Source organism: Cryptomeria japonica, chromosome 6, assembly GCF_030272615.1.
Source record: "Cryptomeria japonica chromosome 6, Sugi_1.0, whole genome shotgun sequence".
Classification (NCBI taxonomy): Eukaryota; Viridiplantae; Streptophyta; class Pinopsida; order Cupressales; family Cupressaceae; genus Cryptomeria; species Cryptomeria japonica.
The window spans coordinates 557,137,922-557,210,010 of NC_081410.1; positions in this window are offsets into that span (position 1 = coordinate 557,137,922).

Below are 72,089 nucleotides of genomic sequence, written 5' to 3' on the forward strand. Positions count from 1 at the left end.
ACTGCATCCAAGTCGTCCAGTGCCTACCACCACCACTCTAACTTCCCCAGGTGGGGCTGACTCATCATACCTCCATACATGTATACATATGGCTGGTCCATTGCTCAGAATCTCAGACTAACTGGTCGGGTAACAGGTAAGTGCTCCCACACCCAGATATGAAAGTGATCCTCAGTCCCAATGAGCCCACCCCTTAGTATGCTACCTCATGTAGATCCCGTTATAAGTGCGATAGCACGCACAGTCCCCATGCAAACTGGGTCCCCTCTGTCATCATCTGCTCAATCACCTGTCTCCAACCAACGACAAGTCCATGCTGTCATCGATCTGGACATAGTAGTCCACCAACAATCCCTGATAGTACTGATGGTAATGGCTCATACAAGGCTGCTATGTCCTCCCAGGCTATTGACCCATCATCAATGAAGACATCCTCATTAAAGAATCTCTGTACTACTGTTGTCCCCCAAAGCTTGGTCATATGTCACCAGCTCTCCTTGAATGGGAATGTGTGAGATGTGCCATACATCCTTCAGTGTAACTATCATCTCCCCCGTGTGCCAAGTGAAACGTGCATGTCTCACTATGCCATCGCTCTGCCAATGTTGTGATCAACCTGTGATTTGTCTAAATCATTGGCATATACATAACATCATACAGGCCTATCGCTACAATGCAATCCACCTCGGCCTCTGTCAATCGATCATACAACACCTGTGTGGCGGGATGTCTCTCATGCATTTGTAAGACACGAAGATCCTCCTACACATGTGCATCAACCATCATCATTAGTTGTTTTGTTTCAAACTTTCTTAAGTTTAAACCTAGACTATCAAAATATACTTTGATCAAGTATCTTTGGGTCTCAACAGGTAAGCAATCATGGCACACCTAGACTACAACAGACATTTATCCTAATGACCTAAGTCTCATCAAGGCTGCTATGGTTCAAAACAACTCTCAACTCACATCTCCATCCATCCATCATTGGCATCAGGAGATTCTTTTTCAAACACACTTGGGCATCTATTTTCCTAAGAAAAGCGCTATTCTACACACAATAGCACTAACATACTCACAAAAGTGCTAAATCAACTATCCAATAGCACTACATCGACTATACAATAGCGCCACCTCGAATCAAAAGCGCTCAATCAACTACACAATAACGCTAAAGATTTCAAAGTGCTAAAACAACTATACAATAGCACTACCCTTAACAAACACGCTAAAAAGACTATACAACAGCGCCATAGCGGCACAAAAGCACTAACTTAGTTGACAATAGCACCAAAACATAGTTTTAGGACTATTATGTTGACTCAACTTGGACCAAGTAAAAAACCTATAAAAAATGCATGAAATTCAAATATTCAAATTCACACACCGCTGGTCCGTACTTGTCTGGCCATTGGAATCAACAGACTCACTCTAATCGGTGATCTGCTATGGGAACCACCATATTGACTGCTGCTTGCTCTTCTAGAAGGTCACTATCAGAGCTCAAATTTCACTATAGACATGAATGCAAATGAGCCTATTTTCACCCCTTTCCCCCATATATATCTTTCACCGTAACCCTAATTTTACCCCATTCACCATTGTGGTCCTCGTGAACTTCTAGAGCCTCCCATTTCTGCATTTTATCTCAGATTTCTTCTATTTTCCACCAGTATTGCTAAATTATTCTCTTCTACCACCTCGCCAATTTTCATTCTTTTTCGAGAGATCACCCAATTTTTTGAAATTTTCGGCCCATCTTTCGAAGGGGCATACCACCCATTAAATTAACATTTTATGGGGCATATTTCTTCACACCTATTTTTCTTTCTTTGAAATGATGCGATAAACCGCACCATCTCAAAGAGAAGCAAATGTAGTCACATAAATCTATCCATTTTAATTAAATGAATATTTTCTATTTATTTGATTAAAAAATCCACTAGCCACCAGTTAATTATATTAACATTTAATTAATTCTTCTTCAAACATTCTCCTATTAATTAAATAAATTATTCAATTTATTTTAATTAATTCATTAAACCAAATTCACAATCAATTAAATGAATAAATCTTTTATTCAATTTAATACTCTTTCCTCTTTTAAATAAATTAAATAAAACATTTATTTAAATCATTAAATCCCCCCCACTTGCATTCTCCTAAAAATGCAACTTGCACCTATTTGTTGAAATAAATAAATTTTATTTTAATAAAAATCCTATTTTCCCTCACCCACCAAACCCACTTGCAATCCTAACCCCCTTCTAGATTCTTCTAAACCCCTTCCTAATTAGCCTAATCCATCCCCTAATTATTGTCCCATTCCCAAGAAACTTGGAGTCACTTCTCAAAGACTTCAAAGTCTTTGAAAAACATTAAATGCTTTGTGTGTTCAACATTTTAACCTCTAAAGTCTTCCAAACCACTTATGGCTCTTACATGACCATTAATGGTTAAATCCACTTGCACCCATGGTTAGGGACTTTGACCCCTAACTTAACCCTCATGTGACCTATATGTCTTCTCAAGCATTTATTGCTTTGACCATGGTTATCCCCACTAACTCTTGCATGAGAGTTTATCCATTGGATAAAAGCATTATTCTTTGGATAATGAATTTATTCACTCAACCCAACCTTAACTTTGACCCCTAACTTAACCCTCATGTGACCCATATGTCTTCTCAAGCATTTATTGCTTTGACCTGGTTATCCTCACTAACTCTTGCACAAGAGTTTATCCATTGGATAAAAGCATTATTCTTTGGATAATGAATTTATTCACTCAACCCAACCTTAACCTTAACTCCCAAGCTAACCCTCAGGTCATGTCAAGCATTTAATGCTTCTTCCCTCTCCTCTCAACCCCTCTCATGTTGACACTTGTCATCCTGGGATTGGGTTGAAAGCCCTCACATGGATTGAATATCATTCAATCCTGACTCTTGTTGAGATTACTCAATCTCAACCCTCCATTGCTCCATTTTTCCTATAAATAGTGCTCATTTCTTCATACTCCAGATCTTGAAAACTTGTATGCATTTACATTATAGTCATTTTTAGAGAGCATTTAGCATAAATCAATCATATTCACTCTTTTGGCCTAAACTCAATAATAGGTAATTAGATAATCTCTCATTTTTAGCTTTTGTCCACACTTGAATAACATCTTAGATTAATCATCTTTTCATCTTGATCTTCCATAAGGCATCCATAGTGCAAAAAGCTGCTGAGAGCTACACTAATTTGGAACTTGGAGAGGAGAGGAACAAGGAAGGAGAATCTACCAGCATGGTAGAGAGCATATGGAGAAGTTTAGTCACTTTTTGTAGATTCCTTAAGCTTTCTATTTGTTTAGTATGTCTTTCTTGATATGCTTGCTTAGGATAGTATTCAATATTTGATTTGCTAACACTAATGACTAACTCTTGTCTCTTATGTTTCCTTGTGTGTGTTTAGCTATCAAAACAGGTTTTTACTAATCCTTCCATTTTGTAGAGCATCAGCTACCGTTCTAAATAATGATAGATTTCAAGATTAGTCTTAGAGGTAGGCTTCTTATGTTGTTCAGATTCTATGTCTTTCATGGATATTTGAATGTGTCTCTTTTGTTCATATTCCTTGTGACTAGAATTTTATTGTAGAAACTTTATTGAATGAGCCTCTAATATTAATCATGCCTAGAATTCATAGATTAGGTGCCCCTTTCTTATGCTCAATATTTACAATTTATTTAGCTCATTTGTAATGATTTGGTTTAATATGGCTGATTTGTGTTATAATAGATATTTCATTATTGGTACTAGACATGGAGAGTTTGTTGTAAACCTTAATGTATCCTTTCTCTTTGGAATTTTACAATAGAAATGGCTATCTAGAAATATTTATGTAGTTTTCTAAAATTTCTTCGATTAATATATCTATCTTTTTGTTAAAAAAAATTGGGGCCAATTTACAATTTGTATTCTTTGTACTATAACAATATTTCTAATTGGATATGATGTTTTATTAAATAAAATTTATGTCACATATGATTCAAAAAATAATCCAAGATATTAGATGAAAATTATAAGTTCTTTATAGAATAAAATTAATTGTACAATAGTAGTACTACATAACAATTCACAATTTAAGAAAATGAATGATGGGGAGAAAAGACAATACATACTATTTTATCTTACAATTTTTTTATGTTAAAAGTCTACTATGGTAAACGGAATTATCATAGAAAAAAATAAATTAGTCTCCGACACAATAATGCATATCTATCACTTCACCTTTAAGCATATGTAGATTGAAAAATCAATAAAAATTGAAAGCACTTTAATAGATTATATGAAATCATGTTGTAGTGTAGTAAATTGTATCTCTTACAACTTCCAACTCTCTTTCGGACCCCTACATTAGTGTGCCTTCTCCTAGATCATTTTAAGGATATTGGGGACCTATCCTACCCTATAATTTAATTATTAATCCTACAATTTTAACTATCATCAAATACCCTAAGGATTACCTCAACGGTGGCACTCCCCTTGGGCACTCAGACAAACCATTTCTCTAAGGCTTACACAACTTACATTGGGTTACACATGGCAGTTAGAGAAGGGATTAACCATGTTTGGTTGGAGAGTGATTCAATGAGCATAATCAAATGCATTAATAGACACCAGGAGCCAAGCTGGACAATTAAGCATTTGATCGAAGGTTGTCATCTCATGATTGCTAATTTGGATGGCTTTAAAGATTCTCACATGTATCGGGAAGAAAATGCGCCCGCTAATTATATGAAAAATATTGGGGTCGATTATGTGGAGGTTAAATGTTGGACGAAAGTGGAGAGTTTCCCAAGAAACCTATGCAAGCTACCTAGAAAGGACGCTCCCCTTGGGAACCCAGACAAACCACTACTCTGAGGCTTAAGCGGCTTACAATGGGTTACATATGGTGGTTAGAGAAGGGATTAACCATGTTTGGTTGGAGAGTGATTCAATGAACATAATCAAATGCATTAATAGACACCAAGAGCCAAGCTAGACAATCAAGCATTTGATCAAAGATTGTCATCTCATGATTGCTAATCTAGATGGATTTAAAGCTTCTCACACATATCGGGAAGGAAATGCCCCCACCAATTATATGGAAAATCTTGGGGTAGATTATGTGGAGGTTAAATGGTGGACGTAAGTGGAAAGTTTCCCAAGAAACCTATGTGAGCTGACTAGAAAGGATGCTGAATCAGTCGGCCACTCATTACCAATTCATAATGATAGAATGCCATTGGGATAATTTTTCTTGGTGGAAGTTTTTCATGCCTCCCAATTCTTTCTATTCTATAGGCTTCACTTGTTTCTAGTTAGGCTTGTTGTTGTGTGTTCTAGGTGTGTATTTGTGCTCTATCAAAATTGTGCATTTCATGGGGGGTGAGAAGAATAGGATGGAACCCACCTCTTTTGAAAGTGGGAAAAGGAATACTAAGGTTTAAAATGAGACTTCGGATGAAGGCCCGATGCTGTATATGGAAAGGTTGAAGGGGATTTCATTGAGTGCACTGAAGAATTTGTGAATGGCTAGGATAATGGTACCCTTAAGGTGTATGGCACTGAATTTAGGATTGATGAATATTTAATCGCTGAAATTACTGGTATGCAGACAAAGGGAATGAAGTTTTATAGAGAATGAAAATATGCTAAAGAAGTTATCTCCACTTTCTTCGACAAGAAGAAGGAGCGAAATTGGGTTCGGAAGATGGCTGATGGTGGCTACAATTAGAAGGATCTTCAGATGCCTTGGGCCGATGTGGTGGAAGTTATCATGAGATACATCACTCTTGATGGTCAGTATGCGTGCATTTTTTCATACCACTTTTTCATTTTGAATCACTTCATGCATGATAGGAAAATTTCCATTTTGTTTTATCTTCTATCTTCTTTAAGGCATAGTTTGGAGAAACATGCTGAGAATGTGGATAATCCAGTCCTCCATGAGGGGCTTTATTCGACTTATTATGGATTATGCCAAGGCCCATAAAGTCAAGTCGTCTCCTCTTTTGAAAACCCATGTTTCTTTTTCCAAACCGAAGGTTTAGGTGGTTTATGACATGGATTTGGAAGGGGAAGGTATCAGGTTGGCCAAGGATTGGTAGGATCAAGATTGGTCTAATGATTCTGAGTATTGTCTGCCTACTGTTGAGTGCCCCATTCAGAATATTACCCCTGGAACTGGTATTAGTAGGAGTAACAAGCACCCTAGGTGGGCCGCTAGCAAATATAAAAATATGGGGACCAAGCTTGCTAAATTTGTCTCTCCCAAATCAAAGAAGCCTAAATCAAGAAAGGGGGGGGGGGGTGCAATATAGATAGTGAAAAAGAGATTAAGATTGAGATCCCCATTGACATTGATCCTGGGAAATAGGGGAGGGTTTTCATTGACCTAGATTTGGATGATTGGATTTCCCTTGTGACTAGCACTCAGTTGGATTGTCTCCCGAAGATAGGAATGGAGATTGAAGTGTTAAAAGAGGGTATAAATGGTATTGTGGATACTTTTATGGACAACCCTAGGCCTGATAAAATAGAGAAAATCCTCCAGGTGACCCAGAAAGTTAATGAGGATGTGGACAAGATGAAAATGAATCATGAAAGAAGAATATGGAATTTGGAGGTGAGTATGGAAGAAATCAAAGGAAGTTTGAAAAATATGGTTGAGATCAGCTAGACCACCATGAATAATAGTTTGGAAGGCTTGATGAGGGTCAATAATATAATTGTGAACTACAGGGTTGATCCCATTTCCAATGTGCCTCCTTCGAACTCCAAGCAGAAAAAAAAAGTGAAGAGTGCAGGTAGTCAAATTTCTCATCCCCATACTATGACAGGTTCATGTACCTATACCAGGAGAAAGAACCAGGAGAAAGGCAGCTCCAGATTTATCATGGACGAGTTGGAGAATATCAACAGGAAAGTCATTTAGAGGAATGCAGATCTGTTGCATTCTTATCAGTAGGTTTATGGTCTTAGTCTTTTTTGTGTTTTAGGCTATTTTGTGGGCTTGGCCCATGTTGGTTTAGTTTTTTCTATTGGTTATTGTCTTTGATGCTTATTCTCTTGATTTTGTAAAACTTTTGAGTTTCAGGTCCCTATAAAACCTGTTTACTTTAATTAAAAAACTATCACCAAATAATTAAATTTGGACTAGATCTAGCATAAAAAATCTTGACAGTAGTGATTCCCTTTTGGAGGCCCTATTTTGTTGGGACTTTGGCACCTAGCACATGTGTCCTTCCAAAATTCCTCAAAATTATTGCCATTACTAGTCTTGACCTTCACAATTTGGATTATGGTCTTGATTTTTGTACTTGAACTTTTTATGTCAGTTTTTAATCAAAAATACCTTGTGATGTAAAATATATAAAGCACATTCTCTATTGTTCATAAGTTACAATATATAATCCAAGTGGTCATATGATCAAGTAAGCACTTCAAATCTGAGCATTCAACAGATTGAGCAACAAACTACGACACTCTATATTTAGGTATGATTTCATGTTGATTATGTTTTGTTATTATGATATTCTATTAAAACTTGCAAGACTTGTCTAAAGAGAATTGTATCACTTCCTTTTTGTGAAACTCCATAAGAGTGTTTCATACCTAGGGTATAATCCTTTTATTTCAATACTTTCATTATTGAAAGCCTTTGTGCATATAAGGATAATATTGTTCACATAATAATATGTTTTGTGGAGGTGGGAACGCCAACATGAATTTTGACTTAGGAAATCCCCTATATAGAATAACCGTTCTTTTTTATTTTTGTGTCTACACATTTAGATCAAACAATAAAGAGTGCTATAGATGAGCATAGTAGATAGTGACAAACAGTCTTATAATTTAAATAAGTAGAAACTAGAAACACTAGGATTAGGATTACTAATACACTAGTCCAATCCCTTTTGGATGGAATTTTTGAAGATATTCCTACAAAACCTCCTAACTACATTTATAATCCATTCACTATTTTGGGCATCCCCAAGCCTAGGGTGCCTAACACACCAATCCAACACTTTTAGCTCTAGATTACAAATTCAGATTCATCTTTGTATTTATTTCTAGATCTAGTCTACTATTTTAGTTTTATTTTGTATTTTATGATTATTGCAGAAAATCATCATATTTATATCATTCAATCTAGTCCATTCACCACACATTTCAGAATATTAAATCTATTGTGACAAGGAACATAATCCAAGTGTTCAACTCTCCTATCAATATAGTAGTTGAACCTATTCATGTTACAATGCTATGCTATGGATACTTAAGATCTTAGTTTGCATCGATAGGCCTAGGATTTCATTTCCATATATATCACATATAAAAGTGTTAGAATGTATTATTCTTGAGCTTGTCAGCCATGCACTTGTTAGAGTTAGCTATTGAACATTTTATTGGGATCTATATTCCTCTTTCCCCTTGACTCACAACAAAAGGAATTTATGTAGGTAGGTAAGTTTGAATTTTGAAAATTGAAGGGAATTTTGGTAGTGACAATAGTAGATGAAAATGAAGAATACTTTTGCAACAAATAGATATAGAGAGTTTGAAGTTTTTTTGTGAAAAACAATTCTAAGTAGAGAAAGGAAATTCTAGTAGCAATAGAGTTTGTGAATATGAAGAATAGAGAGTGTAGCGTAGTAGTAGGTAGTCCTAGATGAAGGAAGAAGATAGTAGGTAGCTCTAGCCAAGTAGAAGAATAGAGAGTTCAACATATCTCAAGATAGTTGAAGAAGTTAATTGTGTAGTTTAGATGATTTGTTGGTAATCACTTTTATAATTTGAATTTGAAAGATTGTGTAAATCACATTTTATGATTAATAAAAAGTGGAAATTTGTCTCTAACCATCTCTATGTTTTGTTTTTTGTGTGTATTACCATCTATTTGATAAATAGATTAATAAATCTATGTGTTGCATTTGAATTTTATTCCATCAAATTGATATCAAAACATTGTATTTTGTGTTTTATTTGAAATTAAATCCAACAAAAAGATTAACATCATTATTTTAAAAAATGAACAAACTTAAAAAAAAAATCCACAACTCCCAAATTTTGAAAAAAAATAACAAAAAAATTATTTACAATTTTAAAATAAACTTACCATACTTATCACACATGAAAGAGAAATTCATATTCCTATTACTAAAACGATTCAATAATCTTTTCTAGTTTTGGAGGAATACAAGAAATCTAAGCCATACTCTTTCTTCTAACTAAACAAGTATGAAATCTTAAATAGTATCAAGCTTTTCTTAAAACTATTTATATTTGCAATCTTAGAGGACTGAAACCTTCCTCTGCCAATTTGACCTATACCCATGAACAATTTGTTGATGATTCAATTACTATGGGGGAAGCTTCCATTAGGGAAGCTAAAAATATGAAGAACGTTTTGAATATTTATGAATCTGCCTCTAGTCAAAAAATTAATTAGGATAAGAGCTCTTTGTTCTTCATCAATACCCCTATTCAAAGACAATTAAGGATTGAAAGAATTCTTGGATGTAAAATTGATGAGCTTCCCTCTACTTATTGGGGCTTCCCCTTTGTATCAAGCCTATGGATAATTTTTGGATTAAGTTGGTTGAAAGATTCAACTCCAAACTGGCTGGTTAGAAAGGGGCTATCCTTAGCCAAGCGGGAAAAGTTACTTTGCTCAAAGATTCTCTCCAAAACCTGCTTGTTTATGCCTTGAGTTTGTTTAAAATTCCTAGAAATTTTGCGGAAGCAATTGAAAGAATCCAAAAAAAATTTCTTTGGTCGGGAGTGGAAGTTAACAACATAATTCCCCTTATTGCCTGGAATAAAATATATTCTCCTAAGGCCTCTGGAGGGCTAGGTTTAAGGAATATTAATTCTACGAACAATGTCTTATTAGCTAAACAAATTTGGAGAATGAAAGGGGAGGAAAGAGAGTGGAATATAATTTGGAGAAACAAATATCTTCACATGCAACCCTCTAAGGAAGAATTATTAGATAAGTCTTTTATTATTGAAGGCTCTACAATATGGAATGCAATTCAATCAGCAAAAAGTTTGGCTGCTGTTGGTAGAATGTGGAATCTGGGAAATGGTAGAAGTATAAGATTTTGGGAAGATAGATGGATAATGGATAAACCTCTGGAGGAAATTCCAATCCTTTATGATTGGAAAGATTGGTTCAAAATCAGGTTTGGGGGTTTGGTTAGAGATTTCTAGAGAAATGGGAAATGGATTGATTTTGGCTAGCAAAGTCCGGAGTTAAAGTTTCTCGAGGTTGTACTTTCTTCTAAAATTCATAGAGACAACAAAGTGGATAGTTTGATATGGAAGGAAACCCCGAATGGGAAGTATTCTGTGTCCTCGGTCATGGCTATCCAAGATAAAATGGAAGAAACTCCTATTTGGGCTAAAGTGTGGAACAAAAAGTTAGTTCCTAAAGTTAATATTTTTTTGGGATCTTTATCCAAAACAAGGTATTAACTTTGGACAACTGTCAAAAGTGAGGATTTGTTTTTCCTAACAGGTGTTCTCTTTGTTGTAGGGAAGAAGAGTCTGCTTGCTATATCCTCCATCAATGTACCTTCAGTCAAGAAATTTGGAAAATTATTTTAAGCAGGTGGAAGCTGAGTTGGGTCTTTCTGAACTCTCTTGGAGAATCTTGGCAACAATGGCAATGCCCTAATTCCAACCCAAAGATAGTTAAGCTTTGGAAACTTATCTTTTTGAATGTTATTTGGAATATCTGGAAAGAGTGTAATAACAGGATCTTTAGGGATAAAAGTGTCATCCCTGAAGTGGTGGTGGATAAAATTTACAGGAGTATCTTTGAATGCATCAATGATACTAATGATGGACCAGTTTCTAAAGAAGATTTCAATGATAGGTGGAGCCTCTCAATTACCAAACCTAGTAAGGAGAAGGGCAGAGAAGGTCTTGTTTGGTGTTTTCCTCCTCAGGGATGGCTAAAGGCCAACTTTGATGGGGCTTCTAAGGGGAATCCTGGTAAAGCTGGTTATGGGGGCATTGTCAGGAATTTTGCTGGAAGTTGTCTAGTGGCAGTTGTTGGTCCTTTGGGGAGTCAAACCAGTCATTTTATTGAAGCCTCAACAGTGATGAACACTCTTATTATAGCTAAGGACCTAAATCATGATAAATTATGGCTTGAGGGAGACTCACTTAATATCATTAAGTGTTTGAAGGGGGAAATTGAGCCATCATGGTCTATTGAAAACATTATTTTTAAAGCTAGGGAAATCATTGCTAGTTTTAAAGCTATTATCATTGAACATGCCTTTAGAGAGAAAAATATGGTGGTGGATTGTCTGGCGAACCTAGTCGTTAACTCCGATTCTCAACGTATTTGGCATGGGGAAGATATTAATATGAGCATTAAAGAGCTCCTCAAAAAGGATAGATTTATGGGGAAAGAAGGACCGCATAATCATGATAGCTTATATGAGTCATTTATGCTTTGATGGAAAGGTTATGATTACCTGGCAAAGTGGCATAATCCCAATCAAATATAATATCACTTCGCACACTTTATGGGTCATCTTTTTCAAAATCTTGAGGAACAATAGGAAGAAAGTTTTGAGTTTGCAGAAGAACAGAGGTGAAAGTCTAAAATTGAATATGGGTTGAGATTTAAGGAGGGAGGAACCAGACAACACATCCAGATGGAAGGACATGCCAAAAGTTTGGGTGAAGCTATAAAAAGGTTCCCTTACTAGTTTCATGGAGAAGCTGGTTGATTATGATAAAGGTAGGGTTAACCTCACTGTCTCCAAAATCTCTAAAAATTGGTGTAATGGGTCCTTTAAAATCTATGGTGTTAGGTTCAAATTGGATTTGGGCCTCATCGTGATTGTGATAGGTATGCCCCACTCTGGGCTTCATTTCTTTAGAGATCTCAAGGTTTCCAATAATGTGGTGAATTTGTTCCCACATAAGGAAAAGGAGGGCTAAAATTGGAAAAGCCACAGGGGGTTATTACGAAGCCTCTAACATCAAGAAAATTTGGGGCTGGGTTTTGAATGCTATTATGGAATATATAACTATTGAGGGCCGCTTTTCCAAGGCCCACACTTATCACTTTGTGTTACTAAACCACTTTAGACATGAGAAATGGGTATCCCTGCCCTACTATCTCTTTAGGTCCCTTTCTAGGTCTCTCAATCAATACAGTAAAAATCCCTCAAATCCGGTTCTCCATTGTGGGTTTTTGCTGCTCATTTATGAGCACTGTAAAACCCTTGCCACGCTGGAAAACAAGAGGTTATCCGCTTCTCTAGGGAAAGGTAAGAGAATGTTGGAGGAAGGGGAACCTAGCAAGGAGGAGGCTACCTCCAAGAAAAAAAGAAGATAAGAATGACATAGAGGAAATTGAAAAAGAGGGCAGTGAAATGGAAACAGACGAGTCAGAGGGTGAGGAAAGCTGGAAGGATGAGGAAACTGGAGTTGAGCATGAAGAAGGTGAGAACGAGTCCGACAATGACAACCCTATTCACAGTGCTAGCCCTGGCAATGACAACAACCAACTCATGGTGGATGTGGATGACAAGGATAATGAGGAAAAAGATTTGAATTTTGCGAGGGAGAAGAACAAGGAACCTGAGAAGGATATGGCAAAGGATAGTTTGAGTGAGGAAAAGGAAAGCACTAGAGAAGGGTTATTCTTGGATAACCTTAAAAAACTTACTGAGGCCAGATTGGGTTATGATAGATGGACTTATGAACTATTGAAGAACCTGGAAAAAAATGGGAAACAGATGGATGACAAAAGGAAGGAAGATGATAGGGATCAGAAGCAGTGGAAGAAGGAAATGGAGGAGAAAGTTAATAAAATGGCTACTTAGATTAACTTGCTAGAAGAAGGGAAAGTGGCGATGAAAAAACTACTGGGTATTATCCCGAATATCTTGTCTGTTGTCACTAAAAACCTTGAGGATATCTCGAAGGTCCTTGATAATTCCAATTCTCCCAAACCGGTGGTGGACCTTGACATGGATGAAGATGCCATCGAGATTGGAAGTGGTGAAGCTACTTTGGGTGCAGTTGGAAAGAGAACCAGAGCGAGCGTTAAGAAAGTTGCTGCTGCGTCTGCTAAGGAGACCCCTAATCTTAGGGAAAATATCAAAGACCTATATGGGATTAGCAATAACTTGGCTAATGTCCTGAAAAATATTAATTAGTTTCTTTTGTCGGGTCTGGCTAGATTTTGCTAGTTTTTTGGGGCTTTAGCTGGTTGTCACTAGTTTTTTTCCCTGGCTTTTCTTGGGTTTATTCCTCCTGATTGCTTAATGCTTTTATCTTGTAAGGTTCATTTGTAAAGGGTTTTGGGGTCCCTTCAAAACCTATTTTTACCTTAATCAAAAACTATTTATATTTGCAGATGTGTCAATTAGATATAGTCGACGTATCATTATCAGTTAATTTGCTATCAAGCAAATTTATTAGGTGTCAAGAGTAGATCTAGTTTTATAAGGATTTGTTGAACTTCTACGAAATTATAAAATGTAATCTCCATTTGTTGAAAAAACGAGAAAAGCAACAGTTTTATTTTCTCTTATTTATACAGTAATTAATAATGCACCAGAGGTTACTCCATCTCTAAAATCATAACCCAAGTTCATATGCGCAATAAAATAGAAAAATTATGAACGAAGGTAAATAAAGTTCTACATGTTCCACCAATGCAATGCTCTATACTAAATTTTCACACAATATTTGTGTGTTATCAAATCTCAATAAAGCAGAGAATATTTCAAGTTAAATTCTACTATTTTGTATAATCCAATTTGACTAGGAGAAGCATTGTCCATAACAAATAATCCACAGTAGCCCTACATCATAGAGATTAGAACGTACTAATCCCATATACTGCATGGCTATTAACAATAGGAATAGTTTAGAATACTTTTATTTGTTTGATAGGATACCTTAGGATCCATAAACTAAATAGAAAATCAAAGTTTACTACTTATTTGTTCTATAAATGAAATCTTTTGAACTTATAATAATATCAATAACATCAACAATATTTAGTAGTTGCTAGGTTCTAATCAATACAGATTCGATCTCCACATATGGAGTTTGCTCCTATTTTTTGCTGTTTCTTCTTCGTGTGTTGGGCTATGGACTTTGATTCTGAGCCAAATAACAAATCCAAATCGGGAAAATGAAAAGGAATATAGAATGTTCCAGAAGGTATTGCAGGCTTTCTCTTTGTGGGAGTTAATCTGGGTTTGCGTGGTGCAGGAGGGCAGCAAGTGATTACAGGTATCTTGTGTTTCTCAGACTTGGGAGTCGTGGGGTATTCTTCTTCTTCTTGGAAAAGATCAAGCTTGCTTCTTTCTTGTGTATTATTAGGGCTTCTTCTCTTACATGTTGCAATAGTCGCCAAAGCATAAGGGATTTCTCTTGCCGACTTTAAAGGTTCTACTTCTGCTGCTTCTACATTTACATCATTATTTCCTGGCTTTTTTTCCCCTGGCAAGATGTACAACGCATTTTCACATGCCATAACTGTAATAGCAGCAACTATGTTTTGTAAATGGTCTCCAAATTGGTTTCAGCATATGAACACAGAATTTAATAACATGATAAATAGAATCTGTATTTTCAATGTATCGCATGTCATAAGAGTATACTTAATTACTAAGATACCGATATACCACCATTGACTCTAAGAAACATGGTTGATTATAAACGAATTCTTTACTATGTTGATTATAACTTAGAATTACACATTTGAAGGTTCAAGGTAAAATATTTAACAATAATAGCCACAGAGTTTCATCTGAGGATTAATCAGCTGAGATAGAAATTATTCGTGCAGGGTAATGGTCTCTAATAGATATCGAAAATAAATATATGGTATTCAGAAAAAAAATGACGTAAATAGATGTTTGTAAGCGATTTATTAATATTAAATTATTTCTATAATTGAGAGATATAATCAGTGTGATTGTGGATTTGAATTCATGTTAATGTATTTGAATTTTGATGCATAGATCTGATCTATATTAAATTTTGATAGTTTTGTTTTGATCTTTAATGAAGATTAGAAATAACATGAAGTACAGAACGTTCAAAATGTTTACACAAATAGATAATACAATAATGATGCTTTAATTAACTGAATGAATGTTTCAAATGTCTATGAAATATTTAGATGTTAGATAATGTCAAAAGTTTTGTAATGAAGTATCTAGAATCTTGATTCAACACATAACAACTAATAAGAAATGTTAGACATTCTTCAATTTTATCCATAATTAGAAAGCATATCTGCAGAATTGAAGCCATGACCATAAAAAGTAAACATCCTTGTGAGAAAAGAGATCGTGGATTGCTTGTTTAATCAATTTTCTGGGAGATTGAATTAGTTAGGATGTGATAAAATAGATTAAAAATAAAATAAAGTGAAAAAATAAATAAATTATTAGGATTTTCTAAAATTAGAAAACGATTCATATAAAGAGGTTAAGTTCTGATTAGATAAATTATTTAGATTAATGTCACGAAGACTTTGAGTGAAAGAATTTGTGGGAATTTAAGTGAAAGAACCAGCAAACTTAGGAATGGGTTTTATCTGAAAAATAATTTAATAAGAAATATGTTCTAGAGACAGATTTAGCTGTGTCGGTTCAGTTTTGCTCCACCTATTGTGTGAGTATTTTCGTTTTTAAATCTAGCAATATGCGTTTTTCAGAAAAAACATTGCAGGTTTTAAAGATTTAATGTTTGTTACTAATTTACAATATATAAAGAAAGATTATAGAAAATAAATTTATAAGCTTTATTTCCTCAAAATAAGTTACAGTCGAGTATTCCATCTTTAAGAGTGGATTAAAGACCTATTATTAGAACCCAACAATGCTGAATATAGACCAGTTAACTCGGTTAAACTTAACTGTAACTTTTTTTTTTTTCACGGTTGATTGGCAAAATCATTTGTCTAAATTGGGGTTCCCTGCAGAAAATGTTTTCAGCTTTATACTGATTTAGTTTCATGTTTTACTAGTAAAACAGACATAGTCAACCGGGAATCATCATCTTACAGTTTCCTCATATTTTCCTTCATCTGTAATACATAAAAGTCTGGTTCTCAACATAGATGCTAGTGTTAATCTAAATACTGGATCATATCGATCTACAATTATCATTGAAACAAAAACAGATCGCTTTCATAACTAGTCAATTCTATTCTAATTCTAATTATTGTCAATGGGATTCTGAAAACCAGAAAACCCTAACATCAATGGCGATACCCTAATCGTCTACCCTATCACATCTTTTCTTTCTCGGAAATATAAACACATCTTTCTCATAAATATAAACACATCGAACTTAAAAAGTAAGGAAATATTTGCAGCAATTAATAATGATGGAGGATGTCAAAGCATTTTACCTTGAAAATTGTTACTCGAAATGCTCTCCGACTTGAAACTGTGTCCACAAAAATATGATGATTTTCTCCGAATCGTGTACCAAATAGAATGTTCTTTTGGGCTCGCAGAAGAAATAAAGAGATGAGTACACCACGTTCAGAGCAGAGCAGAGCGGACTGTGGGGGTTTTATTGAGGAAGGGGGAGATTATAAGGTAGGAAATGTGAGAGGGAAGATTGCAAAGAGGACAAAGATGAACAGAAGAAGGTGTGAGAGGGAAGATTTGAGATGAGGACAAACATGTGTTGTGTGAGAGGGAAGATTGCAAAGAGGACAAACAAGTGGGTGGAAGATGGCCACTATAATAATAACATTTTGACTTATTCCATGTATCTTTGGGCGTCTCTTTTTATTTCTGATACCTTTCGTTGGTGAAGAAAGAAAATCAGAAATCACTTTTTATATACAATTTTGTGATTTTTAAATGGTAAGAGTCATTCTTAAAGTAAGAGAAGAGGTTAGAAAATTGAAGAAGATTTATTTCTTTATCACAAATGTTATAGAATGTAAAATAATTGAAATTATCATAATCATTCAAAAATAAAGTTCTTTATTCCTACATAATTTAGTCATTATGAATAAGTTGGAAAAGCTAAGAGGATCTATTAGAAGGTAGTAACTCTAACTCAGAAACGTGTAAATGCTAGTTTAATACTAAAGTCTACTTGGCATAACAATCTAATACAATATTCCATTTTCTAAAAATATGTAAAAATGAGAGGTCCTCAACATGCAAAGAGAGATGGAAGATCTAGTTCACTTAAGAAGCAATACTCTAAGACAACTCTTGAGAATCAATTTTGTTTAGATGAGAAACCAATATCAAGGCATTAGATTAAAAAATAACTTTCCTCCAACCTAACTCATAAGCATTCTTGTAGTGCCCCTCCCTAATTCATACTCTATGATGGTTATGCTAGATACTAGTGGACTCTTTTCATGTCTTGATACTTCATGTTTTCATGCTTTGTTGTTTCGTGTTTGAGATACTTATTCATATTAGTGGATACATTATGATATTTAGGATGATGATTTTATATTTAGGGTTTACTATTTGATGGACCTTGTGATAATGCATTTCTAAGATGAAATGGTTTGTGTTTACTACTTATGATGTTTTTGATTAAGATAAAACAGGTTTTACAGGGACTTGAAACCCAAATCCAAAACCAAAATAATTAGAAGAGTATCAAACCAAAGAAGTACCAATGACCAAATGATGATAGGAATAGGGGAGACACCCCACAAAGCCTAATAAAATACAACAGATAAACTTGGGCATAACAACCAAAAATAATAACCAAAAATCTAACCAAGAGTTTCCATAAGCTCAAAATTTTTCTCAATTATATTTTTGTTTATGTCTTCAAGCTCCTCCATGATGGTCCTCATGGTGATTTTCTTTTGGTTCCTGCTCCTAGTCCTGGTAGATGGTCTAGTAGACACTTGCACTTCCACTCAATGTAGATTTATATTGAGATTTTTCTTTTTAGACTTCGCAGCTGATGGCGGAATACTACTGAGTGGATGGGCTTTATGAACTGTAATTTTCTCATTCAACTTTTTGAGATGTTCAACACTGTTGTTCATAGCCTCTTTACTAATCTCCACCAAACACTTGAGATTACCCTTTAGTTCATCCATACCCTTCTCCAAATTGGCTATTCTAGCTTCATGCTTTGTTTTCATGACCTTCACATCTTGTCTCAATTTTTGGGTCATTTTTCAGGAGTTTATCGGTTTTATCAGGCATCGAGTTCTTAGGTAAAGTTGTTGATAATATATTTTATACCCTGTTTGATGTAGAGAATTTTTATTAATCACCCATTGGAAGCATTTTTCTTGACTAGTGGTTGAGTTAGCCAAAAGCATAACAATATCCACTTCATCACTTTTACTATCTCCAGGGTCCACCTAGTCCACATTGAGGGGAATATCCAGTTTAATCTCATCTTCCCCTTTTCCCTTTGTATCCACTGTTTTTACTACCTTTTTCATTTTAGAGCTATTATGCCCCATATCCTACCTTTTGGAAGGAGGGGTTTACTACTTATGATGTTATATCTTGTGCGAACCCTAATTTTGATAATCACATTCAATGATGGTTGTTTGATTATGTATATATATGACTATGATGTTTTAGTATCTGTAAATGTGTAAGGGATGATATCACATCACTTATGCACATGTTTTTTTCCCTTGATGATGTTGTGTAGGAATGTAGGTACTAGGAACTAACTCCACCTAGTTCCACAGGTTTGAGCATTCCTCCTTTCTAATGTAGCCAGCTAAAACATAATCAATATAACAAAGGATAATAAAAAATTAACACAAGTCTGGATCAAATGTTCTTCATTATTCTTCCTTGCAAACTCCAAACATTCTGTCATTATAATGAAAAAGACCCTATTTTAAACAACAACCAAAACCTTCATTTTTGGGCAGATTTTTACAAAATCCGAAATTTGCCTTTTATGGAAATTTTCAAATCTATCCCAAAAATCATTAAATCTTTTGGAAATATAAAAGACATTCCTATGACACAAATTGCCAAATTTCTAACCCCCATAAAGATTACGAGTTCAAAATTAACCAAAAAAACAACTTTCTAAAAACCCATAAAAGAAATTAAAAGCCAATTTTGAGGCCTTAGATGAAGGAATCCGGCCCTGAAAATTTGAATTTTTTGAGGCCCTACCAAACTAGGTAACTAGGTTATGAGGAAATCCAATCAACTCCTCAAGGTACACGTCCACGTAAAATTTCAGTTCAATCGAACAACCGAGTCAAAAGTTATGACCCCGCGAAGTCCATTCATCACTTTCCCAATGGTAGTTGATTGGATGTGGCAATAAGACCCTATCATTCATAACCCTAGTTCATTTCTTGGTTTTGACCCTTTTCTTATTTCTTTACCTTTGGTTTAATCTCTATTTTAGCTATGTGGTCTTGTAGATGGCTATGGGAGTAATTGTGCTTTATCCCCTTAATTCTAATTTATTTAATCTAAATTATTAATGATTTATTTTGGTATATGGATTAATATTATTAATATTAATTTATTAATTAAATATCTATTTTATAAGTTTAGGTGCAATTCTTATAATGCCACCCTTTTCATTTAATATGTGTGTTTTGGTTTGTATTAAATAATATAAGATGAAATATATATATGTTTATTTATGTTTCTATTCTCCTATTTTTCACCCTATTTTTTAGGAGGGGATAATTTGAGGATTTAATTAAGGATTTATTGGTGGAAATAAATAATTATATGCAAAATATATTCTTAGAGGGATAATATTTTATAAGTGTATTATTATAAGCTTCGTTTATATAAATTTATGATTAGTTGTGAATGGTTGAGAAATTTGGTTGTTTCCTATACAAACACCAATTTCCAATTTTGGGAATGGTTTTGTGTAGGAAATAACATGTTTTTCTATGTGTGGATGCTAGAGAATTCTTGAATGATTTCTAGAAAAAAATGGAGTTTGAGATGAGATTTGTGTGTGGGGCAATATTTGCATTGAATTGAAGGGGTTTCAGAGAGAGTTTTTTTTTTTTGTGAAGATTTGGGAAAGGTTTTTGTGTGGCTTCTTGGAGATTTGATGCTATGATTTTTGTGACCTGATTGCTTGCTTGATTTTTTGAAAGTGTTGTTCATGTGGAGTTGAACGAGCAAAGGTTGGCCTTCCATCTTTCTTGTCCATCTTCTTCTACTTCCAGGTTAGAATTCTTGTGCTAATTAATTTCTATGCATCAAAATAATTTTTTGAATTTGAAAGGATTGTCTTCTCTATGTTTTCTATGCCATAGTTTTATTCTAAAATTTTAATGCATTCATTTCTATTTGTTTGATTAAAAAAAGATGTGGTCTTTATGTAGTATTTTTCTGGACTATTTTTAATGTTTGGTTTTGTGTAGATTTATTATTTATCTTGGGGGTGATCAAAATGAATTTATAAAAAGGAGATTCACCACTCTCAAATAGTTTTTAGTCAGATTTTACTTTTAGGTTGGTCTGCTTGTCGAATTTTTAGCCCAAAGTCAGCCCTAGTTTGGCTTCCCGATTCAATTTTTAGAATTGATGTCAATCTGGGTCGGTCCAAGGGATTGTTCTTGGGTTTGTAATTTTTGATATACAATTTCCAGAGGCTGTATGATTTTTTTTTTATGGAATCATGTTTCTCATTTTAGTTCTTTGTATTCATGGAGGTGCCTTGAGTGGATTTGGATAAAAGAATGTTATGTGGTTCAAAAAGTGAATTATGGATTAGATTTTGATATATAACCAATTTGATATGAATTATATGGTATGATTTATGTATGGATAAGTGGTTTTATATTGGTTATCATAGGCCCAATCCCATGCTTTGATGATAATGAATCGGTGGATTTGGGACTTAACCTTTTTGTTTATTGGGGGACTTATGGAAGTTCTATTTTATTTATGAAATCTTTATTTATGATATAGATTTTGATGAATCATTATATATATCTCAGATGTGTATGAGGTTGTTGTGGCCCTTTTTGTTGTACCCATAGGTTAGTGGTGTCTAGGTGCAAGTTAGAGGGAGTGGAATCCAAGTGAGCATCTAGGCCCAAAGTGGTTGCTAGGATCACTCTTTGGAAGTTTCTTTAATCAAGTGATAAAATTAAATTAAATGATTCTAGGGGTGGGTAGAACACACATTAACAAGATAATTGTTGGTTCCCCATTCATGCCTCATGTGTTCACATAGACATAGGATGATATCTCATGGCCTAGAGTGCTCATTTAGACCTAGGATGAGATTGAGAAGGCTTGAATGACATATTGACTTTCTTGCCTCCATGGAAGGATTGTTTGGTTCCACATGTGCAGTCAAATGAGTGTCGGGGTTTGGAGTTAGGAGAGGGTCAGACTAATAGGATAACTCATGTTGATGCGATGTGATGAAACTCTTCCCTAGTTGTAGCCTAGTACCCTCATCCTCGTTGTAATCCTTAGAACAAAATCTTCCTGCAACAGAGGAACCCTTACAAAAATAAGCTACCGCAGGGGTTCCTCTTCAAGGTTCAAGAAAAACTAGGGTTGCCACAAGAAAGGAAAAGGGAAAATAAAAACAAATTGATATAGAGCATAAGGAGAAGAAATGTAAAAATGAGAATGTACCCCCTCCTATGGCCAAGAAGATAAAAATAGTAAAACTAGTTCTTGCAGTAACCGTTGAAGTAGTTGAAGAATTGGCTACAGGAAGTAGTCCTGTAGCTAGAAAAGGGAAATCTCAAAGAATTGGTGGGAGGCTTTGTAAAATTTTTAAAAGCCGAGACCAATCCACAGAGCCACATATTACAACCCTGATTGACTCCCCAAAACAAGAACAACACAGTCCACTCCATGATGATATCCTTCCTTCTCCACCAAATAAACCTCAGAGAGACCATGAAGAAGAAGAAGAACCACAAAATATTGAAGAAGAATAGGAATTACAGTTTTAGGAAGAAGGGGAACTCCAGGATATTGAGCAACCTCAGAAGGAAGTAGGTTTTGAAAGACTGGACAACTTAGCATCTGTTGTAGAGAAGGTCATCAAAGTAGGGGGAAAAGTAGAAAGTAAGAAACCTAAAACACTTTTTCATAGGCCACCTACTTCCCTTATTAGTCATGCAGTAGGACTTGCTCTTTATGAGGATTGGGAACTTGAAAAGGTAAAAATGCAAATGATAAATTATTACCAAAAGAAAGTTATTGAGCAAAAGGACAAGGAAATAGCCCATCTTAAAGCTAAGGTGGAAACAATAGCCACCATGGTACCACAACTGATTCAATGTCGAACTCCTCCTCATGTTTACTCTCCATACTTACAAGAACAACACATTAGCTTCCAAATGATGAGGATTATCAGATATTTAAGTCCCTCATTAAAAACACCAGAAGAAATTTACAACACTTTTTAGACATCACCTACAACAATCAAGAATCTATTCTATGAACTATATGTGCATAATTATGTTGTCCCTGATGATGTTGATTGGAACCCTCTCCTTTACATTGGAGATATCCAATTGAGGGATCTTATGTCCTAGATGTAGAATGAGATATCAAGGGGAGAACAATTTCAGGTACATCACAAGGAAGAGCTTGAGCTTTCATTACCCTTAAGGTATGAATCAAGGGAACCTAGGTGATTTTACTTTGATTGGCAGAATATTGTATACGAGCCAGATTATGCAAAGGAAATCCTACCCTTAAGGGAAGAAGTGTATAGATAATATGAACAAATGGCTCCAAGGGAAGGACAAGAGGCAATAGGACATGTAGTCCAGTGTAGGAACAACCTAATAGATGAGTTGAAACAATCTAAGCCACACTCTGCACAAAATTACCATGCAACATTAAACATAGCACCCAAGTATATGCACTTGGGAAGAACAAAGGGATGGCATTGGCTACCTCTCAGCTTTCAGCCTCCAATCCTCCTATGGTCATTTATGGGATACAGGGATAGTGATCCACCATACAGTGAAGCAACAGAACATACTAGGTGGAAGAGATTGGAGAAAATGAAAGGATTCTACTAGAACTTATCTACGGGCGGTTCTAGATAGGTTACCCCAAGCAATTTCTGAATCAATGCCAAAATCCAAAATTTTCCTGTTGCTAGAGGATCAACAAGAAGTTAGGCTAGGGGGAGATGATGAGCCTAAATAATGGCTCTATTTTGATAGAATTTTGATATAATACTCCTGCCTAGGTCTTATTATTAGATGACATTTGGATTATAATACTTTTTTTAAGTTGATACCTTTTAAGTGTTTCTGAAACTGGTTTAACTTATACCTAAGAATGTCATGTAATGATCTATCTATGTAAATATCTAAAAAATAATTATTAATATGGTTTTCATTATGTCATGTTAGCATCAGTATATACATATGTTTGTTGTGCATTAATATCATGATGCAGGGTCAGCAAAGGCAAAGTAAGGACAAATGGTGGTTTAAAAGATCATTAAATAGATAACCACAACATAGAGCCAGCCAAAAAAATACAGTACTGATCAGAACCACTTGACCAGTTCTTCAGTAGATTGATTTATGAACATTTACAACTATTCTTAGTGGAGCTTATATCTAGGAGGCTAGTCATGCTATATTTTCTTAGCTGTAGGACAGATGTTGTTCTGTTGTCCTACGCTGACTTCTTCTCTTGTTAATAAATCATGTTCACCTATTCCGTAGGAATGTGGTCGATCAGTTAGAAGTTTGTTATAAGTTTTCCTATAAATAAAGGGATCTCTCTCCTCTTGGGGATAGCAGAGAACGACCTTAGTATCTTGTACTACACAGTCTTTTGGAACTGTTTTATGCATTTTCCAGTCAAGATGAAATAAAGAGATCAATGTGATTTTGGATAATTAGATAATTATAAACTGAAGTTCTTGAGATACTCACTCAAGGGGGGCCACTTGGTGAGTAATCCTTTGTATGTTTCAGTTAGTTTTATATTTCTATAGCAGTTGTTTCTGCAGTTGCCTATTTCTGTAGCCATAGGAAATAATTCATGTGTCTATTCTTGCAGCCACAACAACAGAGTAGTTCTCATTGCCCGCCAAAACTTTATCATTTAACAATAGTTGTTTAAATTAATTTCCAATTGTAAGATTAAAGTATTAGTTTGTTTGAGATTCTATGTGTTTACTTTGAGAAGAATTCCCTTTTCTACAATAATAAAAGATGGTTGCAATATGAATTTAGTGCACATATAGTGCTGACCCATTTCAAGTTTACGTCTCTGGTTGATAACTATATGAGCATTTTCCATAGGAAAAGTTAGCTATTTAAGAATATTCAATCTCTGAATTATAATTTATTACCTACTTGCCATTTCAGTTGTGAGGACCAACAAAGCTCATGTCGACCTCTGCAATACTTCTACACAATTCCTTTAAATACTTTCGATTACCAATGCATATATCGAGATTACCAGAAAAAAGGACAAGGGCCAATCGGACCCAAGATAACAGACTTGTCATCACAAGATTAAGCCCAATATCTCCAAAATGTAGACTCCAGACGTACCAACCACAATCATAAAAATTGATGAGATACTTTTGATAGCCATAAAAATGCAAACTCTGGGATACATAACTGATACCAAGATCAACAAGAATTCCTAACACTAGGATACCAAGGTCAATGAAAACTTAATGCAACCTTAAAAGGTCATCATCTGAAGTTGTCCGTGTTGCATAATAATTTCTATTCAAAAATTACACAACACCTGAACTACACATACATATTGACCGCATACAATCTTTGCATAACTATATTCATATAACATCCATAACATCCATGACATCCGAACAGATATCCGGACTTGCATACACTGTCCGGTATAAACAGGATGACTGGTTTGACATCAATGACAACATTATTCACACAAATCTAACAATGTATATGTACACACACACACACACACGTGTGTGTGTGTGTGTGTATACATACATACATACATACATACATACATACATACATACGTGTATGTATGTATGTATGTATGTATGTATGTATGTATGTATGTACGCATATGTATGTATGTATGTGGGTAAAAGCACAAAACCGTGTCACGTTTCAAGCTAACTTATCAGCACAAGTGAATTTAAGTAATTCTAACTAAAAATTAATTTTAGTCAAACATATGGTCTATATAGATTCATTATAGATAAGTTATGTATGGGCCACAACTTTTCCAATTGAAAGTGTCTACTAAATGTATATTTTATACTACTTTTGGTCTAATTACAAAAAAAAAAACTTGATGTTTCAACAACTCCTACTCTTATAAATAATATTTTTTTTGAAATGTAAAAATACCCTTTTATAGATCTATAAGTGAACTTTCCAAAATATATATCTTTTAGTATTTTAATTATTTTTTTATTTTTTATATTTTATTTTTATTGAAAGTAGGTCATCAGCACTAAAATATAAGGTTGATTATCTTGTCAAGGAAAAATACTAAATTTTTTTTAAAAAAATGAAAAAAATATGATGCAGTAGAGAAAAAAATATATGTCAAGATGATATAATTTTTTTATGATTTGGATAACTAATTAAGAAAAAAGGTGGTGGGAATTGGAAGCAGTTATATTTCAGCACACGCAACTTTTAAAATTTATTAAAAAATATATATTTATAAAAAATAGTAAATGATATATCCATGCACTAAAGTTTCAAGTTATCAATGTACAAAAAAAAATTCAAGAAACAAAAGTAAATTTTACTAAATAAAGTGTGCTGGCTTGTATAACTTCAATTTCAACATTTTTTTAGCAATTAAATTTTAGTGTTTACTTTAAAAAAATTTATATTCAAATAATTTTTTAAATTACAAACTTAAAATAGACATAAGAATATAAATTTGATTAGTTTACATCATTTCAAAATTCAAAACATATATTTCACTTTCTATTGATTTAATTTAAAAAGTTGAATCAACATTGACCATTTCCTTTATAAAAGTGTGTCACAACTTTGTGTGTGTGTGTGTATGTGTATGTGTATGTGTATATGTATATGTATATGTATATGTATATGTATATATGTATATGTATATGTATATGTATATGTATATGTATATATATGTATATGTATGTATGTATGTATGTGTATGTATGTACATGTATGTGTGTGTGTGTGTACATACATATATATAAACACATATATATGTATGTATCTATATACATATATATGTATATATATACATATACATATACATACACATACACATACACATACACTCATACATATGTATGTGTATATGTGTGTGTCCATACATACATACATACATGTGTGTGTAGGAAGAACTTATAACACAAGTTTTAACAACATTAAATATTTAGTGGTGGATATGCTTCAAAACATCTAGTGAATAAATAGCATATAAATATATCTAAAATCTTTTTAACCACTACTTTCCAATAGATCTTTAAATAGATAAAAGATTCTCCAAATAATCCAAATGAAGAGACTAATATCCTAAAGTGAAATATTTGCACAATTATTCTCACCCCTTATAGCCACATCAACCTCTCCTCTCTCCCTCTCCACTCTAAGATGTTAGGGAAATATAATTCCATTCAAAGAGTAGGGGGGATGGGCCCCTACTATTCTATGATAGTTACTCTAACAAGATTATTAATTGGAGGTTGTGCAATAGTTGCTTGGTTTAACACATCGCGTAGATATAGTAGATCGTTACCTATTTGTAGATCATATCCTTATGCATAAAAAAACAACTAATTCATCAACGGGGACAAGGATATAGGTCTTTCTTGATAGATCTATATATGATAGATAGCCATTCTAGGTCCCAATTTAAATTCTATTATTTATTACTACTATTTTCTGCCCTCATCAACTGGAGTAGCAGTATACGATTTAGCACTGTGGACGAGTCACGTCAATAAACACTTGAGTATTTAGCTTTATTAATAACATGTCTTAAAGAATCCAAATTATTGTCCAAAGGTTTAGCAATGTACATCAAAATGGTATCATCCATAAATTGAAGGCACAACTACAAATCCAAAGGTTGAGTCCATGACTAGCTTTATATATAACTATAGTTTCTTTAATGCTTTAGCAATTTGCCTAAAACTTCCATCATCAAAATAAAAAGACAAGGAGAAATAGGATATACTAATTGAAGTCCCTTGGATGCAAAACAAAAGAGAAGATGAAAAACCATTAATAAAAACAAAATAAGAGAAAAAAACCACATAGCTCATTCATGTCAATAAATCCAATACTAACCAAATACAAAATTAGAAGTACAACATTTTAGACCATTTAACCCTGTCATAATCCTTAAACATACAAAGTTTAATAAACATAGATTTATCCCTAAATATAAACATGGAATGAATTTTTTTGCAACAACAATAATAGCATTAAGGAGTTGACACTGATTCATATAACCACTTTTCTTAGTAGAAATAATGAAAGGTAAAATCTACTTTAGTTTATTTATAATATTTTTTGTAATAACCTTATATGTAATATTAGAAAGGAGAATATGATTAATCATGTCAAAATAATTTAAAAATAATAATAATAGGGAAGCCATCAAGATAAAGGGATTTAACTTTCATAATCTAAAAAGTCACCTTCTCAAGCTTGTCAATAAAAATTGGCTACATGAGGAATTTTTTCATATAAATAGAAAGCAAATGTGAAATATAGTCCAATATTATGTATTCCTCCTCTATAGCACTATGACTATTTTCTTTGAATAAGGAAGAAAAATGCATGACAAATCAGAGAATTAAGAAATATGAGCACCTTGAGTAGATTTGATATCCAAAAGAATATGACAATTTCTCCTTACTTTAACAAAATTGTGAAAAAGGATGGTATAATTATCTCCCCCTTGAAGATAATAAATATGATGTTTTTATTTTTGACTAATATCTTTATGTAATTCTCATTCACTGAATTATTTAAACTATGAATACTCCTCAATAAACCTTTTTAAAGTAATTTCAAATTTAATTTGAAAATAAATTGTATTGGTGTAATTTGGAATTAGGATTTCAATTAAGATAATAAAACCAACAACAGGCCAAAATATCCCAATACATTGAGAGAGGGGTGAACCTAATAGATCTATCCACAATCCAAATATGGAAATGACTGAAATTCTAATTAGATTCACTAGTTGTTAATTGTTATCCTTTTTCTTAGTTGAATTTGGAAGGTAACTGTGACATTAGACTAAAACAATGAATAATTAAAATGAAACACTTAAAACGAATTGCTACACATATCCCACAGAGCCACAAATTAAGATCTAGGCAAAAGTAGATGTTCAAAACCTATTCCCAAAAGTTCAACTTGATTTTTTGGGACCAAGTAGTGTAGATTTGCCCCGATCCTCCAAATTTTTCTCTGTCGAAAGCTTAACCTATTCATCACTATCAACTTTGTTAGAATCCTTGAGTAAAACTCCTAAACCCATTTCCTGCACATAGAAAGAATAAAAAATGTTGTGGATAGGGTTTTCCTTAGGTCAAACCCTAGTTAAGGAGTTAAGCTTGAAATTGAAATATGAATGAATTGAAAATTATTGCAAAATGCTTTCCTTTAGAGGGAAAGGCTAGATCAGAAGTTAAAATGCTTATAATTGAAGTATACCTTGATGAATTTGTGATTGATCCTCATACAAAGGAATTTAAGGTTTCATATAGAGTATCTTCAAAGAAGGTTGATCATGCATGCTATCTTGAATGCATAAACTTGACTTCACTTCTGCTCTAATGCTTGATAAATAACTAATTTCTTGATCACTTTAATTGAATTAAGATCATATTTTTTCCTCTTGGAAAAGGTAGGTTTCAAATAAGAGGGATATACCTCTTTTTATACTTGACTACTCAAAAATTAATTGAATTTTTAGAGTAGGCTGATATGAGATCAAATTTCTTGCTCATCTAAGATGATTGTTATGGGGACCAAAAATGGGTCCTAAATGAGAGGACCAAGGTGTTGGGAGCCCTGGTCCTATCAATCAAGACTCGGGCTTGGAGGAAAGGTAGAAAAGGAGAAGAAAATATAGGTCTATGAATGGTTTGAGCAAAATCACAATAGGCATCAAGCATTGAAAGCTGGATCGTTAAGGTGAGGTCTAAGGGATGATGAAATTATATGAAGATACACTCTATGATGATACATTTAGACCCCACTTTAGTAGGATTATGAGACTAAGAATACTCATGGTAAAGTACAAAGTCACATTGCAAAAATTTCACCAAAATATCAAAAAGATAAGATACACCAAGCTACTAGGGACTTTAGGATCTTGGTAATCTAATATCAAGATAAAAGGGACAACACATGAAAGAGAAAGAGAGAGAGCATGACTGCACTGGCCTAGTAATATGTGCTTAATATGAGTCATGAATAAGAAAAATACTAAATTACAAAGAAAAAGGTTTAGCTTGCAAAGTAACTTGAGTATCAAAAATATTGCATGGTGTGTGCAAAAAGTGTAATATTGAGCAGAGTGTATGCCCTAACATTAAAGAGATTTCATATTCCTTATCAAGGGAATTTTTCTTAAGGTAACATGCATCCAAAAACACAAGCATATTACCACAATGAGATTCCCCCAAGAAAGGAAAAATCAAAAGATAATGGTAACAAAACATATAGGCAAAAGCACATAAGGGATCCACTAACTCTGGGGTCAGTGTGCTCTTATGATAAATAATGTATATCAAGAATATTTGTGTTGAATTGATCTCATCCCCCAAAGGTAGTTATGAAAAGAGGAAGATTGGCAAATGAAGAGGTATGTCTTATTTCTCAAATTGCACCATCATCAGTTAATGAAGCATGTGAAGATAAATATTGGACTAAAGCTATGGAAGAAGAATTAGAACAAATTGAGAAGAATAACACTTGGATATTAGTTCCCCGGCCTAAAGATAAAAATGTGATTGGAACTAAATAGATATTCAGAAAAAAACTCAATGAAGATGGTAAGGTTATCAGAAATAAAACAAGACTAGTGTGTAAGGGATATTCTCAGAAAGAAGGAATTGATTATAATGAGACCTTTGCACCAGTAGCTAGAATTGAGGCAGTCAGATTATTTTTGGCTTTTGCAGCACATAAGAACTACAAAGTATATCAAATGGATATTAAATGTGCATTTTTCAATGGAGATCTTGAAGAAGAAGTTTACATTGAACAACCTAATGGATTTTCTTTGGCAGATGACAAAGATATGGTTTGCAGGTTAAGGAAAGCTTTGTATGGATTGAAGCAAGCTCCAAGAGCTTGGTATGCAAGATTGGATAAGTATCTTTTGAAAATTGGTTTTTCTAAAGGTAATGCTGACAACAACTTATACTATAGAGTGACTAATGATGACATCTTGGCTATAGAAGTTTTTGTTGATGATATAATCTTTGGAGGAGAAGATGGATTATGTAAAGACTTTTCTATTGAAATGCAGCAATAATTTGAAATGTCTATGATCGGTGAAATAAGATTCTTTTTAGGATTGCAGATTTCACAGACTGACAAAGGTATATTCTTAAGTCAATCCAAATACTTAAAGGAGTTACTAAAGAAATTTGGGATGGAGAACTCTAAACCGGTAAGCACACCTATGACTACAAATGACAAACTGTCACTAAGGGATGAATCTACACCTATTAATCCAACTAGGTACAAATCTATGATAGGAGGTTTACTGTATTTGACACAAACCAGAACTAATATCATGAATGCAGTATGTATTGTTTCAATATTTTAGAGTAATCCTAGATAAAATCATGAATCAACAGTAAAAAGGACTTTTCGGTACTTACAAGGCACTACAAATCTTGGATTATGGTATCCTAGAGATGAAAATTTTGAATTATGTGCATACACAGATGCTAATTGGGCAAGAGATGTGAATGATAGAAAAAGCACCACCGGCGGAGCATTTTTTCTTGGAAGAAGACTAGTTTCTTGGTTAAGTAAGAAACAAAGTTGTACATCCTTATCAATAGCAGAATCTGAATATGTTGTAGCAACAACTAACTGTACATAGGTACTATGGCTTAAACAAATGTTGAAAGAGATAAAGATAAAATGCAAGGAACCTATAACTATCTATTGTGATAACACTGCAGCAATTGATATATCTAAGAATCCAGTACTACATTCTAAAACAAAACATGTTTCCATCAAACTGAATTTTCTAAGGGAAAATGTTGAAGCAAAAGAAATAAAACTAGTTTATGTGAATACAAAAGAGCAGATTGCAGATATTTTCACTAAACCTCTGCCTAAGGAAACTTTTTAATATCTTAGAGATCAACTTGGGGTCATACCCTCATCGGTAGAAACTTAGAGAGTTGATATTTGTCATCAACCAACAGAATTAATAGAGAAATCATTTTACTCCGGCTTTGATGAGGAAGCTACTTCTCAAGGGGAGTAGTTGGTATACTAAATTGATTGGTATTTTGTATATGAACTTGGCTTTGTGGTAACTTTGACATTTGATGTCAAAGGGGGAGAGATTGGTATGGAAAAACACAAGGAAACACATGTTACTCTCAGGGGGAGAGATTGTTACTTTGGGAGAGTTTACTTATATTTTGGTAATTGTTGGTACTTTGGTATTTGGCATTTCTGTTTTGGCACTTTGATGGTTTTTCCATCTTGTGTTGCCATCAATGCCAAAGGGGGAGATTGTTGGTATTTTGGTATGGTTTTGTCATTGATGTCAACACCTACTAAACTTTGGAGAATCAACAACATTCATCGGCAAGCAAATGACTTATGCACAAGTCATTGGTATATGGTACACCCGCAAGACATAATGATCACCGACACTTGGAATGGCATGGAAAACACTTGGTTATGTCGAAGACATTGTTTGGACACCTTGTCTTGGAGATTTGTTTTTTGGTATATTCATACTTTTCTAGATCAGCATGACACGTTATGGAGATGATTTATTATTGTTGTAAATGCATCAAGCCGACATGTTGAATCGGTTATTGCATCGGATATTATTTTGTTCATAAAATGATTTTATTGTAATATCTTGTAGAGACGATCTACTAAAATTGGTCTTAGGTTATGATATAAATGTAAGATCTTTTTTGTAAGATCATGTGTGGAGTGCGAAAAAGGATTGTGTGAAGGTATATGCAAAAATAAGCAGAGCTATATATGCAGAAATCATTTGAAGGTGAAGCAAGGTTTTTGTGAAAGCATATCAGAACTACATCGGTACTGAATCGAGCATATGAAGATGCTATTTTGAGCAGTACATCCTTATTGGATTTAACCATCCAATTGTAGGCAGTGTGACTCCTATTTTGTGTTTGAGTAGTGAGCTCTAGGTGCTTGGCCTTCCTGCATGTGCAGACCCCATTTGTATACACTTACTATTTGCAGTAGTATCATCTGATAGTGGGTAAGGTTTCCCACCGTGCTTTTTCCCCTTATAGGGTTTCCACGTACAAATATTGGTGTTATGTGTTGTGGATGAATTTGTCCACCGGTATAGAAGACTTGATCACCAATATTAAGCAGTAAGTTGGTTAAGTTGTTTTTTATTTGAATTTATTAGACAACTGATTCACCCCCCCCCCCCCCTCTCAGTTGTCTCCAGGACCTAACAGGAACTATGAACACAATGGAAGAAGAGCACAAGAGATAACAAACAAGTATCTTTTTGAGTCAACATGGAAGAGACCAAAAAGAGATCTCAACGCTTTGTATCATCCCAAAGTAGACAACACAAAGCACACCATATAGAAGAATATTGATACAAAAAAAGAATGTCACAACGGATCCGCTCTTTATCACCTTGGCTTTGGACATGTAGTGTTGTTGTTATTACACTTCATTGGTGAAGTAGCCACCAAGGTTCAAACCCCTGCTGGGCCACTATGCTCGTAGGCCTTGTGTTTTTGCTAGGCCATTGTGCTTGTGAGTTTGAACAAGTGAGGTGTGGGGATGAGGTCCCCCATTTGTGGCCTCATCAATTCATAGCTCCAAGTCAAAAGTGTTTCATGTGAGGCCAGAGGGTGTGTCATGCCAACATCATTGGTCATGTTAAAAAGTTTACCATGCATTAATTTAAAAAAAAACAAAAAAACAAAGTAACAAGGATCATCCAAAGAGAACCCAACATAACACAAAACCATATCAAGAAACACGTCACGAGGGAAGCACAATACGAATAAGAAAACACACAAAAGAGAATCTATGATATGAACGAAGATAGTCAAGAAAATTATCCACCTCCGAATATTGCTAAAAATCATTTAGGGATGGTGGAAATGATGAAAGAGAAGCCACTTTGAGCACAACATATGGAGCTACTACAAGTTCTCAATAAGGACCATGCTCTAACGATGAGTTATTCTGTTTGCCACTAGGAGCTAGGGTTAATGCTTTTGAAAAATGTGAAGATAATTCATGACTAATCTCAACAACCTCATGCATGTCATTGGAATTATTAGAATCAACATTGTTATCAGAACAACATTATCATCTAGATTAATAAAAATAGGAACTCTAACACGAAAATAAGTTGAACCATCATTTTTCTTAAGCATTTTTAATTTAGGTGATTTGATGTGAACTTCCTCCTTAGGATTAGGTGAAGGTTGGAAAAATGGGAACAACTCAATATTTGGTGTCTTCGGGGAGGAAATGGTTTTGATGTAGGAGCACCAGTCTAGTTCTTACCGGTTGAGCAGTTTTTGGTGGAATTGCTTGAGATCTTGGCAATTCGTCATAATTGAGTGTTTAGAATTATGGTTTTGGGTTTATTCCCTTGTGTTTATGGTCATTATCATGTTTGAGATTCATAGATTTTGGATTTGTTACCAGTAGTAAGCAAATTCTGGTATTGTCCCAGTTGGTGTGTTCTTACCGGTTAGCTTGCAGTATGTTGAGCGAAGATTATTTCGGGTTGTAGTTAATCTCCGTGACTTGGGGATCATTGGAGAAGTTGTTTGGGGCCTTGGCCGGTATTCTCAAAGGGTTGTGCATCATTTTTTGTTTTGGAGTGATTGAACCGACATGTTACTGTTACAGGTTTCCTGAACTGGTTGGTCTTTTGGTTGACTTGATTAAGTTGTAATTGTTTGTCTTTGGGCCAACTTGATTAAGTTGTAATTATTTGTGGGTGGTATATATATGAAGGTTTGTGAATCATTTAAGGGACAACCAAGGAAGTCACATTAGAGGAGTCTGATCATAGAAGACACATCATAGAAGTCAGATCAGCAAAGTTAGAATATTGAAGACAAAGCATTGATATTGAGCGAAGATGTAGAACCGGCTGGATTCTGATCTGATAGGATCGAGGCCGGAAGGCTAATTTCTGGATTAGGGTTGAACCGACAGACTGATTACCGACAGTTGATTTGGTATGAAGATGATCTGCGGACCTCGTAATTGCATTATAAGCATTGTTTGTATCCTAGGTTGCGATCCAGCATGTGGCATGTATAATTCTTCAGTTGGTAATAATATTCATTCATATTGTTTACCAATTATGTCTTTTGTGTTTTTACCAGTTGTTCTTTCTGCTATTTTTGGCACCTTGTTACTAGTTACCGGTATGCTTTGCATGGTTTATGTGTTAAGCTGAAAGGTTGGGTAGTCCTTCATTGGACTTCCCTTCTTTGACTGCATCAAGTGGTATTAGAACTGGTTCGTGAATCTATTGTTGGAAAGAGTGTTGTTTGTGCACCCATTGTTTGGAAATGAAGTTGAGGCAACTTGTGGACTTGTTCAAATTGCCGAATGTGAGGCAGAGAAAGGTTTTTAGGTAGACCATCGATCCTAGAACTTGAGTTTGAGGCAGTTAGTGGGTGGAGACTTGAATAGATTATCGATTGAGGCAAGCTACAGTTTGTACCGGTAGATCATCGTAGAGAGGCAACTAGAAGCTGTTGTTAGATCGCCGAATCCCTTGACGCAGTTGCAAGTACCTATTGATCGATTGTTGAACCAGGCCAAGTGATGGGACTCACTTTTCAATTAACCCCAAGAGTCTGATGCAGGAGCACCAGTCTAGTTCTTATCGGTTGAACAGTTTTTAGTGGAATTGCTTGAGAGCTTGGCAATTCATCATATTTGAGTGTTTAGCATTGTGGTTTTGGTTTTATTCCCTTGTGCTCATGGTAGTTATCATGTTTGAGTTTTATAGCTTCTGGCTTTGTTATCGGTAGTAAGCAAATTCTGGTATTGTCTCAGTTGGTGTGTTCCTACCGGTTAGCTTGCAGTGTGTTGAGTGAAGATGATTTCGGGTTGTAGTTGATCTTTGTGACTTGCGGATCATTGGAGATGTTGTTTGGGGCCTTGGCCGGTATTCCTGGAGGGTTGTGCATCATTTTATGTTTTGGAGTGATTGAGCCGACATGTTACCGTTACACATTTCCTAAACTAGATTGGTCTTTTGGCCGACTTGATTAAGTTGTAATTGTTTGTCTTTGGGGTGACTTGATTAAGTTGTAATTGTTTGTGGGTAGTATATATATGAAGGTTTGTGAATAATTTGAGGGACAACCAAGGAAGTCGCATCAGACGAGTCTGATCATAGAGGACACATCATAGAAGTTAGATCATCAAAGTTAGAAGATTTAAGATAAAGCATTAATATTGGGTGAAGATGTAGAACTCGCTAGATTCTGATCCCGTAAGACCGAGGCTGGAAGGCCAAGGTCCGGATTGGGTTGAACTGACAGACTGATTACTGACAACCAACTTGGTATGAAGATGATTTGTGGACCTTGTAATTGCATTGTAAGCATTGTTTGTATCCTGGACTGCGATCCAACATGTGGCATGTATAATTATTCAGTTTGTAATAAGATTCATTCACATACCAATTATGTCTTCTATGTTGTTACTAGTTGTTCTTTGTGTTGTTTTTGGCACCTTGTTATCGGTTACCGGTATGGTTTATGTGTTAAGCTGCAAGGTTGGGCAGTCCTTCATTGGACCTCCCTACTTTGACAGGCATCAGGTTTGGGAAGAAAGCTCACGAGCCTTAGCATAACATCTTTTTCAGTGCTCTCTCGGAAAAGAGTCCCTTTTCATTTTAGTGGAGACTTGTGATATTTTAGGATCAATGGACATAAGCTTGTTTTCTTCCCTTATAGCACAGATGAAACCCCAATAGGTTGAGGGAGACTTGATTCCAAGTGATTTCTTTTGTAAGAAGGAGGAGGAAAGATTGAGGCATATATAGGAGGAATAGAACGTATAGGAAGAATATCGGGTCCACTATGAGGAGGAGGAAAATCCATGGGTGTGGGGTCTCTTGGTTTACTCAAGCACATGATCATTTCATTTTTCCATTTTGATAAGATAATAAAAGGGTGTCATTGAGAGGCTTAAGAGGTTTAGGTTGTTTAGGCCAAAAATAATTAAGTGAGAAATTTTCATGCTTCATCATGGGTTAGTAGAGGCTATGATTAATTGTTACAATAGTGTCATTATGAGGGAATTTCAAACATTCATGAATTGTACAAGGGATAGCCTTCATGGAAGAGAGCCAAGGATGGCCCAACTTCACACAAAATTGATCTAATGTAGGAACAATAGGAAAGATGGAATCTAAGCACTTAGTACCAATCTCAAAAAGAAGAGTGATAGAACCAATAGTAGGACAAGAGAAATGATCATACACCTTAACCATGAAATCAAATTTATCAGTTGTTACTTGATGTAATTGTGAAATATAAAGATGTTCTTCAATAATTACCATACATACTGGATCAATGAGCACTCCTCATGATAGTTTATCTTTGATCTTTGTAGTAATATACAATGAACCATTAGGTGCAACAATAGTCTCACTAGGATCAAAGGTAATGCATAAATATTTTTTAGGTTTGTCAACAACGTTCACAACATTATTAGATTATAGACCAAGGTCACTAGGGAAAAAATCAAGAGACTAGAACTCAACAACATTGGTAGAATGAGAAGTTAATGCATTGGTAGAGATTTGGAGGTTTGATTAGGAGGAGATGTGGATTTATTCCCTTTGTCATTGACACCAACTATAGATATAGTATTGTTATTAATGAATTCTTGGATCTTATTTCTCAACTTGTAACACTTCTCATTATTATGGCCAGGTTGATGGTGATATTGGTAAAAAACATTAGGATCATGGTAAAGTGGACATGGTTTGGAAGTGTCAATTGTCTTGATGGGAGGAAGTTGCAATACTTTAGCATTCATTAACCTCAACATTATACTATGCAAAGACTCTGAAATAGGATTTAATTATTTTTTAAAGTATTTGAATAAAGGGGCCACATACATCTGATGTTGTGGCAAGTATTAATTAATTAAATATGATTTTCAACTAATCATTGCATTCAATGTTTGTTTACTTGTGTGCCTAGAGTTAATATTCTATCCAAAAGATCTTGGCCATTCTAACACACCAAGTATGAAATTATTTGTACTTAATAGACATGTGAAAAAAATTAAATTTATAGAATTTCAAGTTCTCATCTATTTTACTTAAGCTTGATTTTAGCTGAAATTGCATAAAATATGTTAGAAATGAAATAAAATTAAATAAAAATATGCTCTCTTAAAAATATATATTCTCTTATAAACAAGATGAAACTTTATAATTTGTAATACAATAGTAAATAGAAATAACAAAAATAATAAATAATGCATTAGATACATTCATACATAACAAAAATAATAAATAATGCATTAGATACATTCATACATAGGCAATTTTAAAGTAAAATTTCATTAATAAGAACCTCTTAGAATAAATATTCTTATAGTGTTGAGAAATCCCATATAATATAATATCATAGAATTTTAAATGCATCATATTTAGTTATAATAAGAGAATTTTATTTGAATGAATCTCAATATTGTATCTATACAAAATGAAATCTAAATTGAAAACTATATGTGCATGCCAATATGTATTGTAGAATACTCATCTCACAATCAAAAAATCCTTCAAAACATTCAATTGTTAGACTCTAAATTTATTTTTTACAAGGAATAATTATTTCCTCATTTCTTATTTCCCATAAGAAATGAAAAGATAGTTTGCAATGACAAAATTAGATCTATTAAATATTTTATCAATATAGAAGTTAAAAAAATGAAGTATAATTTTTTTATTTCATAAGGAAAGCATGAAATTGAGATTTTTTGAAGATATTTAAAATGTAGAACAAAACCAATAGCGAAAGGCCAAAAATTAAGTGAGATGATACAACAAGGGACATAGTATTTGAATAATACAACAAACAATTTTGTACTAGATGGATATACTAATAATGATTGAGTATAAAATACAAATTATATCTAGAGCACATTAGGATATGTTTTCCACTTGGTTTTAGGAGCCATTTTATAAGTATCCAAAAAAATATGCATCATTTTTTTTTCCACATCTAAAGATGAATATATATACTAGCAAATGCAACAACATGTCAAGCTATTTGTCTATGAAGAATCCTAACATACTTGAAAGAAGAGCAAAAGACGACACAACTATATTTTTAATAATGTATCATCAATATTCCTAATGACGAATCCAATCTTGGAGGAATGAGTAAAGCATGTAGAGGTTAAGTATCACTTCGTAAGGTGGCTAAGTAGAACATGGAGAAATTAAGGTTTAGTATTGCAAGTCTAAGCAACAACTCATAGACATTTCTACCAAGTTAATTATTAAAGATAGTTTTGAAAGAATGAGAAAAACATTGGGCATGATGGACACAACAATAACATTTGGGGTCCTCATAGCTATCTCCAAAAGACACACAATTGACTTTAAATTGTCAAACTCTAGAATGAATAATCACACTTTAGAATGTTGAGCTTTGGAATATTCAAGCTTTAGAATGGTTAAAGCTCCAAAATGGCCAAGCTCTAAACTATTGATATTTTTTATGGCAAAGCTCTAAATTGGTTGAGCTCTAGAATGTCTTTTAAATGCATATTAGAACTTCAAAATAGACCATTTTAGTTTGATAGATATAAAATGAGGGTGAAAGAGACTTATGATTATGGACGAGTATTGGAATTTCTAATCTTGAGTCAAAATATTGATTTTTTGCTGTGTAATTTATACCTACAAAGGTCTCTTGGATCTTGTAACCTTCATTCCCCTTGCAACCACCAAACAACTGTTAATTTTAAAGGCTTTATGTCTGAGGTCCATATTTGAAATGTTTTGAATAGCAGTTCAATTTTAAGAGGAAATTTTGGTAGATGAATTTGAAAAGCGATGAGAAGAACAAGAAAAGAGAAGAGCATAGTTTGAAGACAAAATTGTAGAGCAGAATGAGAAAGAATTGAATGGAGAAAATAAACCAGTAATGTAGCAGTAGTTATAGATACAAATGAAAAATCTTTGTAATTAATTTGTAACTATTTTTTTTGTAATATACATATAAGTATGTATACATGCATGCGTGTGTATAGAAAAGATAAATAGTACAATATTCACACAAAAAGATAGGATGGTAGGCTGGAGAATATATAAAATATATTTTTTTATTTTTATGAATATCGTTATTTTTCTTTTGATCTCCATTGTTGTTTAGTTTGATTATATATATTCCAACATATGATACAATTGATAATCAATGCAATGTTCTATAACACTATATTTTCACAAAAACATTGTATGTTCAATGCTTGCTGGAAACTAATGTAATAATTACCAGATCAAAATAAAGTAGATAATATTGCAAGCTATATTCTACTATCATGTATAATCCAGTTTAATGAGGAGAAGCATTGTCTCATAACAAATAAGAGATTGTAGTCCTATTCCTAGTTTATGATGGACAGCATAGAGATTAGAACGTACTAATACCATACACTGCATGGCTATTAACAATATGAATACTTGAATATTTTTATTTAGTCTATAGGATACCTTAGGATCGATCGAACCAAAAGGTAAATCAAAGTTTAATACTTATTTCTTCTTCAAATGAAAACTTTTGGACTTATAATCATATGAATAACATTAACAATATTTAGTAGTGGCTAAGATATAATCAATACAGATTCGATCTTCTAAAGGTTATTCTCCCTCTATGGAGTGTTCTCCTATTTTTTTCTGTTTTTTCTTCGTATGTTGGGTTGTGGGCTTTGATTCTGAACCGAATAACAAATCCAAATCGGAAAAATCAAAAGGAATGTAGATTGTTCCTGAAGGTATTTCAGGCTTTCTCTTTCTGTGAGTTAATCTGGGTTTGCATGGTGCAGGAGGGCAGCAACTCATTACAGGTATCTTGTGTTTCTCCGACTTAGGAGTCGTGGGGCATTCTTCTTCTGCGAGAAGATCAAACTTGCTTCTTTCTTGTGTGTCGTTAGGGCTTCTTCTCTTACTTGTTGCAATAGCCACCAAAGCACAATGGATTTCTCTGGCCGACTTTAAAGAATCTCCTGCTGCTGCTTCTACACTCACATCATTATTTCCTGTCTTTCTTTTCCCTGGCGAGATGGACAACCAATTTTCACATGCCATAACTATAATAGAAGCCAATATGTTTTGTTAATGGCCCGCCAATTGGTATTACTGTATGAACGAAGAATTCAGATTACTATTAACATAATAAATACAATCTTTATTTTTCCATAAGTCTTATGGTAATTGAGTATATTTGATTACTAAAAATATTCTTGATTAACAAATTCTTAAACATGGTGATAATAATAGAGAATTACGCATTTGAAGATTCCAGTTTAAATTAATGATAATAGCTCCACAATTTTATTATATGTTAATCTGCTGAGGTGAAATTATTCTTTTAGGGTAATGCACTGAAATAAATGTCAAAATATTTAGTAGGAAATTTGATGTAAGTGTTGGGTATATGAAGCCCAAAGGTCACATGACTTTTTGGCTCTCTCAACTCTTCGATTCATACTTGAATATGAATGTATAAATATGTGTGCAGTCTATGTACTGCGAGTATTGGATACAGTTAATATATGATAATTCCCTGCTTGAGAGTGGACGTAAGCAATTGTTGAACCATTATAAATCGTGTGTTGTCTCTTATTATTTTTTTTATTCTGTTTTGTTTTCATTTTTTCTGCTTGTTTTAATCTTTACAATTTGTATCCAAGCCACGGTTGGCTTGAGTAGAGATGGAAAGGTAGATAGATAGAGGATTGAAAATTCTCAAGAAGATGCAGAAGTTCGAAGTTAGAAAAACTAGTTGTTGGTATTGTGGCAAGTGAGGCCACGTAAAAAAAAAATGTTGGTCTTTCAAGAAGGGTGAAAGACAACCAAAAGATGAAGATATTGATTCAGTAATCGAGGAATTTCTTGCAAATTTAGACTTGGTGGAGAGTAAAATTGTGCAAGTGAAGGCTAAAATAAAGTATCGTGTACATTGGTGGGATGACTGGACGAAAGAGGAGAATTCAATTGAAGAGGAGGAATTAAGAAGATTGCAGGAGAAATAAACTATGCCATCGAAGACCCAAGTTGAATCTGCTATTGATTTTGGGAGGAGGGTGGAAATTGGAGTGAGGTAGCATAGTAAAGCTCTACAGAGGCCATGGCCTTAGCAAAATTAAAGAGGAACTCCAATGACATCAAAGGCAACAATAAACATAGACATTCTTCTTTAACTGAGGCCCAACAGGATTTGTTTGCAGTGAAGCGTAGTTTGACAAAGGAGGATTTGGGGTACCTGTCATACGTAGCAGACAAGAAAGGCCTATTTATTAAAAACTTGCCAGTTAAAGAATTACTGGACAAAGAAAACCCTCTTTTTAGTGGTAAGGGAAACTGTTGTGATGGCAATTTTGTTAAAGAATTGGTGGTTCCAGAATAGTGGCAGGTCGAGTAGCAACAACAAAAATCTATGGTTGGACGCATGAACCCTCGATTTATGGCAGTTGAGAAGGACGCTGATAAGGCGACATATGAACTTCAAGACGTCTGAATTTTTAGGGAGCTGAAGAGGCCATTGGCTTGTACACAACTAGAAAATGCTCTTATGAGAGTAGAGACTTCCCCTGCAGTGAATGAGGTCGTGGAAGGAATGTTTCCCATGATAGTTGCAAGGGCTCCTAGCAGGTCAATCATTTCGATTGCGAGGAATGATTCCTCACTATAAAATGTGGGGCAACGTCTCCAAGGTGAGGATATTCATCGAAGCGATTTTTCTAACATTCCCCTGTATCTGCTAAGGGGTCATGGAATCCAAAAGCCCAAATATGTATTTTTTTGTCTTGGTTGAACCCATTAAGGAACCAAAGAAGTCTGTAGGTGTGATGCACGGGCTTGATGGTTTAGAGGCAGGAGACGGGATGATGTGGTCGGTTGTGAGCCGCTTTGCCAAGCCACAAACACACAAGCTATCTCAATTCGATCGAAATTTAGCTGCAAACCAAGAAATCACAGGAGAGATGGGAAGGAAGCCATAAATTGCCAAAAAAAGTTGAGCCATCACTCGAACATGTTGAAGAAATATCTGAAGAAGCAGAATCTAGTGAAATTGTGGTAGAAAAACCAAAGCATGATGGTTTGATCGCCATAGATAGACTCGGATGTGGGATTATGGATATGGAAGGACCCCCAATAGCGCTTCTATTTTGGATGAATAATCCAAAGGTTGAGATTTTAGAATTTCATATTCTTCTTGCGGTAAGGTCAGTGTTTGGGAGATGTTGGGGGCATGCGGTGCAACAAGTGCTCCTCAATTTCTCGGAGATGGTTAGACTGTTTCGGGCGGTGGAGGTTGAATCATATGGTCGTGGTGGTCGTGGAGAGTTTTTTCGTAGGGATCATTATTGCAGCTACTATGATAACTATTATAGTGGTGGTTGCTATGGTGAAAGGGACGATGGAGTTGATAGTAGAGTCCAATATGGTAGTTGTAAACAATATGATAGCGATCGTTATGTATTTGACCGATATGCACATAATAGATATGGCATTGGAGAGAGCAATGTTCACACTGAGGTGTATAATATTTACAGTTTGGAGGAAGGAGCTCTACAAGGTGGATTGACTAAGAATAAGTTTGTGCCTGCAATACAAGAAGTTGTTAATAACTCTAATTTGACGTGGAGAAGATTAATCTACAGTATTCATGAACAAGAGTTTGCGAAGTTAAATTCTTGCAGGCTGAATGAAATGTGAGAATGGAAGTGGAAGCAGGTAGGTCATAGTGCATGGCTGTGTCGGTTGGCCTTCACAGGGGAGATTGTTGGGTATATGAAGCCCAATGGTCACATGACCTTTTGGTTCCCTTAACTCTTTGATTCATACTTGAATATGAATGTATAAATATGTGTGCAGTCTATGTACTGTGTGTATTAGATACAATTAATATATGATGATTCTGTGCTTGAGAGTGGACGTAGGTAATTGCCGAACCACTGTAAATCGTGTCTTGTCTCTTGTTATTTCTTTATTCTATTTTGTTTTCATTTCTTCTTCTTGTTTTATTTTGTACAGTTGTATATGGTACTAGATATTATAAATGGATTCATCAATATGTAAACATAGAATTAATTCGACAAATATTTTGGAATCTGAAAAAATTATTGTATATTAATTTTTAAGTTGCATTTACAATTATGGAAGAATGTTGAATTGTAAATTGAATTCAGGTTTTGTATTTGAATTTGGTACAACCATCTGATCTATGATAAACTTTGATATCATTTTTTTCAATTTGCCTTGATCTTTCTAATTTCTTTTAATTAATTGATAGTATTTAGGAAAATTTTGAAGAAAAGATAATAATTTAATGAAATTTTAGAAGGTAATAAAATAATGATGATGTAATTATGTGGATGAATATTTTTGATAGTTAGGTGTTAGGTAATGTCAAATGCTTTGAAATGAATTAGTCTTGATTGGTGTTTTTCAAATTTTAATTTGAAATTTAGAAGTTTTGGATTAGTTTGTACAAATCGTAGAATTGAATTTTGTTGATCTTACAAATTAGAAAATAGAAAATAGATAATCCAAAAATTGATCATTAAAAATGAATGCAAATAAGTTGAAGTAAAATTTGAATTATATACTTATTCTTAAAATATATTTAACACTTTTATGCTTATCATTACATAAAAAATAAAATAAAAAACAAAAGAAAACAAAAAAAAAACATATAATTTACACCATCACATCATTATGTATCAAATATTATTCATACTTAAAAATTAAATAACTATATTAATAATCATGATGATAATATGGAATTAATTGCACATAAGTATATACTATTATAGCTGTATATATAATGCAGTTTTATATTATTGTAGAATCTGGATTGAATTCAAAACATATAATTAAGAAAGGCTACATCATAATGGAGATTACGAAAGATGATGAGATTAGAATGATCAATCAAATTGTTATGAAAGAGTTGAGGAAACTATGGAGATTAAGGAGAAGACAATAACTTCTGATCTATGACATGCAAACGTAATTAATATTAGAGGTTCACTTGTCCAAACAATTTGATATAACATTTCATTATGTAAAAATACGAATAAAAGAGATGAGATAAATGTTTCTTGAAAGATAGAATCTACTTCACAAAAGATATCAATTTCTAAGAAGATTCATGAGACTTTCGGTTATTCAAAAGAGATACCAAAATCACAGAATCTATCTCACATATTATCATTTTTAAACTTTTCACATAATTTCTTTACATTCATGAGGACAGCTCAACCCTCCATCTGTTTCTTAGTACTCAGTCTTATTTGATTTTTTTTTAATATGTGATCCAATCCAACATTATCTCCCCCAACTTCACCAGTCTCCACATTGCTTTGGATTGTTGTGTTAATTTTGAAACAAAACAATCGAATAAGGGATTAACGTTGATTTTACTTGTTTCTAGATAAAGATGATTGTGAACAGAAAATTTAATGACAAGTGGGAAAAAGTTTAGCGCTAAAAAAGTTCACCTGTTTAGAAAACCTTGGATATATTTTGGGAAAGAATAAAATGAGCTTGAGAAGATTAAACAATAAATTGAAGAAATCACAACACCGAATAAGTGAAAAAATCTGCAACATTCCTAATGAATTTGATTTGATCAATAATTTATTTAACAAGAAATATGTCTCGTCTAGAGACAGATTTAGCAGGATCAATTCAGTTTTTCTCCGCCTATCGTGACTATTTTCCTTTTCAAAATCATACAAAAGTCAATTTTCTTTCAGTTGGTATAAACAAATTTTTTAGGTTCGAACAGTTCTCTTTTTGTAGCTGTAACCTGTTGAGTACCTCTCAGAAAATCATTGCACAGTCCTTATCACTTTTTATAACGACACCATAACATAGCTATTAGAATGTGTGTTTATAAGAAAAACATTTCGAGTGATAAGAGAGTTAACGTTTCTGACTAATTTGCAATATTTAAAGAGAGATTTTAGAGAAGTACTTCGTCGTAAGAATGGATTAAGAGCTACTCATTAATTAAAAGTCATCAGTGTCGATTATAGACCAGTTAACTGGTTTAAACTTAACTATAACTTTCTTTTACAAATCGATTACTAGAATTATTTGTCTGAATTGGGGGTTTCCTACAGAGAACGTTTTCATCTGTAGACTTCAGTACGATGGTATACTTTTAGATTTTAGCACTAAAATGTTATAGTCGATTACTAAGCATCATCTCATTGTTTCCTCCTATTTTTATTGTCATTTTCCTTGTCTGTAATACATGAAAGTCTGGTTCTCAACGTAGATACTAGTTTTGATCTAAAATACTAGATTATATCAATCTAAATTATCCTTGAAATAAAAGAAAAGATCGCATATATAATTAGTCAATTCTGTTCTTCGAATAACCTGTCAATAGGATTCTGAAAAGAGAAAACCCTAATGGCATAACCTACAACATCTTTTATTTCTCGTAAATATGAACACAGTGAACTTGAACTACAGAAATATTTGCAGCATTTATTAATGATGGAGGATGTCAAAGCATTTTACCTTGAAAATTGGTAGTCGAAATGCTCTCCGAGTTGAAACGCTCTCCACAAATATATGATGCTTTTTCTCCGAATCGCGTATGAAATAGATCGATCTTTTAAGTTTTCTTTCCGGCTTGCAGAAGAAATAAACAGACGACCACGTTTAGAGCAGAGCAGAGAAGAGAAGATTGGAAGAAGGCGGAGATTATAAGGTAGGAAATGTGAACAGAAAAACGCGTAAAAGGGAAGATGGCAATGAGGACAAACAAGTGGTCAGAACTTCTGCGTAGGGATGACTACAAATTACAATAATAATAGTTGTTTTGACTCATTCCATGGATCTTTAGCCGTCTTTTTTTATTTGTGATACAGCTTCTTAAAGAAGCCTCTTTGGATCTTTGGCCGTCTTCGGGAGCTCTGCATGCTGAGGGTTGTGTCTTTGTTGTTTCTCTGTTCTGTATTATTCCCTTGTCATGTTGTATTTATTGTTGGATTGTTAGCTTTTTAATGGTTTTGGCCAGCTTTAGTCCAACAGTTGATGCTGGTGTTGGAGCTTTAGTGACAAGCAATCATGGCACCCTTGAACATACGACCTCGCTAGTTTTTCCTGGAAGTATTTCACGAGGTATGTCTTCCGGTACCTCTGATGTTGTCTTGACAGTCAAAGACTTTGATAAAGCATGTGAATGTCTTGAGAAATTTACCTTAATAGGTTACTTTGTGGGTAGTGTTCCACCTAAAAGCATGCTACGTGATTGAGTTGCCAAAGCTTGGGCCTCTAATGGGATCCGGCTTGATGGCATCCAAAATCTCACCAAGGGTTTTTTTCTATTTCGCTTTTCCAATCCCACCCATGTTGAGGGTCTCCTTTGTTATGGGCCTTGGTTTGTTTGGTCTTCCTTGCTTGTTTTTCAGCCATGGTTGTGCAGCTTTTTGTTTCAAACTACAAAAAGATCAAGGTCCCAATTTGGCTCGAGTTTCGTCGTCTCTCTTTGCCTTGTTGGTCATTCTTGCAAACCATTTTTTAATCCATTAGCAAGGTAGTTTGTATGGAACCGGATTGCTTTTTTCATGCCCGTCCCCAAAAAGGGCTTGTGTCAAAGTTGTCTTGTGACCTCAACGAGACTATTGAGATTCAAATAGGAGGTCAATGCTACTCATAGAGAGTGTTCTATCTGAACCTTCCTAATACTTGCTATCGGTGTCAATCCTCTGCACACAAAATTAAAGATCGTCCTTTGGCTGCCCAAAGGACTAAAAGTCCTCCCAAGGGAGGGATGGGCTACAGTGGTTCGTAAATGAAAGAGTTCTTCGACTACTTCTTAGAAGTAGCCTAATTATGCTCCTACATAGTTGCAATTGCAGGAGCCAATTCAGTTGTCGGTTCAGCCCATGGCTCAACCCCAGATGCATGTCACTTCAAACCCTGATTCTCAGGGGGAAAGTTTGGTTGTTAAGGATGCTTCCCACCCTGTGTAGGTTTGCACTCCTTAGATCACTTCAGTTTTCTCAGCACAACCATCTTCATTGCATCACTCTCACAACCCTTCTAGGTGGGACACAAATGGCAATGAGATTCCAAAAAAGTGCAGGGTGGTCCTTGGGGGTTCCCACCCTAGTTTCTAACCAACTTCTGATTTCTTTCATAATAGATTCTCCTCTCTTGAGGGCAAGGATGGCATGCAAGATTTTGAATTATGATATTCATCTCATGGAATGTCTAAGGTCTAATTGACCTCACCGGGAACTATTTCGTGTGGGATACTTAACATAAATTTTTTGGGATTGATATATTTTCCTTCAAGTGATTAAAATTGTAGCTTTAATGTTGGCTACTGCATGTCATGTGATTTGGCTGGATGGCTTGGTTTTTTCTTCAGAACATGAAGCTGGTCAAAGAGGTGTCATCACCCTCATCTCTCTACACTAGAATTCCTCTATTGTGGCTCATGGGTCAGATCCCACATAGCGGCTTATGTGGGTCTTCATGTCAATTAACAATCATTATTTTGAGATCATTAATATTTCCACTCCCAATGATGATGTTGAAAGATCTCATCTTTGGCGATGGATAGCTGATTCTCTGCCACTTTCAACTTGGGTGTTGTGCGGGGATTTAATATGGTGAAGGTGGCTTCTGATAAGGAATTGTCCTTACCCTTCCATTGGACACCTAGTGAAAGAGAGGTGTGATTTTATATGTGCAATAAATTGGGTCTTTTCAATCCCAATACCAATTGTCGCTGCCCTTAAGGTATCTGCACACTTGGAGTAACTATCAGGTTGGATCTCAAAGAGTTTTCAAATGGCTTGAACATGCCATGATATCGGCTAAACCTTTTTTTCTTTTGGGGAAAATCAAGATCTTCCAGTTTTACTTCTCCCTGAGCTTACTTTGTCAAACCACTATCCCATTAAGTTCAGGATTGAATGGCAAGTGGGTCGAGTACGACCCTCAAAAACTCATACTTTTTTAAACACTTCTTTTCTAACTCACCTACCTATGGTGGCCCACATGCAGAGGATCGGAAAATTTGAGAGCCGACCCACTCAACTCTTTGGCTAGCATATATGGTGGAATGATGTCATCCAACGCACGGCTTGTTTCCTCTACATTTATGGCACGCAGCTGGCCATGTACCATCGACACTCCTATGAGGTGACCACCATGGATTTGCATAATGCCACTGAAGCTTTGGTTGCCAACCCTTTCTATTTTGAGTTGAAAGTCTAAGTCGTCCTGTAACATACATAAATCTTTCAAACATATAACGGCTATTTTTTTATTTTTTTTTAAATAGTGAATATGAAAACTAATTCCATTATCATATGCATTTTAATGATAAAACAAAATCACAGAGCGGAAAGAAAAATATTCTTTATTGAACAAAATAAACATCAATTCTTTGGAAACATGAACAGAAAATACGTTTGCAACTATTTTCTATATAAAGAAAAAGATGAAGGGTTTAGAATGTACTTTTCATTTGTTATCTGGAAAACTTGCTCATCTTTAAATTCTCTCTGAATCATAGAGGGGAAAAATAAATCACTAGGGAGTTTATCCACCCATCCTTAGATCGTTTCCGATCCCCCTTTCTCACTTCTAACTGAAGTGGCCCAACCCTCCACAAGTGTAAAGAGAATGGTTACGTCAAGTCATGCTAGAACTGGTGTAAGACCCTACAATCGTAATCAATTACACCCTATAGTTTCCTGCTAACTAGTATAATTTCCTGACAAGGACTGTATCTAGATTCTTAGAACCGACAAGCACTACATGAAGCTAGTGCACCTTGGCCAAGGATTTGTCTACATGTTTTTGTGAGGCTCAGTTCCACCCTATCTGACTTGCACTTTTAAATTTTTTAGCAAAAAAAAGAAACAGGAATTCCACCAGTATTTTCTTATGGCACTTGTGAGGTTATTACTTTTATCTCACACTTACAGGTTAATATTCTCCCAGCTGGGTGTAAACCCTTATTTTTAAATTACCATTCATTAATTAAATTCTCATTAATTTCTTGTTGTGACAAAGGTTCCTACTGAACAGTAAATGATTATATTACCATTCATTAATTAAATTCTCATTAATTTCTTGTTGTGGAAGAGGTTCCTACTGAATAATAAATGATTATACAAAGAAAGCCAGTACTTGTATCTACAAAAGACTCCTTCAGGAACAATAGCGCAGGAAATAGGAAAGAAAGAACAAATGAAGAAGCTTGTTGAGTTACTAAGGAAAATTATCTAGCTAGTTTTTCCCAGGAGGAAACAATACTTAAAGCTAAAGACCTCTTCGCAGTCTTAAGCTAATGTTTCTTGCAACAGTATATATATTCTCTCTACTGAAAGAAAGAAAGATATCAGAGAGTCCACGTGCCTAGAATGTGAAGAGTTTGAACATCAAGAGTAATGAACAACATGGCTAGCAAAGAAGTCCTGGCAACTACAATGGTTGGCTGCACTTCCTTATACTGCAGATGAATTAGGAATTACACGGCCTTCATTCCCTTCTCTTAGTTCTTTTGTCCATCATAGAAAAATATAAAAAAAGAAACAAGAGTTGTCATAGAAGAAAGAATGCCTTCAAAACCAAAATTCATTTCCTATATACCCCCGCCACCCTAATATTTTATGGGAGGGAAAGTTACTATAATTCTACCATTTCCCCGTCGTGGCTCTGGAAGGCGGTCACGTTCGATGGAAATTCATCTTTTTTAAAAAGCTTCATAGCCCTTAAACTAATCTATTTGAAAATATAAATTTATCCCGATAAGGTAAGAGGATAAAGCATCTAATCGAGAAGGTTCAACATTTAATAAAATTAGATTTTAAAAGAACGTATAAGGTCCAAGAGAGATTAAAAGACTAAGTCTTAGAATATATACTTTTTTATAATAACATTAAATTAACTAATAAAGTTAATAAATATTTCTCTTTCTTTTAAAAAAAATAATTTAAAATTTAATAACAATATATCTTTATTAGGACTATTCTACAATTGATCAAAGCATATATTTTATCTTAAATATATGCAGAGATGACTTTCGCAAGTCGAAAACATGTCTAATTAAGGTATTAATTAAGACAATAATAGAAGGTACATAATAATGATTTCACAATGCAAGAACAAAGGTTCGACAAATGAGTCAAAGCAAGTTGGAGACACTAACAAACATAATTTCCATGGTCCTAATAGGGAAAACTAGGTTGACAAGGTCACACTAGCTGACATTAGGTAGTACATACCAGTCTTATATTTCATTCAATCATTGACCATAACCATTTCACTTCCCTCTTTCTCGGTGATATCTTTTTCCCCAAGTCTTCTTGGAGGCCAAGTCATTCCTACATCCACTTGTCCAAACCAGAGTAGTTAGTCCATCATCTCAATAATTCAACCTTAATGTTTATATTCGTTAAATCAAAAGATGAGTTATAACATTACTTTACGTAAATGAGCATCACAACATTTCATATATTTATAATATTCAAAAATAAGAAATAAAGTCATTTTTCAACTAGGGCATCATTTAGGGTAAACCACTTTTTCTAGCACAATGCCATTTAGGGCATCATTGTAAAATCAAATACCACTATTAGCAAAACCAAAATCTTGTAGGGCATCAAAATTATTGTTTCAGTAACCAGTATCCATCTAAGGCACCAACACAACTAAGTATCAAAATAAGAGGATATAGGAGGGGATGTGACACATCCAAATTCATTAAAAGATGAAAATTGTAGATAACTATGTTGCACAAAGAGTGCAAATTAAAGCTAGATTACATTGGCTCAAAGTGGGGGATCATGTGTCTAAAGAGTTTTTATTTTCTCTTAGGGCATGTCACTCTTCACTAGGTATCAAACACATCAAGGATTCTCAAATGGTGTTCTCTGAGCTATCGAATATTCTTCAAGCTTTTGTTAGATACTATGAGAAAGTGTTCACAATGTAGGGAAATTCCCCTAAAAAAGACCAAGCTTTATAGGAATGTCTCTCTATCGTGTCGTCACAACTTTCTGTTTCTCAAAGGGTGTTTTGTAATCAATTACTTACTTGTGAGGATCTCAAGGAGGCCATGTTTTCCATGGCAAATGATAAAGCGCTAGGTTATGATGGCTTCCCTTGCAAATTCCACAAGGCCTTATGGCCTTGTGTTGGTTCCAATCTTCACAAAAATTATCTGGAAGCTTTTCAATCAAGATCTCTTGGCCAATTTATCAATAAGGTAACTATAAATATTTTTATATTTCTATTTCTAGAGATTGTCTAAATGGAGGGAAACTTTGATCATGTCATATTTTCAATTCAAGCATGATGTAAGTATCATATTGTTAGCTACATTGTCGATACTATAGTGCATTTAGAACATGATCAACATGGTGTATGTTTATATTTCCTTGTCAATATGTTTAAGCATGCTACAATCCTATTGCTATTTGGAGCTATTATTCAAGTTTTATAACGTAATCATTCATAGCTATACCTTGATCTATAACCCTATGTCTTGGATTAGCATCTAAATTCAATCTAGTTCAGTAAATTCATTGAATGGTGTATCATGTTCAATCCCATCTTTGTGTGGTCCATTAGGAAAAGTAACATCTAAATGAGCAATTTTCTCTTCCAAGCCCTCATTTATTATATCATGATCATGCATGTGTGCTCATATAGATCACTTCCATTTATTCTACTAATGAGTGCATCAATTCTTCTTATCTCAATTTTAAGTCTGTGGATGCCTAAAACTTGCACAACTAATTAAATGAATTTTATTCATTTAATCATCATTTATTTGTCTATTAATTAGACTAAGGTTTAGTTAATATCCTTATCAGTGTATTAATCAAATTAAACACTTGATTAAAATCCATTTCTTCTAACCTAGCCTATTAATTAAAATTAGGTTTGATTAAATCCCTTCGAGCCATTAATTTGGATAAATCACTTTATTTAATTAATTCCCCTTTCTTCCTTTTAATTAAATTTATATTTAATTAAATTGATCCTTGCATATAAATAAATCAAATTTATTTATAAAAAATCTAACACACTTGCATTTATGCAAGTTGCATTTATTTTAGTTCAAATAAAGCATTTTATTTTAATTAAAATTTTATTTCTCCCACTTGACCTCTACTAACAAATCCCCTTGCATGATTAATATCCTTCTAGAGCCTTCTAGATTCATCTAATCCTAATCAATTAGTCTTAACCAACTTAATCATATCCTTTCCCCAAATTTGAGGAGGTCACTTCTCAAATTTGGAAGAAAGTCTTTTAAATGAATTAAAGACTTCATTTATCCAACAAAGTTCCCCAAATTTGGAAAATATTCTTACAAATTTGTCCCCCATTAATGGTTAACTCAACCATACCTCCTAAGGTAACCACCATCTCCTATCAAGCCCTCTCAAGGTGACATTTGTCAACTTGGGATTGGATTGAATCCCTCACATGGATTTATAACTTTCAATCCTAGCCCTTGTTGAGATTATTCAATCTCAACCATCCATTGCCCTCTTTTTCCTATAAATAGAGCTCTCATTCTTCATTCATGGCATCAAGTCTTCATGCATCTATGTTATAGTCTCATTTTCATTATAGCCTCTCTTTTATAATAACAATTAGATCATTTTAAATAGCATCATAGTATAGATTTTATCATGTTAGTTTAACTCATGCTAGCTCCATATCCCCTTCATATCACTCTCATGCTAGCTTAATATCACACCAATCTTCTCATTTTGGTAACATATCTAGTTTCATATCCATTTAGCATATCACTAAGATCTTAGTTTCATCCATTTAGATCTTAGATCATATAATATCTCTCATTCTTTAGGTTGTCATCCTAGAGATCGAGTGTTCTTCCAAGCTGAGAGCCACCTTGAATCTTGAGGATCCTTGGAGATAGAGGACAATGAGATGATTTTGAGTGTTTTTTATTAACTAACTTGTTTTGTTGATTTCAATCTCTAATGCAATGTCTCATTGGTGTGTTTGTCTTGTTTGTGTCTCTTTTGCAGGTACCACAATCTGAGCATACATTTTTTTCGCCCAGTGTGGGGCTTGAACCCCAGTTTTCAACATTTCTATTTTTTTTTTGCAAGATTCACGCCTACAATTTTTAAACACAAAATCTCTCATACAACAATTCTTTTGCTCATACAATTTATCTTTTTGTGCATATGACAATTCTTATTGCACATACAATAGATCTTCTTGCACATTTGACATTTTTTCTCGTGCATATAACTTTTTATGTCGCACATATAACATATTATGTTGTGCATTTGACTATTTCTATTACACATACAACAATTATTTTAGCACATTTGATAAATCTTTTGGCACATTTGACTGTTCTTTTATCGCATATGACCTCTATTTTCGTCCATTTGAAATAGAGTGCAAAATTTGTAATCAAATCTTGAAATTAGGCTTGTGGAAGGACAATATATATGGAATATAACATTTAAGTATAACAAGGAGAAAAGAGAAGAGTTCCTTCTTATACTTTAAATTATATTCCATATATATTGTCAGGTTGTTAGAGAGGGGTTTAGACCCTCTAGAAGTTATAATGCAAAATCTAGTTTTTGGAAGATCCTCCAAATTTCAGACTTAGTCAAATTTTAGGGCGTTTTAGGATCAGGAGTGAAAAAAAAAATTGTAATTGAGATTTGAAATTAGGCTTGTGGAAGCCCACCAAGTGATTTTGTTTTTCACTAACTTTGGTTTTTGCAGGTTTTCCTAACGGTTTCTTGCAGATTTGGAGGAGTTAGCATAGATTTGCTTTTTCTTTTTGCTCTCTTTCAAAGTTGTCTTAAAAGCAATTCACTTTCTTTGGTAAAAAGAATCTCATTTTCATTTTGGGCTTAAAATGAATCAAATTTTCTTTTGGGCTTAAAAAGGACCTCATTACAATGTAAAAAGAACAACAAAGATCACACTTTACTTTCTTGCAAGTTAACAACAAAAACATCTCAATTTGGGCTTAAAAAGAACAACAACAAAATTTAAATTTCTTGCAAAGGGATAAAAAGAACAATCCATTTTATCATTGCAAGTTAAAAAGAACAAGCCACAAATTATCAATTTAGGCCAAGCAATTTACTTTCAAGCAAAATGGGCTTTCACTTTTGTTGACCGGGATTTCCATTTTCATAGTTACAAAATCATTTCTATGAATGATTAAAAAGAACACCATGATTGGTTAGATAAATATCTCCAATTAGGATTTATGAAATCATTGCTTTGGAAGGATAAAAAGAACATTGTTTGCCTTGTCTCGAAAGTGGTAGGTATATACTCTCCCCTTCATTGGGTTATCAAAAAGTCAAACCCAGTCTTTATGTTTTCTTTTACTTCAAGCATTTTACATCCTTTAGAGGGCCTTCATTCCCGAAGCCTTGAGGGGGATAGTGAGAAGGGTACGACCCAAGTGAGTATGACTAAAGCCAAGTATTTTAACTCACTATAAATAAATTGCCTTCTGGGATGAAAATCTCAGAGGATGGAGCATATTTGAGTTATCTCATATTAAACACTTTGTAGGGCCTTGAGGTCTCAATCATGCTTGTGTGACTAAATATTGTTCAGTACTTTGTTGGACTATAGGCCTCAATCATGCTTGCACGACTTCAAAGGGTATCTTCGAACATAAGCCTTTACTAAAAGCCATAGTGATAGAGACTTTGAGCTAAGTGAGTTGCCAAACATTGGCAATATCATAGTGCAAGGGTGGGGAAGAATCCACCCCCAAGATTACTCACCATATATCTTCCAAGATAACTACCCAATTGTGAAGCAATTCACTTTGGGTTAATTTCTAAAAAAGGGGAAAAAAATGGGAAAAAAATGGGCCCCTCTAGGGGGTGACAAGGTTGTTTGAGCTGACGGAGTATCGAGACTAGTGGGCTATGATATTGTCAATGACCCTTGAATAAAGAGTCTATCTAATGTGTATTTATTGTATCCAAACCTATGAAAACATTGGGGATTTTAACACATCCTCAAAATAGCATACACTCAATGTTTAGCATTAGGATGGCCATTGTTTTCATGCATGCTATGTATTCTTGTCATAAATGTTAAAATATCTTGCAAAAAAATCCAAAATCAAACTCATGAATCAGTTCAAAACAAAGAGAAGTCATAGGTGAGAGAAATTTTTGAATCCAACCAAGCACCTTTGGAGGTAGGTATTAACATTTCAACTATCTTTGGTAAATATTTTCATCGAATCAACATAGTGGAGTATCAAAACCAAGTGTTCAAGAGTTTATCATCCAAACAACAGTACCTAGATAGGTATATTAAAGTTAGTCAAATCTGTTGGCCATTTGTTGGAATTGATTATGTGTTGCATTGATGTTCTATCATTGATGCCAACACTAGCTGTTTGGATGCTTTACCGGCACCCTTCTGGTCCCAGTAGGTTGAGTGGTTTGTGGTTAACTTGGATCCAGCATGATCAGATAGGATCCAGTATAGTTTGGTGATGGAATTCACTTTTTCATGATACTCATGCTCATATTTGGTCAGTTGGTTTTGGTCTGGTGATCGGATGCTATCATGCTTGCTTAGAAGATCGGTTTCTTGTTCCGACGAGGGTTTCACCAACAAAGCTTTTTGTGGAGATCTTTGATGAATTGCATAAGTGGTGTTGGTGTAGCTTCTAGTAGAGTTTCTGGATGTTGTTGGTGATCATGTTCGAGACTTGGCGGATGGAAATCATTTCTCAAGCATGTGGACCTATACTGTGTCCCAGTTGATCTAGGTTATGGATTGGCTTTAATGTATCGTGTGAATAGGACCTATTGATGTATTTCTGAGATGTCTTATGTGTTGATATTATTTGTTTGTTCTTAGGCCGACATGGTTTGTAATTATGTAATTGGTTTATCATTTGGTGGCCAACTTGATTGTTCATGGTCGAGGGTTTTGTATAAATAGATGTAAGATTTCATTATAGATCATCATGGTTATTGTTAGAGGTCATGGTCAAGGAATGCAATGTGCAAATAATGAAATATCATTCAGGCAGAAGAGTTGGTCGATCATTAGAGATCGAATTGGGTTTGTGTAAGAGGATTTAGTCCTTCAGTATAGAGCTTAACTGGAACGGTACTCGAGCATAGGATATTCTATCTTTTGTAGTTCAACACTTCTCCGGATTGTAGTCAGTGAGGCTACTTTTGTGATGAGAAGTGCGCTCTAGCCTATTGGCCTTCCTACAAGTGCAAGCCCCTCAATTGTAATTCATATACTTACTGCAAAAGTATTTTCTAACTGTGGGTAGGCTTCCCACCATGATATTTCCCTTTATCGGGTTTTCCACATACAAATCTTGGTGTTATGTGGATGGCTTTTGTGATTATTGTTTATGCTTAATTGGTTTATCTACTATTCCAGTATCAATGTTTTGGGTTTTGGTATTAAATTTTAAATTGCTAATGGTTCCAGTAATTTGTGACAACTGATTCACACCCCCCCCCTCCTCGCCCTTAGTTTATTTGAACTGTCTAACAATTAGTATCAGAGCTTTGGTTCTCTCTGCAAAAATCTTAACCGCTTGAGGAAGATCCTATGGTGACTAATAGTTAAAGATTATCCAGTTCTTTTGGAGCTATATTTCAAAGGGGTATTCTGAGGCTTGATGGAAAAAATTACACAGTATGGAAGATTCGGATGCAGACTCATCTGAGATGTCTTGGCAAGGAGATTTGGGGGATCACATAGAATGGTGTCACACCCTATAATCTAGGATCTGATACTCCTCCTCTGACAAAACTAGACAAGGATCTTGAGAATGATTATAGAGCAAGAGAAGCCCTCTTTTGTGTACTTTCTGATCAGCAAATAATGGGATTAACCAACAAATCATCTAGAAAGGCTATATGGGATAAGTTAGAGACTCTTAATGAAAGTGACCCTACAGTGAAGATTGTTAAACTTGATGGTTATCAGGTGAGATATGAAAACCTGAAGATGGAAGAAGATGAAAGGAATACTGCATTCATGGAAAGGGCAAATGAGATTTTTATGGAAATTCAATGTTGTGGTGGAACTCTAAGCAAAGATGAAATTGTTTCTAAAGTCCTAAGAGCCCTACCACTGGCTTACAAAATGAAGGCTACTGCTATTAGTGACTTGAGAACAATGGCTAATACATTTGTCAACAAAGATGATTTTGTTGAGAAACTATCTACTTTTGAGCTTGAAGAATTTAGACCTTTTAGAGCTATGAAGTCTGAACCTATTTTTCATGCATCTACATCTACAACTGGTAAGCAAGATTGGAAAGCTTTATATGCAAAGGAATTAGAAGATATGAAGAGAGAAGATGATGAGTTTGAGAAACTTGAAGCACTATTTTCTAGAAGAGTACCTAAAGGACCGGTAGGAAGTAAGTATGAAGGAAAAGCACCACTTAAATATTTTGCATGTAATAAGATTGGTCATTTTGCATCTAGATGTCCTGAAAGGAATTCTAGATTTTAAGAAAAAGAGTTAGAAGATCATTTAAGCCTAATCTTGGATATCACAACAAGTATAAATACAAGAAAAGCAGAGACAAATCATGCTACATAGTGGATGAGGAAGCCATTACTGATGATGAACTGACAGAAGACTTTGCTAGTGGATCCAACAATGGGAAGGAATGGGTATTCCTGGCTATCAAGGAAGATGATCTGGCACTAGAAGAGAATGTACCTGAAGAGAAGGCACTTGCTGCTAAAATTCAAGACAAGGATGAATGGTTAATTGACAGTGGTTGTTCCCATGATGTGACTGGAGATAAAGGGAAGTTTCTATCTTTGCAAGAATTTGATGGTGGTCTAGTTAGATTCGGAGATGACAAAGCATGTATGATCAAAGGAAAAGGAACTATATCATTGGATGGTAAGAACAATACTGATAATGTTTATTATGTTGAAGGTTTAAGGCATAATATTTTGAGTGTAGTACAATTGGTAGATAAGGGATTTCAATTATAGTTCAAGGATGGAAAATGCAAAATCATTAACAGATCTAGCTTGGAGATTGCAACCGGTATATAGACAAAAGGTAATATATTTCATTTAAACTTTGATGAAAAGATATGTTTGATTACACAGATTGATGAGAGTTGGCTATGACATAAAAGGTTGTGTCATGTGAATTTTGATTGCATTGTGAAGATCAGTTCAACTAAGGCAGTTAGGGATATACCTAAAATTATGAAGCCTTATAATCTGGTATGTAAAGAATGTCAAATGGGTAAATAGGTCAGACCCTCTTTTAGGAGTATACAAGATAAATCAAATGATGTTCTTGATCCTATTCATACTAATTTGTGTGGCCCTGCTAGAGTTAAAGTTTTCAAGGTGATAGATATTTCATGCTAATCATTGATGATTATTTTAGAATGATGTGGGTTACTTTTCTGAAAGAAAAATTTGAAGCATTTGAAAAGTTTAAAATCTTTAAGGCTAAAGTGGAAACTGAGATAGGATTGAATATTAAATGTTTGAGATCAGATCATGGTGGAGAATTCACATCCGGTGAATTTAACAACTTTTGTGACAAGCATGGTATAAGAAGATAATTTTCTGCTCCCTAGACACCTCAACATAATGGAGTTATGGAAAGTTTAAGAATACAACTATCTTGGATGTTGCTAGAACAATGATGATGGAAGTGTTAGGTCCTAGGGACAACTGAGAGGGGGGGTGAATCAGTTGTCTAAAAACTTTAAACCAAAAACAACTTAATCAATTACTGCTGTGTATGGTGAAAATGGATAACAATAATAACAAAATTGAAAGGCTAAATGAATTCAACCACTAAACCCTAGCCTAACAACAACAAAGATCCACCATAACATATGAAGATTACCTAAGACAATGCAAATAACTCAAAATCACAAAGATTATACCATCACATGTCCAATAGGGTTTTGATCTCCATTCTTCCTATCTCCATTGATCTTGCTTGATATATTTGCTCTCAGATTTTTATATGCACAAGAGCTCAACAAAGAACGGAATGTGGTTGCAAGTAGGATCGTAGTGTAGCCAAGTCCTCCAAAATTGTTGATTAGTCTGAGTGATTAGGGTTTGACAATGAAGAAAGCATCTCCTTAAATAGAAGACACAATAAGAAATGGAGGGTTAAGATTGAGAGGTGTAAAAAGAGAGGTCGGTTAGGATTAGAGGGTAGGTAAAAGAAATACCAAAATAATGAAAGAGGTAGGTAGTGTATGAATTAAGAGATGAATGACATGTGTCATGTGTAGAAAAAACTAATGAATTAATTAAATAAATAAAGATTTATTTAATTAATAGAAGAAATAGGACAATTAAATAAATAAAATATTTATTTAATTTAGGAAAGGGATAATTTAAATAAATAAATGTATTTATTTAAATGAGAAATAAGGCTACAAGAGGATAAATGAATTAATTAAATAAATAAAAATTTATTTAATTAATAGAAGAATTAGGCTTAGATAATTAAATAAATAAAATATTTATTTAATTAGACATGACAATTTTGAGTGTCTACATTTTGCCCCTCTTTGAGACAATGTGGCTTGTCGAGTTGTTTCAAAGAAGATAATATGAACTAATACAGAGTTGCCCCAAGATGGGAATTATATGCCCCTCGAGAGATTGGATGAAAATGTCTGAAAAGATTGCAGACAATCTCTCGAGAAAAAGAAAAAGCTAGAATGGACTGACCGAATAAAGTGACAAAGTCACGGGATAAAGAAGACTGACTCGAGAAATGAGAGCTAGGGCAATCTATAAGATAGACCACAGGGGAAAATACATCCTCATTGTCATCTACACCGTCACAAGAGCATAGTGCAAAGCGAAAATAAAGCAGCAACAGTCAGCAGCGATGGCTTTTGTTCACAGATTCAACCGTGTTCGCTGATTCTAGAGGCCAACGGAGGCAGGAGAGCCAGTGAGTACCACAAAACCTCCTCGTACTTTGATGCATTTATTATTGTCATTAATTCATACTAGGTAATGTAATAAATGCGCATTTATGTCAAGAAAATGTGTTTGTGTCCAAAAATGTGAATTTGTGTCTTCCAGGTCAAATCGACAGTTCTGTGATGAACATACGCTGTCGAGTGGATAAGCTGCTGAGAGGATACACTCAAGAAGGTCCTCTAGGAAGACTAGGATAGATCAAGGCACTTTGTGATGAACAGTGAGTACCAAGATAGAGTACTTTGTGATGAACAGGGAGTACTTAAATATGAGCAGCACTTTGTGATGAACAGGGAGTGCAAATGTGAGTAACACTTTGTGATGAACAGTGAGTGTCACACACGTAGTACTTTGTGATGAACAGGGAGTACTACTAGGATAGATAGCAACACTTTGTGATGAACAGTGAGTGTCACTAGGATAAATAGCTATGTGCATTTAGATAGCGAGTAGCATTTTGTGATAAACAGTGAATGCCACTATGACTGACATGATTTGATTTGCTTGACTGCAGGAGTACTTGCCGATGCTGGAGTCACGGGAGAGATTCCCATCGACTCAGAGGTTGCGACCTGAGTTGACAGTCGAGGACTAAGCTGCGATTGAGGTTATGGGATTGAGATACATTTTGTATGTGCCTGAGTTTTGGGTGAACATGGGATTGTTGACTGCACTGGCTGAGAGATGGCACTCAGAGACTTGTAGTTTGCATTTGCCGATGGGTGAGATGACAGTCACCTTGGAGGATGTATATAGGATTCTACAGATACCGATCGATGGGGAGTTAGTACCCTATGATCGAGACGGAGATAGGGATGCACTGAGACGAGTGTTCTAGGATCCAGGACTAGGGATGAGGGTGGGACATGTGGCATGGGATACCATGACATAGACAGGATTAGCACTACCAATAGTGTTGACAGGAGTTATCAGTGGGTTCCTCTGTCTGGATAGGACGACACGAGGGGTGGCTGCAAGGGACATAGGGGCCAGGAGAGTTGATCTTGGGGTGGGTCCTTCTAGGGCTCAAACTCCATCGAGGCCAGGCGGCTCTGAGGGAGGGAGTTCATCATAGCCTTAGAGGGCTCCCTATGTATCAGTATTGTACCATTGTTGTATTGTAGACACCTGCGGGTGATTTTGTAGCCATATGATTCTTTTAACATCATTGTATCATGACACTTTTGATTATATATGAGAGATGATCCATTTTTGCGGCAGCTATATGCATGTGTACCTTATGTGATGAAATGTTCTTATGTGATACATGTTTTATGATATGGATGCTTATATGATGCAATGCAATATATTTTTGTTCTTTTATGTTGTATATGTGATGCATGATGCAAATGTGAATGTATGTAATGCAAATGAATATGATAATGCAAATGATTATTTACATAATGAAAATGTGAGATGTGCTAACATGTGTTGTATGCAGGATGTGATGCAATTGTGATATCTATATGTATGTATGAAATGCTTATATGTGGTGATGTAGGTGTAACTATATGAAATGCAAATGTTTTTGGTGTGTCATTATACTTAGTCATGTGATAGTGGGCTACGCGGACTCGAGAAGGACAATGGAAGTCAATCAAGAAAGGGGGATGGAAGACAGAAGATATGAACATGAAAGAGATTCTTGTGCGTTATCATCATTGAGCTTTATTATGGCAGAATAGGTTATGACAATCGAGGCATTTGTTCGGCCCAGAAAGTCATTGTACCTGTTTGCATGGAGATAAGACAGTCACAAACAAGGAATGCCCCAGTTCATACTAGACTCACAATGTCCTCATATCCTTGGACAAATCATAGCATTACTAAAAGACAATCCACAGACAGCAAATGCAAATAGGTGACGATACCCCATCCTCGCCTTTCTAGTCAAAGACATCCTGGAGATAGAATCTCTAGTCAAAGACATCTTGGAAAAGCTAAAAGACATGTCACCAAAAAGATAAAATCAAAAGAAAACCAAGACTCGACACCAACATCCACTGTAGTCCTCAAGTTTAGTGTCTCTTGTCACTTGTTTAAGTCTTATTCGATTGTGGTCACAATGTTCACTTTCACAAAAAGGATAGATAGCACTGAACCATATGTTGTCTGAGTCTGTTGAAAGATTTGATTTGTTGAAGCTCATTGTTGCTGCTGTCTCATTTGAAACTGACTGAATCCATGAAACTGATACTTTATTGTGGAGAAGATGGAACTTTATTGTGGACTGGTGATGCAGATGTTGCTTTATTGTGGATTGTGCACGGATAGACTTGAAGGAAGCTGGAAGAAACTGTACTCCTTGAAACATGTGATGTTCTCAGTTCCACACCCATTACTAGACATAGGATTTGCCTTAGCCACAGATAGGATCTGATTTATTATGGATGGAAAGGGAGTGAAAAGGGAGGGTTATGGATGGCTAACCAATCTTAGGTAGATCAATAACAAGCCATGATGGGAATGGGTAAGTTTATTGTGAGTGAATAGGTTGTGAGTGTGTGCAAAGTGAAAGATGAAAGAGAATCCTGAAGGAGAGAGGAGCAAAGTCTCTACGCATGGCGCTGGTGACCCAGTTTTCACCATGGTACTTGCCCAGGGTGCCACCAAAGTGGTTTTCACCATTGGACGAAATTATTTCTCTTTACTTTTTTTCGATTTTTCAATTTTCTTGTTGTCACAAGGTGCCTGTTTGCCAGGTTTTCACCAAGTAACGATTTTTTTTGTTTTATAATTTTTTTTGTATTTTTGAATTAGGATGTTCCGAAGAGCTTATGTGTAGAACCTGCGAAGGTGCATGCTGTTGATAGGATCCTCCAAGGGTTCACCTTTTGTAGTTGAGAGCTGATATGCACTAGATCCATATGCTGCTATGATGATGTAAGGACCAAACTAGTTTGGTTCGAACTTGCCCTTCTTCTCTTTGTCTTGCTGATTTTTAGGATTTTCTCTGAGAACTAAGTCACCCACCTCAAATGTGTGAGGCTTGACTTTATGATTGTAGCTGCAATGTTCCTTGACTGAATGATGTGTAGCTTGAGTGACAATCCTCTTTGATAAAGGAACTGAGATAGAATTACTAGTGTGTGGACTACACAGGCCCATATGCATGTCACCTAAAGAAGTTTGGGCATCACTGATAGCAAAGTCCTTTGAGGAAGCTCCATTAAAGGTCCATGATGTATCACCAGAAGGAAAAGGATGTGTGGAACAAGTGGATGAGTTATGAAGGCTTATGATTGCGAAAAGAAGTGAAAGTAGGATAGCATGATGGAGACTTAGGATCAACAAGTATGCTTTTTGACTTGAAATTTTAGAACTTTTGCCCCCAGTTATTTTGATATTAGGGGAGATCAACTCTTTCTCTTTTTGCTTCATAGGATTTTTATCCTTGACTTTGATTTTTGCAGAGTCTAATAGATTTTGATTTTGATTTGGACTAAAGGACTTTTCTTTATTTTTGAATTTTAGATTTTTCTTTTCAAAGCTTGATTTTTGATCCCCAATAAGTAAGGGCTTTTGTGATTCTTGTTGATCCAAGTCTAGAAGTGGAGTGGAAATGGAATGAGTGGATGAAATAGTAAGGCTATGTGAGCTCTCAAGAGGGCTGGCAATATGCTCAATAGATTCTTTGTTGGAACCACTCTTAGGACTATTGATATCAAGAGTTGCTTGCACCGCTAGAGGAGATTTGCATTCAAACTTAGTAGCCACAACACTAGGTGGTTCACACCCAATTCCTTGGCATTGCAAATTGTTTGTAGGTTGCTCCTGTTGACTGAATGGCTTAGGAGACTGTGGGAGTTGATCAACATGAAAGATATACTCACCACATCCCATGTCTTTAATCTTGAACTTGTCTTCTTTTAGCTCTGCCTGTTTTCATGTAGAAGCTTTTAAGGATTCAGGATCCACATATGTTGAAGATGGAACAACTTCTCGATTAGCTAGAATTGTTATTTCTGATCTAGGTTGCAAATTTTTGCAATATATGAATGGATTTGGATCCGCTTTGACAGTCACTTCAACTCCATTGTGTGGAAACTTGATACATCGATGATATGTAGATGGTACTGCACTCATCTCATGAATCCATGGACGTCCCAAGAGTATGTTGTATGTGAGATCTAGATCAAGGACTTGACAAACCACATCCTTTGTAACTAGCCCAACTCTGAGAGGTAAGGTGACCATGCCCTTGGATGAGCGCTCTTCATCATCATATGCCTTGATGGTGATTTGATTTGTTGAATTCACAGCTTTATCAGAATATCCCAATTGTTTAATGGTCCTTAATGTACAAATGTTTAGACCTGCTCCTCCATCTATCAGGACTCGCTTTATTCGATGTTTATGTATGAAAGCTTCAACGTGTAAAGGTGCATTATGTGGCTGACTTATGGAGGCGTCATCGGCTTCTATGAACGTAAGGGAATGTGGAATGGAAAGGTATCCCACCATGGCTTGAAACTGGTCCACGTTCAGATCAGTAGGAACGGTAGTGTCTCTCAAGATTTTGTCAAGGATAGCTTTATGAGCGGGGGATATGCGTAAGAGCTCAACAATAGAGATGAGCGCGGGTGTCTTCCCTAACTGTTCTACAAGGTTATACTCAGGCTTGGTTGATGAAGGATTGGTATTCTTAGTGGAGGCACCTGGCAACGTGATTTTACCTCGACGAGTTGTAACATGACATTCAGAGGTATGCTCAGAAGAAGATCCCACACCTTTTAGGACAATCTTGGGTCTCTTAGAAGGATTCTCAGGATTTTTGTTCTTGATAGTAATAGTAGAGATATGATTGTCCATTGAGATGTGATTGATAGTAGAATCATAATTGTAAGGTGCTCTAGTGTAATTGGCTTGATCATCTGTGACTTTGCCTTTTCCTTTGTCATGTTTTGGGAATGGTTCCTTAAACACCTCATGTTCTTGATTAGATGAATGTACCTCAATCTCAATATCACCTCTATCAATGAGATCTTGCACAATGTTTTTCAATCGATGGCAATTACCTGTCTTGTGACCCTTACTCTTATGAAATTCACAATACTCATCATCATTCCACCAATTTGGTTTGACCTTTGGTTCATATGGAGGAAAATCTGGAACTGTGATCACTTTGTTTGCCACAAGCTTTTTGAATACTGATTCAAGTGGTTCTCCCAATGGAGTGTACTTCCTTCGTGGTCTAGAAGTTGTTTGAGTGTTCACCTGATTGTTGGTAGAACTTGATCCAGAAAAGATGAACTTGGGTCTCACTGTGTTGGCATCAACAACACCATCATTAATTGTGTTCTTCTTCTTGTTCCAAAATTTTGGTTTGTCCTTTCCTTTAAAGTCCTCTTTGTTTTCTTTGAATATCTTAATGACTCCTTGTTCAATTAAAACCTTTTCTGTTGCTAGACCCTTTTCAATAACATCCTTGAATGTAGACAAACAAGCTTTCCTGAGATCATAGCCAATAGCCTTATTAACGTTTTGAGTGAACATTTCTACCATTTGTTTCTGTGGGATTTCGCAAGAACATCTGCTAGCTATATTTCTCCATCTTTGTAAAAATGTTGCGAAAGATTCTCCTTCCTTTTGTTTCGTATTGCACAAGGTAGTAACTGAGACATCTGTTTCTATATTGTAAGAGAAATGCTGAATGAATGCCTCTACTAAGTCGCCCCATGACTTAATACCAGGAGGTAATTGAGAAAACCATTCCATAGCTTGATCGCCTAAGCTTTGTGGGAACAACCTCATCAAGTATGTTTCTTCTACCACTACCTCAATGCAAGCTATGAAGAATTGTCTTATGTGTGCCTTGGGGTCTCCTTTCCCTCTATACTTGTCAATTTTTGGCATCACAAAGTGTGCAGGAAATGGAGGCATTGGAATGCTCTTATCGAAGGGATAAGGACATATATCTCTCATAGTGTATGTTGGTTTTGATGTACTCATGTCCTCCATTTTCTTTTGTAAATCTCTTATTTGTTGCTCCAAATTATTTTTGGGAGGAGATTGATTTCTTGTAGCATACCCCATGTTTGAAACACCCATTTGAGGAGGAGCTTGTTGCATGTATGGATGATACTGATCGTAGACATGTCCATATGGAGGTCTATATTGATGTGGCATATATGGAGCACTTGGCATAACTTCATGTTGAGGGACCCCATATCTATTTTGTGCATATATACCATATTCAATAGGCATTTCATTTTCCATTGTGTTGCCCCCAATTTTGACATGAGGTTTCCTTGTGTCAAAATTTTGGGGATGCCTTTGAGTATCTACTTGTTTTGATTGATCCATACCTTGAGCATGTGATTGAGCATATCTGTCTGCATAAGGCTTCCATGATGGTCTTCGAAGGTAAGTATCATATGTTTGAGCTTGTGTATGTGGGATCTCTGGTTTTTGAAGCAAAACTGATGGTGACTCAGGCATCATATTCGGTCCTCTATTTCCTCCACTATTTGGTCTCCTTTGATCCATGTTGGATTGAGTTTGTTGTGAGGGTCGACTTTCCATAAGTTGAGACATGTCAAAGTCATGAGGTATTTTAACTCCACTTTGTGCCATCATGTGTAAAAAGTACTATCGATCTCTCCTCATTATCTCTTCAACCAATCTATTGAAATGAGGATTCATTATGGATTCTTCTATGTCTGCTGATAGTATTGAAGAGTTGTCCACATTGTCATTGTGTGTAGTATTGTTGTTTATAGTGTTTGCGCTTTCCACATTTGGATTGTTTCTATAAACATCCATGTTTGGTAATGTAGTGTGCTCAGGATTGAAGAATAAATCATTGTCATACTCATAAGAACTCATGTTTGCGGATTCTTGAGCTTCTTTAGCTATTCTCCTAGATTTTTGAAGGCGTGTTTCAACCATGAACTATGTATTTGACCAAGATGTGAGAGACTAGATGAAAAATGGAAAGATTATGGAAGACCAAGAGTTGTATGGAGTGTAAATGAATCTGAGGTGTACTTGCAATGTCCAAAGTGTAAGACCAAGTATGTATGTAGTAGAGTAGGTGTGACTTCCAAAGAGAGGATAGTTTCTCTTGATGAGGTAAGCTAACCTTGACCCTAAGTAAGACCAAATGAGACCCAAAGGTAAGAAACCTTGATGAGGGACCACTTAGCAAAGTGTAGTTGTATGTAGTGTGTTGACAAGTATGATGGGGACAAGCAAGTGACCTTTTGACTCAAGTTTAGACAATTGTGAATGTAAAATGAGATGTGAAGCAATGATGGACTATGTGAGACCCAAGGACAGGTTGAATGCTAGATGAAACCTAAAGAAACAACCTAGGAAGCTCAAGTATTCCGAAACTGATTTCTTTTGTTTGCTGGACTGTGAAATTTTTCCAATTTGTGAAGTTTTTGGTTGTGACCAAATCTGAATGTTTGACTATTTTTCGTGACAAGAAGACACAATGTTGATGAGGACTCAGTGTTTGCAAGTGTTTAGACTCCAAAATGACTCCAAGAAAAGTGTGTTGTTTGATGTAAAATTGTTTTGCATACACTTGAAGACACAAAAGACACAATGTTTTTCTGTTTGGTCTTGATTGTTTGAATGTTTAACATAATTCAAGCACAATTCTTATGGCTGGCCAAGACAATAGTTGTGTATCCCACATGGGGTTTTACCCCCGAGGCTACGCTATTCAGAGCGGATACTTAGATGCTTGACCTCACTGGCTCCACCCTCGGCACTCACTTCTCGGGTCAACCAAGCATCAGTCCCCATGAAAACTCCCCATGGCGAACTTTGTATCTCTACTAAGAACTGTATGTGTGTGGGCCGCTACCAGAGGTCCGACCTCCTGCCCCAACAACTAGAAGGATTTGGGCTTCTAAAACAAAAAGGTGCTAGTAAGGGCATCCGCTCGTGTGGCCATACATGCGACACTTTTAGCTCTGTAAATACAGAAGGCTCCCAACTGGTAGGGGTTACGCCCTACAAATGATCAAATAAATTTGATCAAATGGGTTTATGGGGAGACATAGTGTCGGTATGAACTAATCAGCACACGTTATTCATAGTTTTCACCATGAATACATTTGATTATAGTGGTTTGGATGAGGTGGGTTTTCCTCGCTACCACTTGGGTCGTTCTCTTCTCACTAGTAGTCCTAATGACCACATGGGAAGACAAGCCCTCTAAAGATTAAACAAAAAGAGCCTATTGCTCAAGACACAAAAGACAATGATTCAATTTTAGTGCACCAATTGAAGTGTTTGCTAGTCTATGAAAATAAGGCACACAATAAAAATCCAAAAACCCTTGCCAAGGACCTGTAACAAAGATTTATTAGTAGTTTGGATTGTTTCAAATGATCACCCCTTCCTGCAAGCACACAAGTTAGGTAAATTTTAGATCCAAAAGACTTTGTGAAATAGGGGGCCTTCAACAATGCGTTTTGTTGACCAATTCAAAGATCTGATTCATCATAAAAAAATACCACCTGTAAAATTTTAAGAGATTTCTAGAAATGTAAGAAAATAAAAAAATTTGCTAATTTACTCCAAAAATTAATTTTTTATGAAAAATCATAAAAAATTCATATAAAATACAAAATCGATCCCAAAAATCTCAAATTTTTAGTGAAGAGTACTAATGGTCTTCCAAACCTGCGCAAAAAATTTCCTGCAACAAATCCAAGCAGCTTGTGAGATATGAGTAAAATAATGCAAAACCCTAATTTTCAAAGATCTGATTTTTTAAGAATTATTTTGCATCAAATTTAAAATCACAAAGAACATATCCTGTGTATAATTCTGAGAGATTTCCAAAAATGTAAGAAAATCTGAAAAATTCTCTAATTTTCTCTCAAAATTAATTTTTTATGAAAAATCATAAAAAATTCATATAAAATGCAAAATCGATCCAAAAAATCTAAATTTTTTACTGAATATTTCTGATACTTTTCTTGACTTGCAAAAAAAATATTATGTCAAAATTCAAAGCCGTTTGTGAGATCTGATCAAAATAAATAAAAACCCTAATTTTTAAAGATCTGACTTTTATGGAAATATTTTGCATCAAAATTAAATTCACAAAGAATATATCCTGTGTATAATTATGAAATATTTCCAAAAATGTAAGAAAATCTGAAAAATTCTCTCATTTGCTCTCAAAATTAATTTTTTATGAAAAATAATAAAAAATTCATAGAAAATGAAAATGTGCTCCAAAAATTCTAAATTTTGGATTGAGAGCTCCTGATACTTTCTTCAACCTGCAAAAAACATTTGGTGCAAAAATTTCCTAGCCGTTTATGAGATATGATCGAATCTCTCCAAGATCTTGATTTTGTGTCCAAAACCCTAGCTGCACAAGATTATTCTCCAAATTGTTTTACAAAACAGCAATATAGGGTTAGAAAAATCTGAAAAAAAACATAGATCTAAGAAAATCCATGTCCCACCAGGTGTGCCAAAATGTTTATGGTGAAAATGGATAACAATAATAACAAAATTGAAAGGCTAAATGAATTCAACCACTAAACCCTAGCCTAACAACAACAAAGATCCACCATAACATATGAAGATTACCTAAGACAATGCAAATAACTCAAAATCACAAAGATTATACCATCACATGTCCAATAGGGTTTTGATCTCCATTCTTCCTATCTCCATTGATCTTGCTTGATATATTTGCTCTCAGATTTTTATATGCACAAGAGCTCAACAAAGAACGGAATGTGGTTGCAAGTAGGATCGTAGTGTAGCCAAGTCCTCCAAAATTGTTGATTAGTCTGAGTGATTAGGGTTTGACAATGAAGAAAGCATCTCCTTAAATAGAAGACACAATAAGAAATGGAGGGTTAAGATTGAGAGGTGTAAAAAGAGAGGTCGGTTAGGATTAGAGGGTAGGTAAAAGAAATACCAAAATAATGAAAGAGGTAGGTAGTGTATGAATTAAGAGATGAATGACATGTGTCATGTGTAGAAAAAAACTAATGAATTAATTAAATAAATAAAGATTTATTTAATTAATAGAAGAAGTAGGACAATTAAATAAATAAAATATTTATTTAATTTAGGAAAGGGATAATTTAAATAAATAAATGTATTTATTTAAATGAGAAATAAGGCTACAAGAGGATAAATGAATTAATTAAATAAATAAAAATTTATTTAATTAATAGAAGAATTAGGCTTAGATAATTAAATAAATAAAATATTTATTTAATTAGACATGACAATTTTGAGTGTCTACAACTGCTTTAATACTGGTGAGACAGTCTGTTATACTGGTGGACATATTTAATAGATAAATGCAATACCGGTAAAGATTAATGTATGAAACCAAAACATAAAATCATCCATAAGACATGACACCAATATTTGTATGTGGAAACCTTGTAAGGGGAAAAACCATGGTGGGAAACCTTACCCACAATCATATGATACTACTGCAGATAGTAAGTGTACATAAATGGGTTTGCACATGCAGAAAGGCCAAGTTCCTAGAGCTCACCGATCAAACACATATGGGAGTCACACTTGTTAGAGTAAAGTAATTAATTAACTTTTCTCTCCTCTTAAGATTTCCCTTTATGCACATATTAGTCATTTAATAATTAATATTTAATTATTAAATGCTCACTCCTTAGGGTTAGGTTTTCCTTTTGGTGTTGATCTCCTTTATAAGGATTGATCTCTTGTATTATTCATATTCTTGATTCATTTTTTCTCTGATAATACATCTTTTCTCTTTGTGAGAGCCAAAACCCTTGTATTCGTTCTCTCTCTTTCTCTGTGACAGGTTTCTTGCATGCAGGTTTCTTTTGGGTTCTGTGGATTTGTATTTCTCAAATCCTACATGGTATCAGAGCTGGATCTGCTGCAGCTTGTTCAGACTTTTGAAAGATTTTGAGATCCAGGTTTTGGTTGCATCAGATCTGTGTTTGTCTTCTGTTTTTTATTTTGGAATAGGGGGTATTTTTTTTTCGGTGCACTTTGAGCCCAAACGGACCTCACCGTTGAGCTCGTAGCGCCCAAAAACCCCTATTTCCATATAAAATTCGTCCGATTTGGACACAGTTGCTCCAGGAGGCAAAAATTTTTTGGCCCCAAGGCCGTACGGCCCAAGGGCACGAAAACTGAGGCGAAAAAATCACAAAAATAAAAAAAAATATATAAAAAAAACAACGCAGTTTTTATTACAAAAACGCGTAGCCCAGCGCGCCGCCGGTGCGCTTCTAGGTGGCCCCCCGCCCGGCCACCGCCGCCGCCGGCGGTAACCTCCGCCGCGTAGCCGGCGCAGCACCCGCAGGCCGCCCGCCGCCAGCCCGCAGCCCGCGCGCCGCCCGCGCCCAGCCAGCGCGCCGCCCGCCGCCAGCTGCGCCGCCCCCGCGCCGCTGCCTCCTACGCCCACCCCTGGTCACCCAGAGGACCAGGGGCTGATTTTTTTTTAAGCCCTTGAGGGCTTAAAGGCCCATCTGGGTCCCTTTAGGAGCAGTTTTACAAAATCGGGCATAACTTGGGCGTCTGATCTTCGTTTTTCGAAAACGAATAGGCATTGGAAAGCTGGTTCCGAGCCGGATCTAAATAATTAAGGACTTTTTTTTCTGATTTTTCCATTTT